This window comes from Rutidosis leptorrhynchoides, chromosome 10 (assembly GCF_046630445.1).
Source record: "Rutidosis leptorrhynchoides isolate AG116_Rl617_1_P2 chromosome 10, CSIRO_AGI_Rlap_v1, whole genome shotgun sequence".
Taxonomy (NCBI): domain Eukaryota; kingdom Viridiplantae; phylum Streptophyta; class Magnoliopsida; order Asterales; family Asteraceae; genus Rutidosis; species Rutidosis leptorrhynchoides.
Window position 1 is genome coordinate 293,844,053 of NC_092342.1, and position 72,089 is coordinate 293,916,141.

Sequence of the window (72,089 nt, forward strand, 5' to 3'; positions counted from 1 at the left end):
ATTGGAAGTTTGATTTTGTTAGCCTTAATTGTACATATTAGCTGTATTCTGGTTTAGATCTTCGTAATTGTGAAATTAGTTAATAAAATTGTGTTTAGTTTGTTTAACATGAATGATATCGAAGCGTTTCGTGGTTGAAAGTTGATGTAAAGGAACTTTGATTTGCAGTCAAATATGATTTAGGTATTTTGACTTATGGTTGCCTAGGGTGGTTATTAATCTTAAGACCATTGTTAATGGTGATTGTGAGGTAGAGTGGATAAAGTGTACTTTTTGGATATAGTCGGTGACATGGTCATGACATGAGAATGAGAGAGTTGTTAGACCACTCGTAACAGGCCTCGGCAACGGCGTTGCCGGCTGAGTTGGAGACCGGAAAACGCCGTAACAAGGCGTTTCCGGGAGCCGTTTTCGCGGCGTTGGGGGAGTTCCAACGGTGGAGGCAACGTGTGTTGAAGCCACGTGGCGTTTTGTGATTCGTTGGTCAATCAACCGTTGAAGAAGGCAACGGCTATAAAAAAAATTACCTTTTTTTTTTATTATATAAACACTACAATACCTCAAATACATACACACAATATTCTACAAAACATCTCATAAACACTCTAATCTTCTTACAAATTTATCATAATGTCTAACACTCCAAACACACCAATCACACCAATCACTCCACGAAACCAAGATCACGAAGAACCCGCAACACCACTCTCCAATACCCGTCCGTTTTCTAATCTTTTGGCGTTCGGGCGTGCTAACCAACCCGGAATCGCAAACCAACCAATACTCACGCCAAATCCACAACAATACGCTCATGTAACTCGAAATTTGTTCGGGTTAAATCAACAACAACAACCACCCTTACTACCACTAACGTTAGAACAACAACAACAATAACAACAATGAGCGTTTTTTCAACAACAACAACAAATGTTTCAAAACCAACAACAATTGTTTCCAAACCAACAACAAATGTTGCAAGCGCAACAACAACAAATGTTCCAAACGCAATCTCAATCGCAACAAGCTCAATCGCAATCTCAATCTCAATCTCAATCGGAAGAACCACAACAACGGGTAGCTCGAAAACACTCAAGAAATAGCAAAGGTATATTATTCTATATAAATGTGTATATATATATATATATATATATATATATATATATATATATATATATATATATATATATATATATATATATATATACATTTATATTTAATATGTATTATAATTATAATTAATATTAATATATAATTATATATATCTACTGTTGGTATATTTATATATATATTTAGATTTAGATTTAATATGTATTTAATTATAAGTAATATATAATTATTTTAACCTACTATTACATACATATTATAAATATATTTATTTAATATACTAATAGGTAATACAATTTGTATATATTGTAGGTAAAGAGGTAGAAGAACTGACAAAAAAGAACGCGAGGGGATGGTCACAAAAGGAGCTTTTATGGTTAGCCGAGTGTTTTTGTGATACCTCGGAAAATCCTATAGTTGGGAGATCACAAAAACGGGGTAGTTTTTGGGGAAGGGCGATGGAAAAGTTCAATAACAACGAATTTGAATGGGTACGAAACGAAGTTCAATAACCACCGAGATTAGATTCTATTTATGTTGTTCCGTATTTTTTTTATGAATTAAATTTATGTTTCTAGGACTTTTAAGTATGTAATTTTTTTAAGTAATGGTATGTTTAGGACTTTTAATTATTTACGTTATTCCATCTTTTTTTATTTGAGTGCTACAATAAAATGAATAAAACCAATCAAAAAAATAAAAAAATAAAACATAAAAAGAAAATTAAAATGCCACATCAGCATTCCACTACCACAACACAAACTCACAACACCAACTTTCAACACCACCACTACTCCCCTCTCTCCCACAACACATCATAATCATCAAAAAACCCACAACACACCCAACCGTTACAAATGGTCTAATGAGGAGCTTTCATAAGAAATTTGTAGGTGATGTGATAAGTTTTGATTTGTATTTAACAACAACAACAACAACAACAACAACAATACCCAATCTCACATGTGTGAGGTATGGGGGAGGTTGATCGTAGACAATCCTTCCTCTATCCTAGAATAAAGAGAAATCATTTCTCCATCCCGAGTGAAACACTCTAAAGAGTAGAGAAAGTCCTTTTTCTCTCTATTCGACGAATAAAGAGATTGCTTCCAGGGACCTCCGGCCAGGGAAAAAAAAAGTACAACATAAAAAAGTAGATTTAAAAAGAAAAAGAAAAAAAAAAGTACAACATAAAAAAGTAGATAAAAAAATAAACGATACAAACGAGACGCCATGAAAATGGTGAGATCAAATTTTCATGGGTTTTAAATCATGCCTGGAGTTTAATTTAGGCTCTAAGTGACGGTAAAGTCGCCAATAAATCGACGCTTGCCGTTGACTCACTTAGCAGAGCCATATTGATTTGTATTTAAATGGTAAAATATTAAAAAAGTGGAGTGACAAATAACATTAACTAATTAGCACTTGACACCTCATAATCTTTTTGTTTGACAAAAGCCCCACTAAAAATTGGCCACAAACACCTCACAGGTGTTTGTGGGGACACCTCAAAATGCTTTGGGAGAAAATCGCCCCATTATTATTATTTATGGTCTAATCATGTTAATATGAAATATACTCTTGTTTACTGTAGTTATTTGACATTGTCAGTTTTTGTTTTCTTAGCGAATAGAATTGTCCTTTTTTTTTTTTTTTTTTTTTTGTGTGTGATTAGAATCCGTAGTAACTTATAAAACGATAATTGTGGTTCATTAGGTTCAGATTTTCTAAGTTATTTTGCTCCGGTTAAAATTTTCTTAGGATATATGTTATCTCGTTGACAATATACAGATTTGAAATATACATGGGAAAGATAATTAAATATAAATGCAGCCTTTGCAGTATAAGAAATCTCGTTAGTTCAATACATAGGTCTTGTTAAGATCAACGAGATTGTCGGTTGAAGGGAAGATGGTGATGTAAGATAAATGTAAACGTTGTGATAGGAATTGTGAGCTGTGACAACAAAATATCCGGAAGTTGGGCCCATTATGAATGATAAAGGCAACCAATGTGCCTATTTTTACACGTACAAAGCAAGTGCCTATTACACGCTTAAATTCTATCATCATCAACTAAATAAAAACCCTTCAAGTTGGGCCCAACTCTCTCACTTTTCTAACTTAACCGAATTTAACATATTGCAATTAATGTCAACAACAATTTAGATTTTAGTTCCACTCACTTTGAATTTTTTTCATATCAAATAATGAATGTTTATCAAACCAATTAACGTATACACAGTAGTAGTTTTTTACTTAAAGAAATAATATTTTGTTGGTTAAAACATTAGTATTAGTTTTAGTTTAATAAACAAAAACGGAGTAATAAATGTTCAATTGGATTATATGAACAAAAGTACTGGGACATGTTACACAAAATAGTACTGGAACATGAACAAAAGTACTTTGGATGGTGATCATCCAATCTTTTTATTTCTTCTTGTTCAATAAATTTATCTTGCCTTTAAAAAAAAAAAAAAAAATGTTACACAAAATAGTTGTACAAAATTAACCCATGCATCTACAAAATTATTTATGGGCGGGACGTGGATTTAATTACGTTAAATACAAACCAAAAAATCAGTAAAAATTCCACTTGGAACTCAATTCGTTTGATAGGGAAGGAAATTGATAGCATGAATATTATCTTCTCTAACTCTTTTGTCAAAGTGGTAAACAAAGGTGACCAAACATTGTTTTGGAAAGATACTTGGTTAACTGACAGGCCTCTATGCATCAACTTTCAAAGGCTCTTCAAATTGGACGAAAATCAAGATGTCAAAGTCATGGACAGGATGCAGTGTATAAATGATAAATGGGTTCCACACTGGAAATGGCTACGTGAACCTATATAGGCAGAACCAGGGACGAATTAGCGGCTCTCGCATCTTTGATCAGAAGCTTCAAACTCAATCAAAATTCTAATGATACATGGAAATGGGCCCTACAATCTAATGGGCTTTTTTCTACCAATACATTAAGTAAACTGATCGATGGTGCTTTTCTTTCCTCCCCTACTGTTTTGGCCGAAACTCAACTAAATAATATGCTTCCCAAAAAGTTATGCATATTTATTTGGCGTGCCCTCATGAATAGACTTCCAGTTCGAGTTGAATTAGACAAAAGAGGTATCGACATGGATTCAATAAGATGCCATGTTTGCAACGACGACATTGAATCCGTTGAACATATCCTACTTAAATGTCCATTCGCAAAAGAGTTATGGAAAAGAGTTTTCAATTGGTGGAACCTAGAGTCGCAATCTTACACTTCTCTTGATGATATGTTCAAAGGAAAAAAACTGCCTTCAAACTCCTCAAAATTATTGCAAGCCATTGAGTGGATTTGTGGATACACTATTTGGCAAAACATTAATCAAGTTGTCTTCCAAAAGAAAAAAGGAACCGCTCATATGGCTCTCAATGATATTCAAGTTAGATCTTTTGAATGGATCTCAAAACGCTCAAGAAAAATCAAAATCGAATGGTTCCAATGGCTTTCAAATCCAAGTTGTTTTGACGATCATGGCTAATTTTCCGTCCCTTATGCCTCTAGTCATTTTATGCCATTGTATTCTCTCTTTAGCTTACTGCTTGTAGTTGTCTTTTATTTAAGTATGCTATCGCATACTTCCTTGTAATTGGTTAATTTTATGAAATGAAATCCTATTTGCCTTTCAAAAAAAAAAAAAAAATCTACAAAATTATTTTTCACAAATATATACATTTTGTCTAACTTTGAACTTGAAGGTATAAACTTATGATTAAAAGAGCACCTCCATATCCAATGCCAATAGCCATTTTTTTTATTTATATATTAAAGCACAATTTATTTGACATTTATCACAAGGATGTACTTAGGTATAGATCTAAAATATACACTAAATCGAAGTAGAAGTAAAATTATATTGAAATAATGAAATTGATTTGACTAGTGTGTTGACCATGTCTTTGGACTTTGAAAACTTTTTTGAATAAAATTAGTTGGTGCCACCAAAGCCCAACCCAGCCCATCATTCTCCTCTTTTCATGGATAATAAATTACGAAAAGTTCCCTTTATTCATGGTACCAATTACCCCATTTTTTTATTTTTTTTTTTATTTTTTTTTTATTTTTATTTTTTTTAAGAAAGTATCAAAGCCTGAAGCTATTGCAAATTAATATTAGTTGACCTTGTGTTTGAAAGCTATTTACGATTGTATTTTTTTATGTCACCGTTTCGTATCCGGTATTATATTGATAATAATAATAATAATAATAACTAGTGAAATGATCCATAAAATCACGGGTTTGATTAAACGAAACAGTTTAATAATATGTTTTAGATATTAAGTGAAGTAAATGCTAAAGTCATTTAGTTTAATGACCCGTGTAACCACAGAGTCCGACTAAGAAACTCGTCAGCTAAACATTTCATCAAACACCTAAAATGCATATTAAACAATCTACATCCAATCATAAGAGATAATATTGGTTGTCATTTTATTTTAAAAGTGTAAATTTAAATATAAATTTAGGATTGATTTCCTTCTGTTTAGCTTTTATACTTTCTGGTACTCAATTCAATATAATTAATTAAAATAATTCAAAATTATTTAATTTTAATAATTAAAATAATTATTAATAAGATTTAATAATAAAAATTAATTAATAATAATTAATTTTAATTCAAAATTATTTAGATTAATGACATCACCCACCATGCTTATATTTTTTTTTTTCATTTTGATTTTTTCTTGATAAAGGAATTAGTCTAATAATGACATTATAATTATAGAATTTTAATATTAACTATAATATAGGGATTATCACCCAAATACCCATTTTTTCTACTTTTTTTTACTTAGAGCCCATAAAAGAAAAAATTTGACAATTTGCCCGCGCAAGACGCAAGGGCGCAAGGTGCCTGTTTGCGACCTTGCTTCCCGAGGAAGCAAGGACGCAAGGTGCCTCTTGCTCTGATGTCATAATCAATGTTTTTTCAGACATTTCATCGAACACCTTGCGTGCATCTTACGTGATATGGTTTTTTGCGACATCAAACACCCTAGTCTAATACCTTACAACAAAGGCAAATATAGTATTTTTATTTGAGGCATGGTTTTAGTCTCGACTGATGGTGAACAAGGAATTAATGAGCCAAGGGCCATTTCATGTATTAATCCTTTTTAAGTGTATATGATGGTCATCTACTGCTTGTTTGGGTTCGATCAGGAGTCCACGGCTAGGTGGTGTGTTAAGCTTAGCTAGTGTTTAAAAACTAAACCAATAGTGAAGAGGTTGTCTGAACGTTAACTTTTGGACCTATCCATGATCTTTTTTGTCATGCACTTAATTCTTGATTACAACACCTCACACACATGACACACCTTATGATTTGATGTAGCAAAAAATCGTATCACCTAAGATGCATGTAAGGTGTTCGATGAAATGTCTGAAAGAAAACATTGATCATGATATCAGGCAGGGGCAAGAGGCACCTTGCGTCCTTGCGTCCCCAGGAAGCAAGGTCGCAAACAGGCACCTTGCGTCCTTGCGTCCACCGGGAAGCAAGGTCGCAAACAGGCACCTTGCGCCCTTGCGCCTTGCGTGGGCAAATTGTCAATTTTTATTTTTTATGGGTTATGAGTCAAAATTGGGAGAAAAAATGAGCATTTTAGTGATAATCCCTATAATATAATAATAACTGTATGGTTAAAAATATTGTTACTTTACTAATAGGCCAGGCCCAGTAAAATCAGCCAGGCCCAATTTTGTAAATCAAATAAAATCACTATACTGAAAAACATTTCCCACTCAATAAAACCATAATCCGGAATTGAATTACAAACCCTCGCTGGATCTAGATCTTCAATTCCATTTCAAATTCAAAATTCGAATTCAATGGAGAACAAAGTTCAAGAGGTCAGTTTCTGAATTTTTGTATCAATTTTTTATTTGATTTTTTGCGGATATTAATTGAATTAAATCGATGTGTTTGCTCAGATTATAGAGCAACAAGTGTTAACGGTAGCGAAAGCAGTAGAAGACAAAATCGATGATGAAATTGCTGCATTAGAGAAGCTTGATTTAGATGATATTGAGGTGCTGAGAGAACGAAGGTTACAACAGATGAAGAAAATGGCTGAAAAACGTAGCCGTTGGATTTCATTAGGTCACTCTGAATACACCGAAATATTCTCCGAAAAAGATTTTTTTACGATTGTTAAAGCCAGTGATCGCGTCGTTTGTCACTTTTATCGCGAAAATTGGCCTTGCAAGGTACATATCCAGATTAATCATTATAAGTAATTGGTGTCCTACACCTTAATTGTTTGCCTGTATGATGATAGTATTATTAAGTAGACGTAGTTAGCTAAACGTAAATTATAGAATAAGTTAAGAATATGTAAACTGTACACAGCTGTAGAAAGTAGAAACATTGTGCCTAAAAGATTTGAATAGTTTTACCTTCATAATTCAGTTTCCAGGATCACATTTTTAGGGGGGGTTGCTGTGCATTTTGAAGATTCTTTGAGGTATTTCAGACTTTTTAGAAGTCCAACCATTACGGTGCGCAGACTGTCCATTTTATGTTTAGACAACGGTGACATGGCATGTCCGATCATTACGGTGCACAAAGTGTCCATTTTATGTTTAAACCATCCACAATGGTGACAGTGACATGGCAAGGTTTTGAGAAGTTTTTGAGTGGTAACTGTGATGTGGCAAGATTTGTAGGAAAAAGAGGCGTAATGGTGAAGGTTGTGGGATATTAGTCTCACCTAAAAAGAAGAGAATAGGAAGGAAAATGGGTAAAATTGATTAAAAAGTTTGATTGTATGGTAAATTGATAGTTAAAAGTTGGATAATATGACATTGTGTATGCTTCAAAACCTGATTGTTTTTGGTTTGATTTTAGAAAATGTGTTTCAAACTTACCAATGTCGGTTGATGGGTTTATAAATTCATTCCTATGCCAATGGTGAATGTATAGCTTCAAACCAAACAACCCCTAATACTCCCTAATTGTAATTTGATACTAATGATTTATTAAAACTAGTATGTTTACGAAAACCCTTTTTGTTTTAATCATAGGTAGTAGACAAACACTTGGACATATTAGCCAAGCAGCATATTGAGACACGATTCATAAAGATTCAAGCAGAGAAAAGTCCGTTTCTTGCAGAGAAGCTAAAGATTGTTGTTCTTCCAACAATTGCTCTTATAAAGAATGCCAAAGTGGATGATTATGTGGTACACGTGACTCACTCAAGTGACATAAATTTTTGTAGTTGTTTTTTTCCTTTGCATTCATACCTTTATTTATTTATATTAATGTATATATTTATTTACTGAGATGATGTGTAGGTGGGATTTAACGAGCTTGGTGGGACCGATGATTTTAGCACGGAGGAACTTGAGGAGAGATTGGCGAGAGCACAAGTTATCTTTTTTGAAGGCGAATCGTCTTTGAAACCATCTAAGACACAAACAAGAAACGTTAGACATGGATCTAATTCTCATCATTCGGATTCTGAATAAACCGGTCTTTATATTTGTTACCAGCATTTTGCTTGCTACATTAAAGTTTGTAGGTGTTGCTGTATTATCACATTACAATCATCTAAATATCAGTTTAGTTTTTGGGTGCACACACTCTCTTTTACATACCATGTTATATTTTATGTTTGTTGCATATATATATGTACTAATATTTCATACTCATTCTTTTCTTCCCCAACTAACTGTTGCATCTGGAGAGCTGCATTTTTCCTTTTTACTCCATAAAGCTCCTGAAAATTGAAAGGGTACCATAACTTTACTATACAAGACCTGTAATTACTTCAAGAAACCAGATACATGACCATCCCAGGGCATTTTAGGTATTTGTTAATGGTCAAAACACTTGTAAAATGTAATGTAATGTAATCAATATTAAAATTCTCTTAATCGTATGGGCGATAATTGTGATAAAAATTTATTCAAGAGTATGTCATTAATGGGTTACTACTTCAACAAATTGATATAGTTCCTTACAGAAATATTAAAATTATAAAATTTGGTTACTGTAATAATGAGGAGAAAGTGAGAAACCCCAACTTTGTGAAAAATGAAAAGTTTTTACCTTTTGGACAAAAAACAAGCGGGATTGCAGTTTTAAAATACATTGTTGCACTTCAGGTGTCATTTGACCAAGATCTGGAATATCAGATGCGTTCTTGTTGGTGATTTTAGTGTGATCCGACGAATTATTTTAGTGTAATTGAATTTGCTAAGTAGAAAGTGGTCATGATCGATCCATTGATATTCTAAAACGAATTCGGTGAAGTATGGAGTATACGTTCGTAAAGAGTTATATAGATTTTGTTGGAGCTGGAAATGCACTTGGTTAATTTGGATAGGCTTTGTTGTACTTAAAATAATCGATCTGAAGTTGAAGCACATCTGTGCGGCGAACAGAGTGGTGGCGCGTCGCGCCATAAAACGAGTTTTGGAGATCGAGGCCATTTGTTTAAGAAACTGGATCACCTAGTACATCTGCACGCCGCGCAAATGTATGTCGCGTCGCGCCGTATAGCGTGTGCTGAATATCGAGGATGGTTTGTACAAGTAGCGCGCCGCGCAGCCTTAGCGTGCCACGCAGTACAACGGGCAGTTCCGGACAGGTGCATTTCTTGCCTGAAAATGTGCAATGGTTCACCAATTGTTGCACAATTTTCTTGAAGGGTTATACACAGTTTTTAAGTGTTTATTGAGCATTAATAACACCATTTCAAAGGTGTTGATTGCCAAGTGATGTGTCAGATGTGTCATTTAGTTATGACCATTCCCAAAGATTGCAACCCTTTAGTGTACCTTTTCACCCATTGTAAATAGGAAACTAAATTTCTGGAAATGAGTTAGACATTTTGAACATTTGCATAAACTTTCTACTCTCAATAACCAGAATATACATTCTACAATTGCCTGAGATTATTCTCTTTTACCCAAGAAGATAATTCATTCCTTGTCTTATCCCAATCGAATATACATTTTGAACATTTGCATAAACTTTCTACTCTCAATAATTAGAATATACATTCTACAATCGCCTGAGATTATTCTCTTTTACCCAAGAAGATAACTCATTCCTTGTCTTATCCCAATCGAGATTTCGTGCAACGCGTGACTAATTGGGTCGAAATACTTGATCATGAAAGTGTTCACACGATTCACAGAACAATCCGGTGACTATATTCTCGGACCCATACAATCCAAAACACCCCAGTTTATAATATTCTAATCAAGTATTTGCAAGAGATATGGGCGGTGAATCAATGAAGGAAGTGACTTCCAAGTTTGCTAAACTTGAGAAGTTTGAAGGAATGGATTTTAAAAGATGGCTATAAAAAGATGAAGTTTTTATTGACACCTTGAAGGTTGTGTATTAACCATCAACCCCCATGCCCAAAGAAATGGAAAATGAAACTTTGCAACAAACCCGAAAGAGAAACAAGTGGATGATGTTTTTTATTGACAACCTTGGTGCTATTTTGGTGAGGTAAAGCTTGAATCATTGAACCAACGTAATCAAACTTTTGAACCAACATCAAACCAACAATAACTGAAACCACTAAACCAAAGCTCGAAGCCTTTATCGAACCAAACTAACTAACATACTTGAATCAAACATTTAAAACAAACACCTGCCCTATTGAACCAACTTGAGATGCCTGACTCAATAGTGTAACATTTCGGATTTTTTTTTTTATAATTTCAATTTAATTTAATTTTCAGTTTTTTGGAAAAATAATTAAAAATGATTATTCTTAGTTAAAACATGATACTACCAATTTCCCCTTTCAATCATTTGAGACCTAGTCAAGGGTTTACCGCGATTATCAAAATTCCCTAGCTCGATTATCAACATTCTAAAGCAGGTTAAGTGGTGTATGAATAAACTTTGATGGTGTACTGGATCAGCCCCTTTATTTTATTGTGTACTATGTGGGACGTTGATGGCTTGTTGGTTCTCTAGCTTTGTCCCTAGCTCGATCTTCGGTGATGACTTCTCTTTGGTTTTCCAACCGCCAGAGTTTTCTTGGTCTACTCTTTAGTCACATTGCCTCATGCAGAGAGTATGATGGGTTTCATCGTACTCTGTAGTCGATGTGAGGTTTGGAGTGGCTTGGTTGAGATCTTCGACTATACTTTTTCAATATTTAGTTTTTCGGCATTTGGTTAGCGTTTGGTTCATTGGGTGTTGGTTAGTTGTTAGTTCAAAGGTTTTTAGCCATGGTTCACAAGATGTTGGTTTGTTGGTTAGTAATGTTTAGGTGGTTGATTTGTTAGTGATGTATTGGTGAAGTAAAGCTTGAAACTTTGAACCAACGTAATCAAAACTTTGAACCAACATTAAACCAACAAAAACTGAAACCACTAAACCAAAGCTTGAAGCCTCTATTGAACCAAACTAACTAACATCCTTGAATCAAACCTTTAAAACAAACAGCTACCCAAACCATTGAACCAACATGAGATGCCGACTCAATAGTGTAACATTTCAAGGAGCTGTTAAAGAAATCTCGTGTACGACGTTTTGAACAAGAAACAACAAAAACGTAATTAAAGAGTGGTTCCAAAGGGACCCAGGTTCAATCACCACATGTTACACTTTGGGGGGCTTGCCTTTAAAAAAAATAAATAATAAGTGGTTCATGGCGCTGAAATGACAAAGGTCGGTGTGAACATTATGAACATTTGAGTCCTCGTTTATCGGGTTAATGTTCCGTTATATTCTTTTGTATTCGTAATCATTGTACATGTTTGCTTTAAGTTTATTGGTTTTGATTCGGTTTAGGTAAGATGAAGCTTGATATAGATAGTTCGATAGTTAGCCGTTTTCTAGGTGCGAGCCACATTGGGTCGTTGAATTTGTTTTTTTCGAACACGTTTTTTTTTTTTATAAAGTTCTCGTTATTTTCAGGAAAAAAATAGTGTAACATTTCATATATATATTTTTTATTTTATTTTATATTTTCAATTTAATTTTCAGTTTTTGGAGAAATAATTAAATAAAGATGATTAAAAACATGATACTGCCAATTTCCCCTTTCAATCATATGAGACCTAGTCAAGGGTTTACCGCGATTCTCAAAATCCCTGCAAACACAGATTACCAAGATGGAGTGGGAAGCCGACGCTAAAGACATCAAGGCCGCCGGAGCTGAGCTTCTGCCGGACGGACGGAAAGGCCTCCGTATTCACGGCTGGGAGATCGAATCTTCTAACCGTTCATGTCTCACTTCTCTCAATCTCCAATCGTAATCTCTCAATCTCACTCTCTTTTTTGTTTCAATCACTTTGAAATTCAACTACTACGTATTAATTTGCTGTTGTAATGCTATAATTTTCTGTTTTATTCGTGCGATGTTGTTTGAGATACTTTATTTATTCATCATAATATTTCCAATTTTGGGGAGAGATCGTGTAGTGATGCTGTTTTGATCATACAGATAAAGAGGTAAAGAACAATTTGCAATATAAAGCTGATGATCAGTTAGTATATTAGACTAGGACTATAGGATACTTGCTGAATTATTTTCTTGGTGATTTAAAGTTTATTTGTTGAGATTCATTATTTCATTAATATGGTGTATTATAAATTCTAAGGTGTTGAATGTAAATAATTCACCTTAAAATATTAACAATACAGTACTAAGCAAGGATGAACTTCTGAAAATGAGAAAGTTTAAATTGGTTGCATTAATCAATCTTTATTGCCAAAAAATGTCATGGTTCGGTTAATGAGAAGTTGGATACTTTTTCATAATACGGTTTGCAGATGGGAAGAAAAGCTGGAGACATCGCACTTGCCAGAGATGATATTTGGGGACAGTTCGTTGGTTCTTAAACACGTGACGAGTGGAACCAAAATTCATTTTAATGCGTTTGATGCTTTAGTTGGCTGGAAGAAAGAACGCTTACCCCCAGTTGAAGTTCCTGCGGCTGCACAGTGGAAATTTAGAAGGTTGTATTGCTGTATCGTTTTCTTAATATGTAGTTGATATGCTTATTACATAATCAATCCCATTAACAGTGAAAAATCATAATGAATCGTAAACTTTGAGATTCAAATATATAACTTGAGGTCTAATCCCATATTAATTTTTTATATGATGTGCAGCAAACCTTTTGAGCAGATCATTCTAGACTATGATTACACTTTCACCACACCTTATGCTGGCAGTGAAGCTGTTGAGGTAAATCCACAGTTGATTTCACTCTCTTTTTTGTATATTGCTTAACAATTTATTTTTTAATTATTAATTTATTATTATTTTGCTGTTTTTACATTATTGATCAGACTAGCAGAGGAGTAGACTCAGAGGGAAACGGCTGCCTTAAATGGGAGGAGTCTGAAGAACAAATTAATGTTGCTGCACTAGCATCTAAAGAACCTATCCTTTTTTATGATGAGGTTGGTTATACAACTGAATACTAGCAACCTTTTTTTTCGTAATAATTAAGCTTGCTTTATACAAACAGGTGATTTTATATGAAGATGAGTTAGCTGATAATGGAGTCTCACTACTAACTGTGAAAGTGGTATATTTCAAATTATAACAGTTTCTAGCTCACCTAGTTCAGCTTTCCTCATCTATACTCGATTAACGATTATTTTGTGTGCTTTGTAGAGGGTTATGCCTAGTTGTTGGTTTCTTCTCCTACGTTTCTGGGTGAGTCCTATGCAAACGATGCACTTTTTGGCTAGTTTAAGATGCATTATCGAACCTTTTGTGACCTTCTATATCGTTTTTGGGTTATATTTCAGCTCAGAGTTGATGGTGTTTTAATGAGATTAAGGGATACTCGTGTTGTTTGCAATTTCAATGAGAATACAAAGCCTGTTATTCTTCGAGATATTTCTTGGAGAGAATCTACATTCAAGGCGCTGGCTTCCGTAAGCAACCTTTCTCTTTTTTTTCCCTTATTTATTTATTTATTTTAATTACATATTTTTGTTGGGATTTGGTAATGTATTAAGTTTTTTAAATGTCCTGCAGAAAGGGTACCCTTCTGATTGTGCTTCATATAATGATCCCAACGTAATCAGCCAAAGGCTTCCCATTGTCCAGCACAAGATCCAAAAGCTTAAAGTCCCTGATATGTTGTAAGCTCTACATTATTTCAGTTATATCAACTTTTGATTAACGATGTATCTAATACGATAATTGCAAGTGTTGCTGTATGTTTTCTAGACAAGTGAAAGAGGCTTGCCTCTCCTCTGATAATATAATCTGTATTTGCTGCTTCAAAGCATTTTTAATTTTAAGTTGTTCTTTCACTTAGTATTACGTCTAGTATGTGCGTTGTCTATGTGGATTCAAGTAGCGAGATGACATAGGAGCGACAAAATATGGGATTGAAATTTGTCTGCTTTTTACGTTCTTTCATTGTAGTCAGACATAATTTGTAGCGTGAGAGGTGTGAACCTCAAAAACGCTCAGAGTACTTGTAATGGATATAGGGTGTGAAGGAAAACTAGACCAGAGATATGAACTATGTAGAAGGCTTGTCGGTCTGATATTTGTTTTCTTTAGTCGGCGAGTTTTTCTACCCAATACATAAAAAGTTCAGATTCAAATTTGTAAGACTGCATCGTATTCATCATAAAGTTTTCAGTTCAAACTGAACTTTGTAGCTTAGTATACTTTGTAGGGTTATAAAGTATTATTTGTGGTTTTCAAACATTTAGGAAAGAAACCTGATTATATATATTCGTTTTTTCTCTGATCGAGTCCTATTAGCCCTAAACATGACTTAGTTTAGTCCTATGGTAACATCATTTTTATTTTATTTATAAAATGGAAAACAGTTATTCGTCTCATTCTTGTGGCATTACTTTGTAGCGCATACTGGACCTGGTCTATTGTGTATATTTCTCATTTTCTGTATGATCAATATCAATAATTGATATCAGCAAGAATTTCATTTGACTTGTAGCATGAATCTCAGGACAATACTAGTTGGTTTGTTGTACGTGTCAACAAAATGCTATGACAAAGTTATTGTAATCAACAATATGTGTGCCAAATCTTCTATCATATCCCAATTACAGCACCAACATTGTCTGGGTTTCTTGAAAACTTTGCTTCAAATGCTTGACAATCATCAGATATTTCGAATTACAATCTTGTCAGGAATCCTGAAATTTATTTACTTTGTCTACCATCATTTTGTTTTGTTTTGTTTTCATATTTACAATATACAGCACTGTTGAATAGTAAAGAATAATGATTATGAACTTTGACTTCGATCATTTTAAAATGACAATCCGACTTTGACTGAATATGTTGATACAGTTTTTATGGAATAAACCCAAAACATCAAACCATAAACCCTAAACTCTAAATCGGGCTAAATTTTACTTCACAAAACATGAAAAAAAAAACGTTCATATTCTTCACGAACAATATTATCTTGAATGTTCCATAAACCCAAAACACCAAACCTTAAACCCTAAACCCTAAACTCTAAATCGTTCGTGTTAAAAACTCAATCTAAATCCTAAATCTAAACCCTAAATCTAAACCCTAAACCCTAAATTTCTAAACCCTAATATCTAAACCCTATAAACGCTAATATCTAAACCCTAATATCTAAACCCCAATAGCTAAAACCTCAAAATACGCTCGAAAAACACGATAATTGTTATATATTACTTCTTCGAGCGTTTTCCCGCCAAAATAAAAATATTTATCACAAAGTGTCTCTACTAAATGTTCATATTTTCATCTCATCTATAATGTTCGTGAACAAAGTTTTTTCAAAAAACGAAAAAAAAAGTTTTTGCTTCCTCCGCTTCCCCCGAATGGTTACTTCCCTATTGATCCTACCACTATATAAATATATATATATATATATATATATATATATATATAAATATATAATGAAACATATTCCGGAATTAGATCTTATTTGAACAATCACAATCCTTAATATTTAGATGACACCAAATTCACTACTAAATGCTTGATAGATCCATCAAAGAAGACGTCTTAACAATCCTTAGCTGCTTATCAAATGTATATACTTTCCCTGTTAACAATGTTACCACCACACTCTTTTCTTTATAGTGTATCCTTTTCGTAAACCTTCGATTCTCCCTATTATTAGACCACAAATTAAACTCGTTGAGATATCCATCACCCCACGAGATACCAACTGTCACGTTCCCACGCACTTTTAATCCCTTCACCGAACCACTCACCCATTTGTCTCGCGGTAGTGCCGGAAGCACATAAACGTCATCTACGGTGCTTTGTATCAGCATCTCAGCTAATGCTGCACTAAAACTGAACACCAAAGAGGGTATAGTATTATATACTCCGTACTAAATATTTGACAAAATTTCATGAATGGTCCCTGTGGTTTATATCGGATTACACAATTGGTCCTAGTGTTTTGTCTCGTCAAGGATGGTCCTTGTGGTTTGCACTTGTCACGCCGGTGATTCCTGTCCCTAAATGACTATTTACCCTAATGTGCACGGCACATGTCAAAATTTATAGGAAATATATAACGAGCGTTAAGGACATCCGAAACAAGTGCAAACCACATAGACCATCTTGATGAATAAAAAGCACAGGGACCATATCCGATACTAACAACAGGGACCATTCGTGAAATTTTGTCTAAATATTAATAAAAACGAATAAACATCATCCGTGTAAAAATGGTTAATACCCGAAATTAGCATCAATCTGAAAAGGAGGATGTGCCGTAAACAGGTTGCTATAAAGTCCACCTTCATACTTGCTTTCGTTTTCAGGGTCAACTAAGTCAAACAAGTGTTTCATCATCCGATAAGCATGCTCACTGTTATGCAGCCTGGCCCACGAGGCGGCTTTCCATGTAGTTGACCATCCTGGACCCTCCTCTCCTATTGAAGCAAAAACGTTTTAGCACTCGATCTAAAACTATTACCTTGTACATACATTGTTCAAAAAGGGAGTGTGACTAGAGGGTGCGCATAATGCGCAATTTACCCGGTACTAGGTCTCGCGGGCTTATTTACCTGAGATTTTACCTTCTATGGGGGAGCCAATGTGCTCGTTCATAAGAGGGTTTCCTCGCTTACCAAAAAAAAAAAAAAAATCAAACTTAAGCTTTGAAATGTATCATACAACCTCTTTTAATGAGAGCGTTTTCCGCAGCTTTGCAGAGGTCGGGAGTTTTCTGAAGCGTTATTGTGTGTCCGGGGAATAGACCAAATAGGTGCGAGATATGCCTGTGATGCACTTCTGGATCCTCAAAATCTTGCGCCTGTCGCAAAAACAGTTATATAATAATAACACGTTAAACGTGATTACAAAACTATGTATGATCATGACATACATACCCATTCCATAATCGAACCATCCTTGGCTATTTTCGTTGGATAAAGTCTTGGTAGCGCTCGAATAACTTTTTTGATCAGATCATTTTCGCCCTTCCCCAAAATCTGTATTCCACGAAATCAGATCAACTTTTATTTTAACAACTTTTTTTATCTGTATGTATTATTGATTAATTGTTACCTCAGCAGCAGAAACAATGGAGGAAAAAACCTCTTTAATTATGGATATATCCATGGTTGATGAATAGGAGACACTAGCAGGTTTACCATCAGGAGCAATAAACATATGTTCAGGAGAAGTTGATGGATTAGTTTCAAGATACCCATTTTTCCCTTCAATCAACCAATCCAAAAGGAACAAAACACATCCTTCTAGCAACGGATATGCTTTCGTCGCTAAAAAATCCTAAATTTTTAAACCCAATTTTTCAATAATATGAACAAAGAATGATATTAGAATGGAAAACAGAATAAGGATCTTACTTTGTTCAGTGTATAAGTATAATGCTCCCACAAATGGGTACAAAGCCATTCGCCACCCATGGGCCACAACGCCCATACAGGGTCACCACTGTCAGGGGATGTTTTCGCCCATATATCGGATACTTGATGCGCAACCCACCCGTTTGCATCGTAATTTACTTTCGCGGTTTTACCCCCGTTGACTGACAAAGATGCAATGTAGTCAAACAAAGGCTCTTGACACTCTTGAAGGTTGCACGAAAGCGCAGGCCAATAGTTCATTTGAAGATTGATGTTTAAGTGAGGTGCACCGCTACAAAGTAAGGGGTAAAATGGTCAATTAAGTAATTTCAATTTGCGATACAATAAATTCTTCTTACGAAAAAAAGGTTAGTCTCCAAAGCTGTTTTTCGCCTCGAGATTAGTCTGCTCGCAAAGCTAGTCAGAAACTCGGGCCCTGAAGGGGAACAAGTTTTTTTTTTTTTTTTTTTTTAAGAAAAAAAACTTACTCCCATGGCGGATAGATTTTGTCGTTCCATATACCCTGCAGATTTGCTGGCTGAGTTCCGGGTCTTGAACAAGAAATAAGCAAATAACGACCGTATTGAAATAAAAGCTCAACCAACTTTGGATCTTCATCTGTTTTAAAAGATTTAACTCTCTCTGAAGTTGCAACCAAATCTTTCTCTTCCGTTTTTAAACCATTCGAAAGTTCAATCGAGACACGTTGAAAAAGTTTTTGATAATCATTCAAGTGACGAGCATAAAGTTGCTCGTACGATAAACTCTTCAACGATTTCAGCCTCTTCAAACACTCAGACGTAGGATTCTTCTTCGACTCCGAAGGTTTAGCAAACGGCCCTTCAAAAGAAGACGATGCCACTACAAGTAAAACAGCCCAATCGCAATTTTCCACCTTAATTTTGTTACCTTCCGAAACAGTTATAGTCCCTGCACCATCACTAATTTGCAAATCAAGAATAACCGAAAACTGAATTCCAGTTTCAGCTTTTTCCATAACAATCTGTTTTTCATTGTTTACAGATGACCGATGTGGTAACTTGCTATCGAGAAACGCAGTAAAAGACAAAGAACCTGACTTGTTTCCAAATATTTTGGAAACAATAACTTGATCAGGGTATGAAGCAAAATGTTCTCTTTTGAATTTCATTTCACCAATTGAGTACTCGACTTTTACTACGGCACTATCTAAATCTAGTTCTCGTTGATATGTTTTCTCATCAAAAGCGGATTTGTGGTCGAACGCTAGCTTTATATCGCCCAAAAGCTGGTATGCCTTTAACATTACAAAAGAAACAGTAGAAAATTATGGTAAATTTAGTTTTTAGTGCAGTAAGTGTATATTATTGATTGATCAAATAAATAAATGGTTGCGCGTACATTGGATGATTCGCCAGATAGATTGACTGCAGACGCAGTAGCTTCAGCATATTTTCCGTCGTCTACAAGTTTTCGGACCTTGGATAGCGCTTTTGGGACATCTGGATTTGTGTAGTTTCCTGGACTTCCTGTCCAAATTGTATCATCTGCAGGAAACATAACACACATTAACAATTAATTATTAATTATTAATTATACATTATACATATATTAATAGAATATCATAAAAACATTGATTCTGTAGTAATTGCAGTAACTAAAAGATCTTTACAAGTAATAAAAACTTAAATAGCAAGTTATTAAAACAAGTGTTCCTTGAACTATCATCATTACGTTGTTGTGTATATATTATTATAAAGAGCCTTTCACAAAGCATTTGAGAAAAAAGAGGGACCTGCAGTTTCAGCCGTTAACGATCACATTTCACTGTTGACGATCATTCTTTTTTGGGTAACATGTCTGTTAATCAGGCCTTAGAAGACGATATTTTTGGCATCGGTGAGTTGCTGGGATTTAAGTTAACGGGTTGTAAGAATTCTATGAATCGAGAACGGGTATTTAATGGTTTCCCATGAAGATCTTATCTATTAATAGTTGCGGTTCAAAAGTTTTCGAGAAGCGTAAATGGATTCGTGATTTGTGTGTTTCGATGAATGTTCAATTTTTGGGCATTCAGGAGTCTAAGTTATCGCGTAAGTTATCGCGTTTACAGATGTTTAGATTAAAATCGTTTTGGGGTAATTCTAACTTTGATTATTCGTTATCTTTGTCTCTTGGCCTTTCAGGTGGTATTATTTCTCTTTGGGACCCGATGGCTTTTTCTAAAAGCAACATTTGGTGTGACGATAACTTTGTAATTGTTAAAGGCTCGTGGATAAAAGAAAATATGGAAGTGTATATGGTGAACGTTTATGCCCCACAACTTTTAGCTGAAAAAGTTATTCTTTGGAATAAGCTGTCGTCTTTTATAAATTCTAATCAAGGAGAGTATATTTTTATGGGGGATTGGAACTCGGTTAGATTTCCAGAGGATCGGTGTGGAACAGAGTTTTGTAGTCAAGATGCTCATGTTTTTAACGATTTTATTGATTCTAATTTTCTGTATGAAATTCCTTTAGGCGGGCTTCGTTTTACATGGCGTACAAAATCGGGCGATAAACTAAGTAAGTTGGATCGGTTTTTCGTGTCTAACAACATTATTAATGCTATTTCAGATATTAAAGGCTCGGTTCTTCCACGTGATTTTTCCGATCATTCTCCTATTTTACTCTTTCAAGATAAGGTGGATTTTGGTCCAACTTATTTTAAGATGTTTGATTCTTGGTTCGAGAGGCCCGATTTTGATATTTCTTTTAGAAACGCTTGGAACACTATAAATCAAAAACCTGATTCGGATATCGTTGCCAAGATGCGTTCTTTAAAGTATCATTTTAAAGATTGGATTCACAAGTCTAGAAATAGTGAAGACGCTCGCTTGAAAATTATTTCAAATGATATTAATGCTATTGATATTCTTATTGATGGAGGTAACGCTAGTGTAGACGATGTTAATAGACGTAACAATCTGGCGGTTGAACGCGATGAGATCAAAAAAACTAAAAGACTTTGATATGCTTCAAAAAGCTAGAATCAAATGGGATGTCGAGGGGGACGAAAACTCGAAATTTTTTCATGGTTCTCTTAAACATAAACGTAGATCTCAACATATTCAAGGTCTTATGGTTGATGGGGTTTGGATTGATGATCCTTTTGAGATCAAACAGAGATTTTTCGATTTTTATCAAGCTAAGTTTGATGTAGTTAACTCGGGGGCTGAATTCATTAATATTAACCCTCATTATGTTCTATCTTCAGACGAGACTGACTTCCTGGAACGAGACATTGATGATTCGGAAATAAAGAATGCTGTTTGGGATTGTGGTAGTTCAAAAGCGCCCGACCCAGATGGTATTTCTTTCAGTTTTATTAAACAATACTGGGACGTTTTGCAATATGATATTTGTAGAGATATTCGTGCTTATTTTTCTTCGTTTATTATGCCACGTGGTGCGAACTCAGCTTTTTTCGCTCTTATTCCGAAGGTTAAAAATCCGGTTCTCATTTCTGAATTTATACCTATTTCGCTAGTAGGTTTTTTTTTACAAGATTGTGTCTAAAATTCTCACGAACCGCATGCTTTTTGTGATCGATAAAATTATTAGTCCCGTTCAGACTGGATTCATTTCGGGGCGTCAGATTCTCGATGGTCCGTTGATGTTGAGTGAAATTATGTCTTGGGTCGAGAAAAATAATAAAAAAATGTTGCTTTTCAAAGTTGATTTTGAAAAGGCATATGATTCGGTAAATTGGGAGTTCCTGATGTTCATGTTGGCCTCCTTGGGTTTTGGTTCCAAATGGTGTGCGTGGATTAGAGGATGTTTAGAGTCGGCCAAAACATCCGTGCTTGTTAATGGTAGCCCGACCCGAGAGTTTTGTGTCAGACGTGGTTTAAGACAAGGCGAACCTCTTAGTCCTTTCCGTTTTATCATTGTAATGGAGGGTTTACATTTAGCGTTTCAACGCGCCATGGAGTGTAATCTTATTCGGGGTATTATTATTGGATCGCTTGACGTTTCTCTTTCTCATTTTTTATATGCAGATGATGTCATTATTTTTTCAGAATGGAAACTACAAGATCTAAGGCGTATTATTACTATCCTCGAAGTCTTCTTCCTTGTTTCGGGTCTGAGAATTAATGTCAATAAGTCACAATTGCTCGGCGTTGGGGTTAGTGATTCCGAGATTATGTATTTTGCTAATGTGACTCGTACTCGTATTGGTTATTTTCCCACTACTTACCTTGGCGTTCCCATTGGTTGTAATATGAAACGTATTTCGAGTTGGGAGTATTTGATGGACAAGTTCCGTACCAAATTAGCTTCTTGGAAAGCTAGCTTATTATCTGTAGGTGGCAGGTTAACGCTCGTTAAATCTGTCATGGGAAGTCTAGGTATATATTTTTGGTCGCTATTTAAATGCCCGGAATCTGTTTTAAAAAGTCTTGAATCTTTAAGATCAAGGTTTTTTTGGGGCGGTGATATGTCGGGTAGAAAGATGAGTTGGGTCAAATGGGACTCGATTCTTTCTCCTTTTAATTATGGTGGCCTTAATGTGGGAAGTTTGAAAGCGTTTAATATTGCTTTACTTAACAAATGGTGGTGGAGGTACGTTAATAAACCGAATGATTTATGGCTGAAAGTTATTAAAGCGATCCATGGGACTTCATTCAGCATTGTTTCAGGTCATGGGACCTCTATGTGGTCTAATATTGTTACGACTTGTTTGAAAGCTGTTAACGATAGTATGGTGCCTGATAATTTATTTCGTTTGGATATTGGTAACGGGAGAGATGTCCGGTTTTGGCATGACATTTGGTGTGATAATTCACCACTTTCTTCTCGGTTTAATCGTTTGTTTCATTTAGAAACCAATAAAGACGACTTGGTTGCTGATAAGTGGGATGATAATGATTGGAAATGGTCTTGGTCCAGGGTTGATATTGGTAGCCGAAACGAGCAATTAGTGAACAAGCTTAGGAACGTGATCGGCAATATTCAAGTTTCTAATCGTTCGGACAAATGGATATGTACTGTTAATAATGATGGCTTATTCACTGTCAAAGGTGTTCGATTGGCTATTGATCATAACATGCTTCCAAATTTACATTCCGACACTTTATGGTTTAAATTCTTACCGAGAAAAGTTAACATCTTCTTATGGCGTTTTAGACTCGATGCTCTTCTCGTTCGTTGGAACCTCTCCGCAAAAGGTATAGAGTTAAATTCAATTGTGTGTCCTATTTGCAATAATGGTGTTGAATCCCGTGATCATCTCTTTTTCGAATGTTCGATGGTTGTTGAGTTGTGGCGTATGGTTCGGGTTTGGTTAAATTGTGACATGCCTAGTTTCGATTCGTGGGACTCGTTTTTTTCTTGGGTTGAAGGGATCCGTTTACCGTCTTCGAGCAAGAACCGGATCATGGCGATTGTATGCACGTTACTTTGGGCTATTTGGAGATTTCGTAATGGTGTGGTCTTTGATAGTCCTTTTTGTCGTTCTAGTAGTCTTTTTGATGTCATTAGATTACTTACTTTTCGTTGGATATTAAATAGGGGTCATCTAGTTTCAAATTGGAACTTGTGGCTCGCTATGCCTTTGTAATTCTCTCTTAGCGCTTTGCTAGAGAGTGTTTTGTTATTTTTTATATAATTGATTCTTTGACCGTTAAAAAAAAAACAGCCGGCCCAGATTCGCAACACTAATAGTAATTTTAAGATGCACATAATCGGAAATTATCCGCCACTTCTTACTTTAAAAGTGCAGATACCCCACCGAAGGTTATTTGGCCTAGCGGTATCAAAGTAACTTGATCATGCCTAAATCTGTCTTGGGGAGTTTCGATTTAGACTTGAGTGCTTAATTTGGGAAAAAATGTATTGATCGATTGTTTTAACTCGAATAACTGTGTAATCCCCATTTGAAATCTGGATCCAAGGGTGTAAAACAAACGATTGGATTAACCTCACTCGATTAGATCGAATGAGTTAATATCTTAGGTGTCGATGAACTCCGATATCGACCGGAATCTCAATCGGAGTTGTATTTTCGACTGAACAATGTTACAGTATAATTTTGGCAGAGTAACAGTATGTGTTCAGTGCCGTTGTAATAAATGACCCATGAGGTGTATTTATAGATGTTTTGAGGGAATGATGACGTGACACATGTCCCTTTCATAATTGTAACAAACGTTTACCAGATTCGTGTGCTGATGTGGCACCTGTCCCTTTCATTGGTGTAACAAACAAATCCTAACAAACTTTTCTAGATTCGTGAGTTGACGTGGCATACGATTCGTTCGTGTGCTTGTTCCGGGACCATGTATCTGTTCCGGGACCATGTATTTGTTCAGGGACCACGCTTTGTTCCGGGACTGTGTGATTGTTCCGGAATGGTGTGTCGGATCCATTTACAGGGTGACGGATGGGCGTCACACATTTGGTTAGGTGAAGGGTCTTTCATATGAGTATTGTCCAATGTTTATACAAGTGCTTCTTCGCGGCACTCCTTCTGACCGGGTAAGGTTGTAGCCGGTTTACATGTCATAACCCGTCCTTAACCATAAGAACGTGTTAGATAACGTATGATTTCATTGCGAGGTATTGACCTCTATATGCGACATTTTTAAAAGAACAACTGCATATATTTTACATTACAAACCAAAATTCTTATTTTGATACAAGCTTTAGACAAAATAAAGATGATTATCGTTTAGCGATAATCTTCGACTTACAAACTTTACAAATGATGATAACAACACGATTTCTAGCATATTTTACAACACAAGTTCTTGGATATGCAGTCTTATTTTTGACACAAATATGCGTACGCAAGATCCTGCTCAAATTCAACATAATGCAGCGGAAACTTCTAATTATCACCTGAGAATAAACATGTTTAAAACGTCAACATAAAGTTGGTGAGATATAGGTTTAATGCCGGCAGCGATATAAATATAGACCACAAGATTTCATATATAAACATTTTAATAAAAATATTCTAAGTGGTTGAGCACTTGGTAACCATACTTAACATTTAATCACGTCGCATATTCCCTTTATTATGAAATCTTACTACACCGTACCAAGTGTAGTCACAAAACGAAGTACTGTGCAATACCGATAGATCTATCAACAGGATTCGCGTTTACAATACCGCTGTAAATATTAGTTACCAAGCTACAGGGAAGTATGCCAGTGGTACAACTCAACGTAGAATATATATTTTTCAGTTACTTGTGTCCATAACGTAAAACATAAAATACATGTATTCTCATCCCGAAATATTTAGAGTTTAAAAGTGGGACTATATACTCACTTTCGTCTTGAAGATATATATATTTTGACTTGGTCTCCCGGTTGATATCACGAACCTATCCATATATAATATATCAATACCTTTTCTTTTTAAACAACGTCACATATATATTCTTGTTATACTTTTAATACTTTTTATAATTCCTTAGTCCGTAGTTAGCAGTTCGTTGTTAGTAATTCAATTTTAATGGTTCATATTTAGATGTTTAATAAACCCCCAACGAAATAAATAAAACCCCCAACGTATATGTATTGGTCGAGATTAATCTTGACCCACGGTACCGGTGTTGTCAAATGACGTGTTGCGTACATAAAGTACCGGTGTTGTCAAATGACGTGTTGCGTACAAACATGGGATCTTATGATTAATCTTCTCGTGTTGTTTACGGGTGATCCTGAACCATATAAAATTGAATTATGAGTACATATATATAAAATATCATGTTATCTTAAAAAGATGTGATTTATTTTAATTTTCTCCAATTAATCCCGAAGTTAAACTAGTCTTGGATAGCCAATTTTGTTTCGGTCATAGTTTCTTCGTTACAACTCCGTTTTCGTTGATTCAACTTGCCATCTCCTTGGATCGAGTTCCTCTTTAAGACTATGAACTTTAAATATCTTAGTTTGTATTCAAAATCACACGGCATAGGTGAAACTTTAGTGAAACTTATGAAGTTAAACCTTTTCCTTTATGTAGGCAACCTTAAATGATTATTTTTCTAAAAATACTTATACTTTGAATTAAATCATGAAATTTTTATGTGTTACCATATTCATAGTAAAAATCATTTTTCCAGAACATAAACCTTCAATTCAAAGTTTAAGATGGTTTTTAATTATCCAACCCAAAACAGCCCCCGGTTACACTCCGACGTCGTAAAAACAGTTTTTAAGGTGTTCTTTGAAAAACCAAGTTATACCTTGTTAAATTAGCATATATTTAAGTTATATTACAGGTCTTGAAGTATTTTAAAAGTTAAGTTAGAAGGATCTATTTAGTTTGCAAACAAGTTTGAAAACATTCAAACTATGTTCTTGTTGTTAAAATTGTATACCACAAAATATGATAGCTATATATATATATGAATCGAATAAGGTTATGAACATAGATACTACCTCAAGTTCCTTGGACAAGGTTTCTGTAAAAAAAGAGTAAGAACCTAGAACCAAAAGGGTGATGGAATTGGATGAAAGATTGGAAGTAAGTTTGTGTTCTTGGAAGGATTTCTTGAAGTGTTTTTGTAAGGTTTTCTTATGAGATTTAAGTGTTGTTTTTGAAGCTAAATGATGGAGAAAATGCTTGGAGATGATCAAGTATGAAGTTAAGAGTATTTTGAGAGAGAAATGGAAGTGTAAGTATGAGAAAATGGGGTGAAGAAATGGTGTGCATGCATAAAAACGTTTTTAGGTTATAAAGGAAAAAAAAGATACCTAAATTTGTTTTCTTGCTAAATAATTCATGCTACTTGACAAATGATTGGTTCCACATGTTTCTTAATCATTTAAGGCTGCTAAGGAGCAGATTTTTATTGGTATATACCAATAGTAAATACATCTAGAAGCTGCGTATGATACGAGTACATATACTCTAGATATACGTATAGAAATTTTGTGAAAAATGGAATGAGGATTCAAATATAGCTATCTTTTGTGAATACACTTATATGGTTTTATGTATTTAAGTTCTTAAAAGTGATTAAATTCATTACTTATACGATATATGTATAAACATTATAGGTCATAAGTATTTAAGTCAAATAACGTTGCGTATGGTTATCGTTTTGAAAACTTAAGTTAGTAGTTTCAAAATATACATATAACTTATTGTTATTAATACAAAATGAGATATTAAAACATTCTTAGATCATGTTAAATATGTATATATACATATATATACACAAACGTATAATTATCATATGTTATATAGTTCGTGATATCATCGGTCAAACTAGACGGTCAAACGTTGTGTAAAACTCTTTTCAAAAACATAAATCTCAACAATTTGGATTGCTTATCATGTTGGTAAGGTTTAATTTATGTAAATATTAATCTTACAAGTATAGAATGATCGAAAAAGTGCGGGTCATTACAGTACCTACCCGTTAAATAAATTTCGTCCCGAAATTTTAAAATTGTACCTATTTTGCGTCATCGGGAAACAAGTGTGGATACTTTTGTTTCATTTGATCCTCTCGTTCCCAAGTAAACTCGGGACCCCTTCGAGCATTCCAACGAACCTTAACGATCGGTATGTTGCTCTGCTTGAGCCGTTTAACTTCACGATCCATGATTTCGATTGGTTCTTCGATGAATTGTAGTTTCTCGTCGACATGGATTTCTTCAAGAGGAATGGTGAGGTCTTCCTTTGCAAGACACTTCTTAAGGTTTGAGACGTGAAAGGTATTATGTACTCCGGCGAGTTGTTGCGGTAACTCGAGTCGATAAGCTACCGGTCCAATGCGTTCGATGATCTTGAACGGGCCTACATACCTTGGGTTTAGTTTACCCCTTTTTCCAAAACGTATTACACCTTTCCAAGGTGACACCTTTAACATAACCATGTCACCGATCTGAAACTCTAATGGTTTCCTTCGAACATCGGCGTAGCTCTTTTGGCGACTACGGGCTGTTTTCAATCTCTCCTTGATTTGTACTATCTTCTCAGTCGTTTCGTGTATGATCTCGGGACCAGTTAATTGTCGATCTCCTACTTCATTCCAACAAATAGGAGATCTACACTTCCTTCCGTACAATGCTTCGAATGGCGCAGCTTTAATGCTCGCATGATAACTATTATTATACGAGAATTCTGCTAATGGTAGATATTTATCCCATCCGTTTCCAAAATCGATCACACATGCCCTGAGCATGTCTTCAAGAGTCTGAATTGTTCTTTCACTCTGCCCGTCGGTTTGCGGATGATATGCGGTGCTCATATCCAAACGAGTTCCTAGGGCCTCCTGTAGTGATTGCCAGAACTTTGAGGTAAATCTACTATCACGATCAGATATAATGGAAATAGGTATTCCATGCCTTGAAACAATTTCCTTTATATACAATCGTAATAGTTTCTCCATTCTATCCGTTTCCTTTATAGGCAAGAAATGTGCAGACTTGGTGAGACGATCAACAATCACCCAAATGGTGTCGTATCCCCAGGCAGTCTTTGGTAACTTCGTGATGAAATCCATGGTAATACCATCCCATTTCCATTCTGGGATTTCTGGTTGTTGAAGTAACCCTGACGGCTTCTGGTGTTCAGCTTTGACTTTGGAACAAGTTAAACATTCCCCAACATATGTTGCAACGTCTGTCTTTAAATTAGGCCACCAATAATGTGTCTTAAGATCTTGGTACATCTTTCCAACTCCAGGATGTATCGAGTATCTTGTCTTATGTGCCTCATTTAATATCAACTTCCTTAATCCACCCAACTTCGGTACCCAAATACGATTTGCAAAATATCGAATTCCATCTTCCCGCATAACGAGTTGCTTCTCATACTTCTTCATTATTTCATTTCCTATATTTTCTTTAGTAAGTGCTTCTCGTTGAACTTCTTTGATTTGTGAGTTGAGATTCATGCGAATTTTTATGTTCATCGCTCGTACTCGAATTGGTTCTCGTTCCTTTCTGCTTAAAGCATCGGCCACCACGTTCGCCTTCCCGGGATGATAACGAATTTCACAATCATAGTCGTTTATTAACTCGACCCGCCTACGTTGTCTCATGTTCAGCTGTTTTTGATCGAAAATATGTTGAAGGCTTTTATGATCAGTAAACACAGTGCATTTAACCCCATACAAGTAGTGTCTCCATATCTTCAATGCAAACACGACTGCTCCCAGTTCTAGATCATGCGTCGTATAATTCCGCTCGTGAATCTTCAATTGTCGGGATGCGTATGCAATAACTTTCTTTCGTTGCATAAGAACGCAACCAAAACCTTGTCGCGAAGCGTCACAATATATTTCAAAATCATCGTTCCCTTCTGGTAACGATAAAATAGGCGCCGTAGTTAACTTCTTCTTTAGTAATTGAAATGTACTCTCCTGCTCAGAAGTCCATTCATATTTCTTCCCTTTTTGCGTTAACGCTGTCAACGGCTTAGCTATTCGGGAAAAATCTTGAATAAACCTTCTATAATAACCGGCTAAACCCAAAAATTGGCGTATCTGCGTTGGTGTCTTAGGAGTCTCCCATTTTTCAATGGCTTCAATTTTTGCTGGATCAACCTGAATTCCTTTGCTACTAACAACGTGGCCAAGAAATTGCACTTCTTTCAACCAGAAAGCACATTTAGAAAATTTAGCATATAGCTGTTCTTTTCTCAACAACTCTAATATCAACCTTAAATGCTGCTCATGCTCTTGCTCACTCTTGGAATAGATAAGAATATCATCAATGAAAACGATAACAAACTTATCTAAATATGGACTACAAACTCGATTCATGAGGTCCATGAATACAGCTGGCGCATTTGTCAACCCAAACGGCATGACCAAAAATTCGTAATGACCATAACGTGTCCGAAAAGCAGTTTTCGGAATGTCCTCTTCTTTGACACGTAATTGATGATAGCCCGACCTTAAGTCAATTTTTGAGTACACACATGATCCTTGGAGTTGATCAAATAAGTCGTCAATTCTCGGTAGTGGATACCGATTCTTGATAGTTAACTTATTTAATTCACGATAATCTATACACATCCTAAAAGATCCATCTTTCTTTTTAACAAATAGAATCGGAGCTCCCCACGGTGAAGTACTTGGTCGTATGAATCCATGATCCAGTAATTCTTTTAACTGACTCCGAAGTTCTTTTAACTCGGACGGTGCAAGTCTATATGGAGCACGAGCCACTGGTGCGGCTCCTGGTACTAAATCTATTTGAAATTCTACAGATCTAAATGGAGGTAATCCCGGCAACTCTTCCGGAAAAACTTCAGGAAAATCTCTTGCCACAGGCACGTCGTTGATGCACTTCTATTTTTCTTTCTTTTCGACTTTATTAACATGTGCTAAGATAGCATAGCACCCTTTCTTCAAGCACTTTTGAGCTTTCAAATAACTAATGAGTTTTAGCTTTGAATTACCCTTCTCTCCATAAATCATCACCGGCATTTTATCCTTACTAGGAATGCGAATTGCCTTCTTGGCACACACAACTTCAGCTCCTACTTTGGACATCCAGTCCATGCCGACTATTACATCAAAACTTCCTAATTCTACGGGTATCAAGTCAATTTTAAACGTTTCTCCGGCTAAATTTATTTTACAATCACGGCAAATTTTATCGGCTTTAATTAGTTTACCATTAGCTAACTCAATCATGTACTTAGCATCTAGAGGTAATGATGAACAATTCAATTTAGTGTAAAAGCCTCTACTCACGTAACTTCTATCGGCACCAGTATCAAATATAATAGATGCGGATAAGTTATTAATGGTAAACGTACCCGTAACAAGCTCCGGGTCTTCACACGCCTCTCTAGCATTAATAACAAATGCTCTTCCACGTGCAGATCCATTATTCTTCTCTGGATTCGGACACTGGCTCTTATAGTGACCTTGTTTTCCACACCCATAACAAGTAATGGTAGCCAAAGCAGTTCTATTTGCATTGGTGGCAGGAGTCTTGGTACCATTTGTATTTGTAACGAGAGCCCTACAATCTTCAGCAAGATGACCCTTTCGATTACATTTGTTGCATACCACATTACAGTAACCAGAGTGATGTTTGTGGCATCGGTTGCATAAAGGATTTTGTCCTTTATAACCAAAGCTTAAACCACTACCCGTACCTTGCGTGTTTTCTTGTTTCTTAAAAGATTGTTGTTGGTTACCTCGATCATAATTTCCATTCCACTTTCTTTTGTTACCTGATACCTTCACATCAGTATTGGATACTTTCTTATCCATGATGACCTGATCCATTAGCTCGTTTGCCATGGTTATAGCTTCATGAATTGTCTTAGGTTTCGATGCTGTAACATTTGCCTTGACCTTTTTGGGCAAACCATCTTTGTACATTTCAATCTTCCGTTCTTCGGTTGGAACCAATTCAGGACATAGCAAAACTAATTCCATGAATCACTGATTGTAGTTGGTGATTTCAGTACCAATAACCTTCAGACTTCGTAACTCATCTTCCAACTTCCTAACCTCGTTCCTTGGACAATATTCATTGATTAACATTGTTTTGAATTCTTCCCACGGAGTATCATAAGCTACATCTCCTCCTACAGCCTTCACATAATTTTTCCACCACGTGAGTGAACTATCTTGTAAAGTGCACGATGCATACTTGGTCATGTCCTTTTCAACACAACCACTTATTTTAAACACAGTCTCCATCTTTTCTATCCACCGGGTTAAACCGATCGGTCCTTCCGTTCCACTGAATGATGAGGGCTTGCAAGCTTGAAAAGTTTTGTAAGTGCACCCCACACGAGGATTTGGGTTAACTGCAGCACCTCTTGCAGCCTCGACCCATAACATTCCGTCGTTCACTCGCTGATTGATGAGTTCCTGGATTTCTTGTTCCGTCATTCGGTTCAATCGCGCCATATTCTTCTATAAGAATGAAAAGAAAATAATTATTCACATGGAATATTATAGATGTAGTGTATATTTACAGTACATTATAGCTTATTAATAATATGAACCAGGTATTATTATAAAAGCCTTTTCTTCTTATTAGCGTTTTATAATTATATCTAGGGTAGTACCTACCCGTTAATGTCCATACTTAATAGCTTAGTACAGAATCAATTACTACCATCTAAATAATACTTAACCATGGAAAATTATTGCATTTCACACTTCACTATTTTACATATGCTTATCTTACATCGAACATTAAGCAAACCACACTAATAATATTATACAAAACATTATATGATCCCATGGTTTAATACGGCAGCGCATCGTTTGGTCTATTTTCTAGGACGTTTAGGTTCAAAGAAGCGCTTAACGCTTATCCTGGCTGTCTGCCTATATTTTGACTGTGGGACTGAAGAACTGGATGCCGGGATAGAACGAATAGGAATAGCGGGAATAGGGGTGGTAGTGTCTAGTGGAGTTGGTGCCACATCATTCTCACTAAACTCGGGATTTGAATTTTCTAATTCATTAGCCTTTCGTTTCTTTCCTAGTTCGAACTCGTCTTTTGTAATTTCCTGTATTTCTTCCTCGGGTTCACTTTCCTCCTCGGGTTCACTTTCCTCCTCGGGTTCACTTTCCGGGTTCTCTATAGTCGGTTCATCCGGAATTTGTGAGTCTTCCCCAAAGATATTATTTTCGTCATCGGATAGGTTAATGACTGGAACACCATCTGAAGATTCTGGTTCGGAGTCGCTGAATGTGATGACAAGTTTTGAGCCCGACATCTATCACACAACAACTAACCCATTAGTACTACATAATATTTACATATAAATTTTAACCAACAATGATAAGCAATGGTTTTTAAATCAGACCCGGTCAAAGTCCAGATTTACTAATGTATCCTAACGACTTATCGGTTAGACACACTAATGCAAACCTGGTTCGCTAAGACCACCGCTCTGATACCACATGTCATAACCCGTCCTTAACCATAAGAACGTGTTAGATAACGTATGATTTCATTGCGAGGTATTGACCTCTATATGCGACATTTTTAAAAGAACAACTGCATATATTTTACATTACAAACCAAAATTCTTATTTTGATACAAGCTTTAGACAAAATAAAGATGATTATCGTTTAGCGATAATCTTCGACTTACAAACTTTACAAATGATGATAACAACACGATTTCTAGCATATTTTACAACACAAGTTCTTGGATATGCAGTCTTATTTTTGACACAAATATGCGTACGCAAGATCCTGCTCAAATTCAACATAATGCAGCGGAAACTTCTAATTATCACCTGAGAATAAACATGTTTAAAACGTCAACATAAAGTTGGTGAGATATAGGTTTAATGCCGGCAGCGATATAAATATAGACCACAAGATTTCATATATAAACATTTTAATAAAAATATTCTAAGTGGTTGAGCACTTGGTAACCATACTTAACATTTAATCACGTCGCATATTCCCTTTATTATGAAATCTTACTACACCGTACCAAGTGTAGTCACAAAACGAAGTACTGTGCAACCGTTGAATACTGGTCGTCCAGTCCGGTTGGGGTTGTCAAGCCCGATAGATCTATCAACAGGATTCGCGTTTACAATACCGCTGTAAATATTAGTTACCAAGCTACAGGGAAGTATGCCAGTGGTACAACTCAACGTAGAATATATATTTTTCAGTTACTTGTGTCCATAACGTAAAACATAAAATACATGTATTCTCATCCCGAAATATTTAGAGTTTAAAAGTGGGACTATATACTCACTTTCGTCTTGAAGATATATATATTTTGACTTGGTCTCCCGGTTGATATCACGAACCTATCCATATATAATATATCAATACCTTTTCTTTTTAAACAACGTCACATATATATTCTTGTTATACTTTTAATACTTTTTATAATTCCTTAGTCCGTAGTTAGCAGTTCGTTGTTAGTAATTCAATTTTAATGGTTCATATTTAGATGTTTAATAAACCCCCAACGAAATAAATAAAACCCCCAACGTATATGTATTGGTCGAGATTAATCTTGACCCACGGTACCGGTGTTGTCAAATGACGTGTTGCGTACATAAAGTACCGGTGTTGTCAAATGACGTGTTGCGTACAAACATGGAATCTTATGATTAATCTTCTCGTGTTGTTTACGGGTGATCCTGAACCATATAAAATTGAATTATGAGTACATATATAAAATATCATGTTATCTTAAAAAGATGTGATTTATTTTAATTTTCTCCAATTAATCCCGAAGTTAAACTAGTCTTGGATAGCCAATTTTGTTTCGGTCATAGTTTCTTCGTTACAACTCCGTTTTCGTTGATTCAACTTGCCATCTCCTTGGATCGAGTTCCTATTTAAGACTATGAACTTTAAATATCTTAGTTTGTATTCAAAATCACACGGCATAGGTGAAACTTTAGTGAAACTTATGAAGTTAAACCTTTTCCTTTATGTAGGCAACCTTAAATGATTATTTTTCTAAAAATACTTATACTTTGAATTAAATCATGAAATTTTTATGTGTTACCATATTCATAGTAAAAATCATTTTTCCAGAACATAAACCTTCAATTCAAAGTTTAAGATGGTTTTTAATTATCCAACCCAAAACAGCCCCCGGTTACACTCCGACGTCGTAAAAACAGTTTTTAAGGTGTTCTTTGAAAAACCAAGTTATACCTTGTTAAATTAGCATATATTTAAGTTATATTACAGGTCTTGAAGTATTTTAAAAGTTAAGTTAGAAGGATCTATTTAGTTTGCAAACAAGTTTGAAAACATTCAAACTATGTTCTTGTTGTTAAAATTGTATACCACAAAATATGATAGCTATATATATATATGAATCGAATAAGGTTATGAACATAGATACTACCTCAAGTTCCTTGGACAAGGTTTCTGTAAAAAAAGAGTAAGAACCTAGAACCAAAAGGGTGATGGAATTGGATGAAAGATTGGAAGTAAGTTTGTGTTCTTGGAAGGATTTCTTGAAGTGTTTTTGTAAGGTTTTCTTATGAGATTTAAGTGTTGTTTTTGAAGCTAAATGATGGAGAAAATGCTTGGAGATGATCAAGTATGAAGTTAAGAGTATTTTGAGAGAGAAATGGAAGTGTAAGTATGAGAAAATGGGGTGAAGAAATGGTGTGCATGCATAAAAACGTTTTTAGGTTATAAAGGAAACAAAAGATACCTAACTTTGTTTTCTTGCTAAATAATTCATGCTACTTGACAAATGATTGGTTCCACATGTTTCTTAATCATTTAAGGCTGCTAAGGAGCAGATTTTTATTGGTATATACCAATAGTAAATACATCTAGAAGCTGCGTATGATACGAGTACATATACTCTAGATATACGTATAGAAATTTTGTGAAAAATGGAATGAGGATTCAAATATAGCTATCTTTTGTGAATACACTTATATGGTTTTATGTATTTAAGTTCTTAAAAGTGATTAAATTCATTACTTATACGATATATGTATAAACATTATAGGTCATAAGTATTTAAGTCAAATAACGTTGCGTATGGTTATCGTTTTGAAAACTTAAGTTAGTAGTTTCAAAATATACATATAACTTATTGTTATTAATACAAAATGAGATATTAAAACATTCTTAGATCATGTTAAATATGTATATATACATATATATACACAAACGTATAATTATCATATGTTATATAGTTCGTGATATCATCGGTCAAACTAGACGGTCAAACGTTGTGTAAAACTCTTTTCAAAAACATAAATATCAACAATTTGGATTGCTTATCATGTTGGTAAGGTTTAATTTATGTAAATATTAATCTTACAAGTATAGAATGATCGAAAAAGTGCGGGTCATTACATTACATGTTTGTTTGTAATATTGTCTGGCTAGGTAGACCTTGATGTGGAAATATGGTTCGTAACCTCTCGGTGCTTTGTACCCGCGCGAGCGGTGCCGTGGTCCGACACACTTACCGGGTAGGATGGGCTTATGTGAAGTCATAGCCAGCTTTCATCCGGGACATTTCTTCCCGGATGTGTATTCGAATAATCTTCTGGCCGGTTTGCTTAGGTAGGACCGGGAGAAGGTATCTTCTCCTGGACCGTTACGCTGGTTAATTTCCAGACGGAATTTTGTCAAGTCATAGAAAAGATGACCTTTTTTATACGACATGTGCATCATCATAACTCGTCAACTTTGTAGTTGTAAGTCAAGTCCCTTAGTGAACTATTTGTAATTGGATGCGTGTTTGTCGTTTTATAAAATAATGGAGATGCCTCTCGAAATTCCTCTCGAAATTTTACTATTTTGTATATGCACATGAGAAAATTTTTATATGAGTTATTAATTTATATTACACTCTAGTCTCTGTTTCATAGTATTAGTTTGAAAAAAAAAAAGAAATAAAATAATGGTCTTCCCGAGTTTTATTAAGAAGAGAAGGGGAATGAAGTGGAAGGAAAATTGTGCTTAATTTTTTTCTTCAGTAGATTCTTTCAAATTGAAAGGACCCCACTTCCTTCGTTTTTATTTCCCTCCACTTCATTTCTTTTTCGTGGTAAAAAACTCGGGAACAAAAAATTGCTTATGTATTAACTTTAGTCGGTTCTTTTCCATCGTAAAAAACTCGGGAACAGAAAAATGTGTATGTTTTCACTTTAGTCGTCCATTACGTACATTTGAAGATTCAATCCAAATTTAGCATCTGTTCCATAATCTTATTTGGGAAGAAAAAAATGGAATTGGAAAAAAAAAAAAAAATTAGCGTTCCTGAATTTCTTTTGAGAGAAAAAGAAAGAAATAGAAGGAAAACTTTTTCCTTCAGAACAAATCACTTTTTAATGTTTGAATTAATAAAACTTATTTCCACTATTTTTTTTTAATAGCACTACGAGATCACTCAGGAGACTTAACTGCCCAACTGCCGCCAGGAGGAAATCGGGCTCAATCCGAGAGCATGAGCGGTAAAATCCCTCCTCCCCCACTGCCCCCTCAACCCGAGTGCGGATAATACCCTGGGGTGGAACTAAAGCGTAAGGGAGCAACCTTATGTGAAATGTTGCACCTCACGAGAGTCGAATTGTTAACCGCTCACTAAAAAAGACAGACTACTACCACGTAACCTACGATACAAGTTAACTTCAAGCAATAGGTTTTAAATCAATCAACATCATATATCATATATCTAAAGAAATGATGGATGAATGTACTAGGTGTCCGTACCATTAAGATTGATGGTTTCAGATTCAACACCACCCCATACCATACCACCGAGGCGCCCGTTTCCAATCGGAGCTCCATCCGTCCAATGTTTTGCTTCCTCTTTAAACCTAATTTTCAAATTACTATCTACTATTGATACTGCTTTATCATCCTTTTGTTTCCACACATTTTCTTCACCCAAAACCTCTTCCATTTTCACACACACACACACACACACACACAAATTGAACTGAATTGTATTTGTATTTGTATACCTTATGAAAATGGCGATGAAATATAGGCGGCAAAAGGGGTAGTTAAGTAATTATCATGACAATATATATGGAGTTTTCTGAATATGTGTATGTGTGGGGCATACGTTCCGAATTGACATTCATAGGCAATAATCATCCTTCTATTTTACGTTTAATCCGAATTATTTCTAACGATTTTTGTCTCTCTTTTTTTTTTTCCAATCCAAAGTCATTACTTAACCCACACTCGATTCTCGTATGTATGGATAATGGATATCAGTGGCGGAGCCACATAGTCTAGATTGAGGTCACTTGACACCATCGATTTCTTTTTCCTGAACTAGGAGTATATTATGTTTTGGGTAGAAATTTTTTAATTCTATAATATTGACCTCATTCAACAATAGTAAAGACCCCACACTCAACATAAATAATATTTGATCCAGTGTTTATTTTACATTTGGATGGATTGGTTTAACGTACCTCAAATGCACAACCAAATTATTATCTATTATCTATTATTACTATATACGGCCCATTATAATTTATTTTAATAATACCAATAATCGTTTCTAACTTGTAGTTAGAAGCATATTAGAAAAACATATTTCATCGCGTTATGTCAATTGGTTATTAAAGCTTGCTTTGATTGTGCATGTTGCAACTGCGATGGTAAAGAAGCGTTTCTTAACAATGAAGCTTGTGAAATCAGATTTGCGTAATTGAATGTATGGTAGAAAGTAACTTGATTTTTATTTTTTGTACTTAATCATAGTTTGTCAATAATTGTTTGGACATAATACATTCCGACGTTATTTTATGACACCAACCATATATTATTCTGGCTTCGCCACTGATGGATATATCATCATGCGTAACGTTTCATCCAATATTACCATATTAACTATTACACAAAAATGATGAATAGTACTATAGGCATTTTCGTCTTTTCACTTTTTTCCCCCTTTACCTTTCTTTTAAATAACACCACAAACGCCCCCCATACTTTGTTCAAAATTTAAAATCGGCCCCCAGAACAGGGGGTTAAAGTGTCAAATCAAAATTTCATAAAATATCTTAAATAAACTCCACCCAAATATCTTAAGTAATCGACGGAAGTTATCGAGCTAGTGGGAGTTAGTCAACTATTAAAGTGATGGAGATAATTATGCGACGTTCTCCAAAGTTCTAAAGATTAGTGTGATGATTTCGGGTAACACTAGGGCTTCAAGTACTTGTTTTACTCTCCGATGGCAAAGAAATTTGCGACTGACTGGTGGTACGAACCAAGTTTCTTCTCGAGTAGCCGCAATTTTATTTCTTACTCGTACAATGGGAGCTTGCTTGGGATGAGAAGATGGGTTTGTGAAATTCAAAGCTATGAGGAAGTCAGTGTACCAGCGAGAAAGCGGAAAGTTGAAAAGTTAGTAGATTTTTGAGGTTGTGACCATGATCTCACTAGAGCCTTGATGAAGAGTCTACGAGGGCGTCTGTTCGATTTTCTGATTGCTGGAAAGGAAAATAATAGATAGACGGTGAAATCCTGTACGAGGGTGATCATTGACATGTGTGTTCGGGATTGGACATGTCTAGAGTGATTGGTGAGGCGGTGTAGTCTCATGAAGAATTCTATAACGGAAGAGTCGCATACTTCAGTTGGTCTTCTAGTGTAAGAATATGATCTTCGTGTTAGAAGATGGTGGTGATAGAAACCGAGATGGCTCAAGTTAGTAACTATGAAATTGGATTATCACCCTCAGCGGTGTTTTTGGTGTCGAAAGAATTCACTTGCTCGTAGGATAACAAGTGAAGTGCGACGTGATTCGGGTGTCTCATCCGACGGTATCAAAAAGGAGTTGGTAATCGGCTAATCAAGAGTTATTGTGGGTTGTTGAAGAAACATAGTGACGGGTTGGCGAAGGTTGTGTTTAGATCATCCTTCAAGTGGGGGAGATTATTGGATGTGTGAAGGATATCAAAACAACAAGGAAAAGAAGAAAAAAAGGCTGATTTGGATTTTGCTGTGGAGGCGCGGCGCGGCCCACTCTGGCGCGGAGCGGCTAGGGCCCGACGGGCTGAAAATTCTAGAATCAAGTTTTCTTGTTCCCTAAGTTGTTTCCTTGACTATATAAACATATCATTGTAACCCTAACATGTGTGTACGAAAATTATAGTGAATAATCTCTGGTTTGCGCTCGTGGAGTAAACTCTTCTCCGTATTTTGGAGTTGGGATATAATCACGTTAAATCTCGTGTCGTTTACATTTATCGTTATGATTTATTTTATCGTTTATTGTTCATGGATTTGATGATTGATTTAAATCACCGGTCTTGTTTGTGTCCATAATTCCTAACAAAATCTTCCCACCATAAATAGTAAAAAAGTTGGACATTCAATCAGTTTTTTATACAGAAGTCCCATTCCGTTACACTTCATTTGTTTACGTACTCCGTATTAAATAAATATAGATAGATTTTATATATATATATATATATATATATATATATATATATATATATATATATATATATATATATATATATATATATATATATATATATATATATATATATATATATATATATTCATAAAATTTAAGTGAAACATGTCAATGCGATCACTAGACGCTTGTGCAACGTATTATTGTGACGGTACGTATCCATGTGAAAATATATATTGAAATTAGGAATTAATATTAATTATCATTAGAATATTATTTCCATGTTTATCTCCTAAACTTCTTGCTCGAGTTTAGAATCTTTATGTATTGTGTATAAATACACTTAATGAAAGAATTAATTCGATTCATATTATTATTTTCTATATGGTATCAAGAGCATGTTAACCTAAGAAAAACACGAAAAAAACAAACATATCGAATTCCATTGTTTGCTTTCGTACGGTTCCGAAGCAAAGAAAGGAAAACAAATATTAAGATCAAGAAGCACACTAACAAAATTATTTTCTTATTGGATATCTCAATTTTGAAGACGACAGAAGGTTGTTGATGTTAAAGCGAGGTGTATACGAAATAGTTATATTTTTATTGCTAAATACTATTAAATACGCTACAATTTTACACAAGTTATTTATTTATTTACAGATGGGATATACCTAAACCTTGCTACAACACTATAGGCAGTGTACCTAATCGTAGAGTAGTATAGTTTTAGTAAGTCTGGTTCGTTCCACAGGGAGACGGCTTATTTTACACTATATTTTTATATAACTATATTTGTACAAAATATAAATATAAATATATTACAATTATTATTATTATAAAAGGGAGGTTTTACCGTTTAATGACTGGTTTGTCGATTTTATATTTTAAGCGAAGCGTAAAGTAAATGACGATATTTAACTAATGATAAAATAAAAAACAATAATTAAAATAACAATAAATAAAAGTACAAGGAAATATGAAATAAAATATATTATGCTTATTTAAACTTCCGTACTCATGATGTTTGACGTTTTGATTTTAATTTATTACCCTGGGTTAATTGTTCTTTGTCCTGGTTTATTTGATACCTATCTGGTTTTTGTCCATAATAGTCCATCGGTCATAATTATAAAATGCTCGTCAAATTAACCTTATTCTCGAAGTCAAATATTCCAACTAATTAGAGATTTAAACTGTGACGCAATTATCACTTCTGTCAACAATTACACCAGTTATCACTGTATGTAATCCACCCCTGTTTTGATTAGATATGAATATTAATTTACCCACTTGATCAGTTTGAATAATCAATTACCCAACCCGAATAATTAATTAAATGATTATAATAGATTCCGTATGAATGTCACTAAATAGGACAACCATAATCAATATTAATTATTAAGTTAATTAATTTGAAGATAGGTTCGACAGACTCCAATGAGTTGTCACTCAATTAGACAATACCTCCCATCTATTAATAGTCCATAGTCAAATGCCCATAAGTGTCGGTCTTTTGTTCAAACATTAATTATGGTACAAAATCCAATAACCCCGTCTTTAATATTTAGTCTAACATCACGATTACTTCGGCTCAAATAAGCATAATAATAATTTAGTTACGATACATTAATTTAAAAAGGAAGAACATAGCTTACAGTGATTATTTATCGCGTAGCGTTACACGGACAGAGTTCCGACTTTAAAACCCGTAAAACATTTCTTACAATAACCTTATTATTATTAACTTTAATTAAAATTATAATTATAATATAAATATAAATATAAATATATATATATATATATATATATATATATATATATATATATATATATATATATATATATATATATATATATATATATATATATATATATAGATTGAGAATCAGAGAAACAGAAAAGAAAAAGATGATGAGAATTCGAGCAGAATGCGTGAGCTTTTATAGGCCCACTTTGAACTGTACAGCTCCGCGAGTGCGGTACTTTTGTGCCTTACAGCTCCGCGAGTGCGGAGCTTCAGATTCCAGCTCACCAAATTGAGTTAAACGTGGGCTGCTGAATTTTATAATATATAATATAATAATATATAATTTTATATAATTATATATATATATATATATATATATATATATATATATATATATTATATTTTTGTGCATAGTTGACTTATAATTTTAGCTCCGTTGAGTTGTACGTTGATGCTCGGTTTATGTCTCAGTTCCGGATTTTTGAACGCCTTTTCGTACGCTTAGATATCTTGTACTTTGCGTTTCGTGGCTTGTACTCTTGTCATTTTTGGACGTTTCTCATCAATAAATTAAAGCACTTGAATTATATCTTGTACATTTGAGCTTTTTGGTCATTTGCGTCTTCAAATCGTCGTTTTCTTTTTTTGTCTTCGCACTTTTTTATTTAAACGAATATTACATAAAAATAGAACAATAGTAACTAAAAGCTTTACATATTGGAAGGATATTGTGCCTAAATATATGTTCATTTGGAGCACTATCAGTTGTGTGGGGTGACATCTGGACAAATTTTGGCACCATCTTCATCTCAAAATTGGTGGATATCACAAAGAATTAAAAGAAGGCACCTTCCAATTTTTTTTTGAAGTATTCGATTGGCCAACTCAATCGAATATTTTATTTTAAATAGTTCGGTGGCTATTATTGTGAGTTTTGGGCATCAACAAATATTTGTAAAGAGATTGATTCTCAAAAATAAAAAAAATAAAAAAATAAAAAATAAATAAATTCACGAACGAGTATGAAAGGTAACGTTGATAGTGATTGGGTAGTTGATTCAGGTTCAACGGAACACATCACTTATGATGGAAACATTCTTGAACACAAAACTAATAGCCACTTCGATACGCCTGTTGTTATTCCTAATGGGGATACAATCCCAATACATGAGGAGAATGTCTTTTACTGGGAGGAACTAGAATAAGAGGAGTTTTACATATTCCTAAATTTAATTGCAATCTTTTATCTGTTAGTAGACTATGCAAAGACCTTCAATCCGCTATAATTTTTTTCCCAAATTTTTGTGTGATGCAGAAACTCTACACGAGGAGATTGATTGGTGCGGGTAAGTGCAAGAACGGTCTATACCGAATGGAGATGACTGGAAAGAAGAAATCCTTGATGACGACTTTGGGTACCTGGCACAAAAGATTGGGACACGCTTCTGGTAACAAACTCAATCAAAGAGAATTTCTTAGTAATAGTACTTTCGGTCAAGTGTGTGATTCTTGTTCTAAAGCAAAGCACACTAGACTTCCTTTTCAAGTTAGTAGCATTAAAACTAGTGATTGCTTTGAGTTGGTGCATTGTGATATTTGGGAAAAGTATCGTGTCCCATCTCTATCTGGTGCTAATTATTTTTTAACCATAGTCAACGATTTCGGTAGATCAGTTTGGGTTTACCTTTTAAAATTCAAATATGAATCTAGCAGTTGTTTGATGAACTTTCATAATATGGTAAAAACTCAATTCAGTAAAACCATTAAAAGAATCCGTAGTGACAATGGTGGTGAGTTCACGTCTAATGACATGAGATGTTGTAACGACCCTGGAATTTCCAACATTTATTTATTAATAATTACTATTATTAATACGCGTGTTTAAACGAATGTACGTTATTACATTTACATGTTGCCATGATTGCCCGTACTTGACTTTTAAGGGCCCGAAACGTCTTTGTGACACCCGGAACTTTCACGAATAATATTTTTAGATATTATTTACATTCATGATTAAATTTATTAATCATTTTAATTAACTAAGGCTATTAGTTAGTTACTTGGGCTTTAATTGGTTTAACTTGTGATTTATTTGAACTTGGGCTTTGTTAGTGTAATGGACTCATGTTATTGGACTTCCAAGCCCACCCTACATTATTAATGGATTTAGTTAGCCCATGTCATTCACTTGTATGTATCATTTAGTGAGGAACTAGCTAGTTAAAAGAATTGGAATCTAGTTAACTTGTTATCCCCATGCATGCACCCTTAATAACCACACTTTTAGACTTTTACATGCTTGTAACCAACAAACACTTCTCTTCCCTTCTTTTTTTCTGCTGACCAACGACTTTTAAGGGGTGGGAGGGTGTTCAAAATTCTTTTCTTTGTATTACTTGTGCACTAGAAACCTCTCATTCAAACACACACATACTTGCAACTTTCTTTCCTCTCTTTTTTTCTCTCATTTTGTAAGTAACTTGAGACAACTCTTTCTTCTTTTCTTCTTGCAAAACCAAATACATATACACATGTATCATCATCATCTTTTTATCTTTAATGTTGTTTAATTACTTGATACTTGTTAAATGTTGTTGTTATTATCTTTATTTACTTGCATGTTTTCAAGAATCAAACTTCTAAGTTTAATTCTTCTTTTATCTTGAATCTTCAAGAACATACAAGACATAAACTCTCTAGTTTATGATCTCCACTAAATACTTGTTCAAAGTTTATAAAGTTCATGGTTGAAAGACATACTTGAAGTTCATGAAGTAAACTTTAAAGTTTACTTTCTAAAGATCAAACCTTGGTTTGAATCTTTAAAGTATGAACAACCATGAACCTTTTCTTGTTTATTTAAGTTTACTTCTTCAATTTATACACTTTAATTTCATGTAGTTAGTTTACATGGTCAAGTACTACAAGTTAGTTTTGATCTCATATCTCTTGAACAAATTAAGTTAACTTTGAAAGTTCAAGAACACACAAATAAGTTTTCCTTAAATATAACTTTGGATCTAGACTTTTGAGTCTTGGATCTTCAAGATCAAACTAAGAACTATGTTCTACAACTTATGATCTTGATTAGTTAGTTTACTTTCAAGTTTGTAACTTGTTATTAGCTTTAAAGTCCATGTATGTGTTAGATCTAAGACCTTGATGCAACTTTGGTTCATCAAACTTCATACAACTCTTAAGTGAGTTGTGCTTCATGTCTTAGACTTGCACATGGGTTATGATGGTCAAGACTTGGTTAAGATGATGTAGATACATCAATGAGTTGTACACTTGAAGTTATATGCATCAAGGATGAGAATCATGATGAACATCAAGCACCAAGACCACCGGAACCCTTTTTAAACTCACTGTTCTGTCCAAAACCTACTGACCTGATGCTTCTGGAACAGACCAGTAGACCTGGGCTGTTCTAACCTTGATTTTTAGATAGAACTTTTCGATTATATAACTTTTCATATAGGACTCGTCTTAATCCGAGTTACGGTTTAGGATTTATGGCCCTCCGATCGTCACTATGTCCCTTAACGTTGTGCAGAAATTTCTGACCTACTCGCACTTAGACCGTCGCCACGGTCAAAAAAAGACGAGTTTGCTTCTGTAAATTTTACCACACTTAAGGGACTCATAGAAAGAGCCATGGCCACTGGTCTCACCTTAATTCAGTAAGGGTAGAGGCCGTGGTGACTGACTGAAGTCAGACTTTGTTTTAAGCTACTTTCATAAACGAAACCTACCTTACGCCTTTTGTTTAATGATGAATGATGATGACCCTTAAGACCTTAATTACATACTTTTAAACCTATTAAGACGATTTACTGACTTAGTACTATTTGACTTAGGTTGAGGACTTCGGACCATTTACTTGCATACCTTTCCCGACTACTACTTTACCGCTACATATCATTGTGAGTTATAGCATCCCTTTTTACTTTAACTATTTTGGGAACTGAGAATACATGCGCATTTTATGTTTTACATACTAAGCACGAGTACTTAAACTTTATATATGTGTGGGTTATATAACGGCAGAAACATTCCCTTTAGCTCGGTAACGTTTAATCATTGGTTTATGAACCGGTGAACGCGAATCTTAGATATGGATCCATAGGGTTTGACATCCCCACTCGGGCTAGTCACGCTAGCAGTCAACGAGTGTTTAATACTTCGTAAATATACGCACTCGCCAAGTGTACATTCAGGGGGTATTTTAAACGTTAAGTTAGTTACCAAGTGCCCACGGTTAACATATACTTTATCATACTGTTTTGAAACGCTCTTTGTAGCACTGAAATCTCGTGGCCTACCTTACATACTGTTATACTTAAACTATAGCTCACCAACCGTTGTGTTGACGTTTTTAAGCATGTATTTCTCAGGTGCTTGAGGTTGCTTCCGCTGTGTACTAGTCGTGCTGTAGAACCCGCTGCTTAGAGTTGTTATCGCATGACTACTTATCTTGCATTCAAACTTATTTACTTTTGAAACTATGTTATGTAACGACCTTTGGGGTCACGTACACTTATTAATTTGCTTCTACTTAGCGAAGCATGCTTTTGAAATGTAAAACATTTGATGTCGGTTATGACATCACCTTTTTATCGTGAATGCAACTTCTTTAATTACAGCATATAGTACTTAACCTTGTAATGATCCTGTGGTTGATGATTCGTACACGATGGTTTTGTACGGGGCATCACATTTGGTATCAGAGCATTGGTTGTAGGGAATTAGGTTGCATTAGTGAGTCTAAGACCGACCCGAGTAGGATTCACTAATAGGACTAATCTACAACTTGCTAGTTTACGTGTTTCTGTTGAACTTGCTGCATGCTGCTGCTTACTGTTACTGCTATATGCCATATGCTATTACATGATTTCACTACTGCATGATGCTACTTGCTTTTGATTGCATGCTACTTTCATACTAATTACTGTTATTGCCATGCTAGTTACTGTTATACATGATTTAAACTGTTGGCCTATTATTTGCTTGCTTTATGACATACTGACATGGAAAATTTATTTTTCCTTGTTCAGATGTCGGATGTTCCACCTGCTGGCATTTCGGGCAGTACAGACTCAGACCCCGTCGCCCTACCTACTGCTACACCTGCTGCTGCTACTGCCGATACACCGGCCCCGACACCCACTAGTGATCCCGGTGCTTCTACTTCCAGAGCTAGTACTAGTGCACCTGCCCCAGTGTCTGCTCCCGGACCCTCGAGGTCACAGCCCTGCATTGGTGGTATTGAGATCCCCGCGGAGTTCGGGGAAGGGCCGTTTCGTAACCACATGAGCACGCCTTGCCGACGCACTCCCGACGGACGTTTAGTCGTGATTCCGCCAGGCAGACACCGACAGATGTTGGCCGCCTTCGGACGCTTTGGATTACCAGCTCAGCCACCAGTGTCACCACCACACGATTCGGATGACTCATCATCCGCCGATTCTTCATCATCAGATGACTCCAGCGATGATGAGGATCCTGCTGATAGACCTATTCAGGCACCTTCCACCCCGCCGAAGAAGCGGTACCGTTTCGACGGCACCGTCATTCCAGGGGTGAATAGAGGTCGTGCTTTTACTGACGCTTTTGGCCATCGTCGTAGGGTTACTGCTCGTAAACGAGTTGTGCCATACCCTGCCGACCCACAGATACGTAAGGTTCCCCGTTATGTATTGACTATTCCTGGAACCGTACCACCTAGATTTAGATACGGACCACTTACATCTAGGGACGTACCGTCTACATCCGGAGCTGGACCATCTACATCAGCACCACCGGCACCACCCGCCCCACCTGCACCGCCTGCCCCACCAGCTCCCTCTAACGAGGAACTGATGAGGGAGATTGAGACTCTCTGAGCTCGAGTCACTGAGCTCGAGGAGCAGTTGGCTCGAGGAGCAGTTCACCCGCCTTCACCGTAGGACTTTGTATTTAGATTTCATGATGTAATCTAGCTATAGTTTCATGTATTTCATATGTATTGTACGAACTTATTCAGATGTATGAAACTTATTATTATTAATGAATGGAACTTTGCGTTATTTAATTCTTGCACGATGTTCTATTTACATTGCTGTACGATGATTCTGTGGTATTTGTACCTAGATGCATTATTTCATAACATGTGATGTTTTGATTCCATGTTGGTCACTATATACTGTATTATTACTACTTGCATACTGGATTTTGACTTGAGTCAAAATTTATGTTTAGAATACCATGGCTAATGGAAGAACCACACCTACCGCCACCCAGATTGAGGACATGATCAGCGAACGGGTCGCTGCAGCCCTAGCAGAAAGAAATCTCCAAGCTCCACCGCCACCACCACCAGTTATCCCACCCGTTCGAAATGGGTGTACATACAAGGAGTTCCAGAGCTGCAAACCGCATAACTTCAGCGGCACCGAGGGACCAATTGGTCTCACCAGATGGTTCGAAAAACTTGAATCAGTATTCCGAGTTAGCAACTGTTCGGAGGACAATAAGACCAAGTTTGCATCTTGCACGCTATCAGACGGCGCGCTAACGTGTTGGAACACGTTAGCTCAAGCGAAAGGTATCGATGAGGCGTATGCTATGCCATGGGAGGAATTCAAGGCGGCTATGATTGATGAGTATTGTCCGAGAACCGAAATTCAGAAAATGGAAATTGAATTCATGCAGTTGAAGGCCGTAGGGAACGACCTTAACAGTTACAATCGTAGGTTTTTGGAGTTAGCACTGATGTGTCCGACCATGGTCACCCCCGAATTCAAGCGCATGGAGAAATACTTCTCGGGACTTCCTAAGTCCATCAAAGGAAATGTCACCTCATCCAAACCACCGAATGTTCCCGAAGCAATGCGCATGGCGCATACCCTCATGAATCAGATCCTTATTGATGAGCCGGAGAAGGCTAAGTTTGAAGCTGGTAGTAGCGAAAAGAGGAAATGGGATAACAACCACAACAACCACAACAACAATAACAACAACAGAGGTAGAAACTATGATCAAAACTCGGCGAAGCGACATGAAGGGTTCAGGCAAAACAACAACAACCCCAACCCCAACAACAACAACTCCAATCCGAACTACAAAGGCACGCTACCACAATGCAAGAGGTGCTACAAGCACCACACCGGGTATTGTAATGCTGTTTGTGAGAAGTGCAAGAAGAGCGGGCACATCGGTAGAGACTGCAAGACTACCACGATGACAGGGAGGCCGAACACCAACGGGCCAAAAAAGTGTTACGAATGCGGGCAGACGGGCCATTTCAGAAACGAGTGCCCAAACAAACGAAAGGATGGCGGACCACCGCGTGCTAGAGCTTTTAATGTTAATGCAAGGGATGCACGCGATAACCCCGACTTGGTGACAGGTATATTCAAAATCAACAATCTTTTAGCTTCTGTCTTGTTTGATACTGGTGCGAATAGAAGTTATGTATGTAGACATTTTTGCGATAAGATTAATTGGTCATTAGTCCCGTTAAAAGAAAGTATGCTTGTCGAGGTCGCCAATGGAAAACTTGAAAAGGTTGACCATATTAGTCGTGGAGCTATTATCAACATAGCTGGTGCAGATTTCGAAATTGATTTGATACCTATCAAACTGGAAAGATTTGACGTGATCATCGGTATGGATTGGTTGAGCAAGATAAAGGCCGATGTTATCTGTGGAGATAAAGCACTTCGCATACCACAAGGAGATGGCGAACCACTGGTTATCTATGGAGAGAGATGTACCTCGAAGTTGAACCTCATTAGTTGCGTGAAAGCACAAAAGATTATGAAGAAGGGACGCTTTGCTGTCCTAGCACATGTGAAAGCGGTAGAAACTGAGGTGAAGAGTGTGAACGACGTTCGAATTGTGAACAAATTTTCCGATGTCTTCCCAGAGGAATTGCCTGGATTACCACCGCCGAGAGCCGTAGAATTTCAGATTGATTTAGTGCCAGGAGCTGCACCTGTAGCTCGCGCACCTTATAGACTCGCACCTTCCGAGATGCAAGAATTACAGAGTCAACTACAAGAGCTGTTAGATCGAGGGTTTATCTAACCAAGTTTCTCGCCTTGGGGCGCACCTGTTCTGTTTGTGAAGAAGAAGGATGGATCCTTTCGTATGTGTATCGACTACCGTGAGCTCAACAAATTGACAATCAAGAATCGGTATCCTCTTCCGCGAATTGATGATCTTTTTGATCAACTACAAGGATCGAGCGTTTATTCAAAGATCGATTTGCGATCCGGCTATCACCAGTTGAGGGTGAAGGAAAGTGACGTGATGAAGACTGAATTCAGAACCCGTTATGGTCATTATGAGTTCCTCGTGATGCCATTCGGTTTGACAAATGCACCTGCCGTGTTCATGGACCTCATGAATCATGTCTGCAAGCCTTACTTGGACAAGTTTGTTATCGTCTTCATAGTTGATATCCTCATCTACTCTAAGAGCGAAGAAGAACATGAGCAACACCTCCGATTAGTGCTTGAACTCTTAAGACAAGAGCAACTTTACGCCAAATTCTCCAAGTGTGAATTTTGGTTGAAGGAAGTACAATTTTTGGGTCATGTTGTAAGAGACCAGGGTATCAAAGTTGATCCCGCCAAGATTGAAGCCATCAGCAAGTGGGAGACCCCCACTACTCCGACGCATATTCGTCAATTCCTAGGTCTCGTCGGTTATTATCGAAGGTTTATCGAAGGATTTTCTCTGATTGCGCGTCCTTTGACCGCGCTGACTCACAAAGGGAAGAAGTTCATTTGGGAACCCGCACACGAATCAGCATTCCAAACTTTGAAGAAGAAGTTAACCACCGCACCTATCCTATCACTTCCTGAAGGTAGTGACGACTTTGTTGTTTATTGTGATGCATCGAAGAGTGGTTTTGGTTGTGTACTGATGCAATGATCAAAGGTTATTGCCTATGCCTCCCGCCAATTGAAGATTCACGAGCGGAACTACACTACACATGATCTTGAACTTGGAGCCGTTGTCTTTGCACTCAAATTGTGGAGACATTATTTGTATGGAACTAAGAGCACTATCTTCACCGACCATAAGAGTCTCCAGCACATCTTTGATCAGAAGCAACTGAATATGAGACAGCGTCGATGGATCGAGACGCTCAACGACTACGATTGTGAACTCCGTTATCACCCTGGCAAGGCCAATGTTGTAGCTGACGCTTTAAGCCGAAAGGAGAGGACAGCACCTCTTCGTGTTAAGGCTCTGAACATCACCATCCATTCGAACCTCAACAGCCAGATCAGAGTAGCCCAAGTTGAGGCTCTCAAGGAGGAGAACATATCTCACGAACATTTGAACATACTTGTCTCTCGAATCGAGGTTAGGGAGTCTGGACTCCGATGTTATGCCGGAAGAATTTGGGTACCTCTTTATGGAGATCTACGGAACCTGATACTTGATGAAGCACACAAATCGAGATATTCGATTCACCCCAGTGCGGGTAAAATGTACCACGACCTTAAAGAACAGTATTGGTGGCCGAATCTTAAGAAGGACGTTGCAACTTATGTTGGGAAGTGTTTGACTTGTTCGAAAGTTAAGGCCGAACATCAGAGACCTTCTGGGTTACTTCAACAGCCGGAAATCCCACAATGGAAGTGGGAAAGGATCACAATGGATTTCATTACTAAGCTACCAAAGACGGTGGGCGGATACGATACTATTTGGGTTATTGTTGACCACCTTACCAAATCTGCACACTTTCTAGCGATGAAGGAAACTGATACAATGGAGAGACTTGCTCAATTATACATCAAGGAGGTTGTATCACGACACAGTGTACCTTTATCGATCATCTCCGATCGCGATCCCCGTTTTGCTTCTAGATTTTGGCGTTCTTTGCAAGAAGCCATGGGAACTCGTCCTGACATGAGTACTGCTTATCATCCTCAGACTGACGGGCAAAGTGAACGAACGATTCAGACCTTGGAGGACATGTTGCGTGCATGTGTCATTGATTTTGGAAAGGCCTGGGAAAGACATTTGCCACTCGCCGAATTCTCGTACAACAACAGTTATCACTCTAGCATTAATGCTGCACCTTTTGAAGCATTGTATGGCTGTAAGTGCCGATCTCCTATTTGTTGGGCCGAAGTAGGCGAAAAGCAAATCACCGGACCCGAGGTAGTCCACGAAACCACGGAGAAGATTGCTCAGATCCAAGCTAGACTTAAGACTGCCCGTGATCGTCAAAAGAGTTATGCCGATCTTAAACGTAAGGACTTTGAATTCAACGTTGGTGATCGTGTAATGTTAAAGGTTGCACCTTGGAAAGGTGTGATTGATAAGGCTAAAAAGGAACATATATTTCATAGCAATATCCCTCCTAAATAATAGGTTTTCATATTTAATTGTATTATATTTTCATTGTAATTGTTTAAATAAATAAGTGCGAAGACAAAAGGCGAAAACGAAGATTTGAAGACACAAACGTCCAAAAAGCTCAAATGTTCAAGATACAATTCAAAAGGTTCAATTTATTGATGAAAAACGTCTAAAAAAGACAAGAGTACAAGTTACAAAACGCAAAGTACAAGATACTAAATTGTACGCAAGGACGTAAAAAAATCCGGAACCGGGACATGAGTCAACTATCAACGCCCGACGCAACGGACCAAAAATTACAAGTCAACTATGCACAAGAATATAATATAATATATAAATAATTATATTAATTATTTATATTTTATATTTATATATTTATTATGTCGACAAGCTAGGAGCCAAAAGTTTGTGAGCTGGATTTTCAAACTCCACGACTCGCGGAGTTTGAAGGTCAAAAACTCCACGACTCGCGGAGCTGCCAAATTCCAAAATGCCTATAAAAGGTCACGAATTCTGCGAGTAAAAATATAATAAACAATAATAATAATAATACTCTGTAATAAATAAATAAATAAATAAATATATATATAATATATATAGTATAGGGTAGTTTTATATTAGATTAGTTCGGGTTATGTAAAGGTTATTTTACGGGTTTTTAAAGTCGAAATTCTGTCCGTGTAACACTACGCGATAAATACTCAATGTAAGTTATGTTCTCCTTTTTAAATTAATGTTTCGTACTTAAGTTATTATTATGCTTATTTGAGCCAAAGTAATCATGATGTTGGACTAAATATTAAAGACGGGGTAATTGGGCTTTGTACCATAATTGGGGTTTGGACAAAAGAACGACACTTGTGAAAATTAGACTATGGGCTATTAATGGGCTTTATATTTGTTTAACTAAATGATAGTTTGTTAATTTTAATATAAAGATTTACAATTGAACGTACCTATAAATAACCATATACACTCGATCGGACACGATGGGCGGGATATTTATATGTACGAATAATCGTTCATTTAACCGGACACGGGAATGGATTAATAGTCTATGGAATTATTAAAACAGGGGTGAAATTATGTACAAGGACACTTGGCATAATTGATAACAAAGTATTAAAACCTTGGGTTACACGCAGTCGATATCCTAGTGTAATTATTAAACAAAGTATTAAAAACTTGTTACAGTTTAAGTCCCCAATTAGTTGGAATATTTGACTTCGGGTATAAGGATAATTTGACGAGGATACTCGCACTTTAAATTTATGACCGATGGACTGTTATGGACAAAAACCAGACGGACATATTAAATAATCCAGGACAAAGGACAATTAACCCATGGGCATAAAACTAAAATCAACACGTCAACCATCATGGTTACGGAAGTTTAAATAAGCATAATATATTTTATTTCATATTTCCTCGTACTTTTATTTATTGTCATTTTAATTATTGTTATTTATTTTATAATGTTATTTAAATATCATCATTTTTACTATACGCTTCGCTTAAAATATAAATCGACAAACCGGTCATTAAACGGTAAACCCCCTTTTATATATTATTATATATAATTATATATATTTTGTACAAATATAGTTATTTAAATATAGTGTGCAATAAGCCCGCTCCCTGTGGAACGAACTGGACTTACTAAAAACTATACTACTCTACGATTAGGTACACTGCCTATAGTGTTGTAGCAAGGTTTAGGTATATCCCATCTGTAAATAAAATAATTAAAACTTGTGTAATTTTTATCGCTTTTCGTATCAAAAATATATAGTATTTCACGTACACCTCGCACGACATCAAGTTTTTGGCGCCGCTGTCGAGGAATCGGCGAAACGCTATATTTTTAATATATATTTGTATAAATATATTTTTAGAAAAACAATATAAAATTTAAAAAAAAAAAAAACGTTTTACATCCTCCGCGACTTGCGGAGTTTTAAGGCAAGTGGAACCGCGACTCGCGGAGCCGCCCTGTCTGACGCGCCTGAAACCCTAAACCAGCATTTATTACGGTATATTATTATTTATTATTATTAATAAACCCTAAATTAGTTAATTAATTTATTAATTAGTTTTAGTTTTATTATTATTTTGTTTATTTAGTTTAATTAGTTTTATTAAATTATAAAATTAATAGTTTTATTAAATAAATAATATAAAAAAAATATTTTTATAAAAATTGTACTTTTTACGGATTTTAGTATATTTTTATATTTTGTCCCTTTTTATTTGTTTTTAGCGTAATATTTGTATGTTTTTCGCTCGTATTTAGTTTTAATCCATAGTTTTTGCCATAGTTATTTTTACTTCTAGATTTTTAGGCTTTGCCGTAAAATCCCTTAAGTGCTATTTCTTTAGACTAAGATTTAGGTGCTTTAGAATTTTGCGACGATTTTAAAATTTTAGTGCCTTTTAAGTCACGACGCGCTATTTTCTTATTTTTATTTTTCGACGTTTTTTGACGCGCATTCTTTTTCTTTCTTATTTCTCGACGCTTTAGTTTTTAGGACTTAGAAATTTTCTCTATTTCTTATCTAATATCTCAAACGGAAAGAAAAATTATTTAAGTGGTTAAATTAATGGACGTTGACAATTTTCTGCTTCGTAGTAATAGTTAGATTTGTTAGTGGCTGAGTTGTGAGCTTCCGATTTAAAGGGTTCTGGCTCCCTGCTGCATCTTTTGGCTATTCGAAACGTGGGCAAAAGCAGAAAAGTCTATTAATTGGACAACTTATATAAGTTTTTCTATTTTTATAACTAATAGGATAATTAGTAAATGCACCACATTGTAGCTAAAATTTGGCCATCGCAATAAAATGGAAAATTTTGAAAACAAGGCTATGGAAACCCTTTTTGATATCCAAAATCAATTAAATCAATACTCTCAAACGAGTGTTGATGACAATTCGTTCAGTCAATCTTGGATCACGAATGACGAAACAATAACTGGTTGTGAAATCTGTGGAGATTATCACTCAACATGGGAATGTTATTATTACGTTCCTATGGAAAATTACGCACCCACGGAACCTGAATGGAATGATTATGAAGAATACAATTCAAATTGGGATTATTCCCAAGAATATTTCCAAACTCAACAACCAGTAGACGAGGAAAATTACGTGTCTGAAAATTTATTAGACAATATGAAAATCAAACTCGAAGAACTCGATGCTCAAAATGAACAAATGAGAGAGTTTGTAAATGGGCAAGCTGAAACTCTATCAGATTACACCTGTTGATCTGAGGAGTATTGTGCAAGAAAATCTCATATCATCGAATTTTGATGAATTCGAGAGCTCCGAAATCACCAATTATCCCGATGATACTTTTTATTCAGTCTTACCAATTTCACAACATATCGACACATTAGCCTCTACCGATGAAATCATCGATCCATCAATGGATAAAGAAGAAGTAAGGGTGACAAATTGGTACTCTTGGGAATACGATAACGTTGAAAATTTTACCCCCGAGGCCAAACCGAACTTCACCATTCCACAACCTTCAAACCCAATATTCTCAATAGACGAGTCATCCACCGGAAATGAACTACGAGCTGTAATAGATAATAACACCTCGGATTTCACCCAATTGGGTAATAGAGGTGAAAACTTTGATCTTGAGAATAAAAGGAAGGAAACGTTAGAAATTGTCCACCCTATAATATGTATGTCGGTGTATATCGATCCATTTGACCAAGAACCAGAAAAGAGACATATCCATTTACTAAAAGTTACACTTAAAAAAGAATTAAGTAGTGACGATCTGGTGGGTCTAAACTTTAAACCCATTGATATATTTTATACCACCCGAGATGTAAATAACTGGCTCACTATTTTAATTCGTAGAACTTATTCTACCGACTTCACATGTCGTCAGCTAAGTGTGGGGAAGTCTAACCCCACTTAACGTTAAATTAGGGGTTCGGGTTAGTGCATAACTCGTTAAATAAACATGCATAAGAAGTAAGGGTAAAAGACGCATTTTCAAATATTAGCAAACAGTTCAGAAAAGCAACCGTTTTGAAGAAAAACATGTGTGATAAAACAAGAAGGAATGAACGATGAGGCGCGCCATCTATCATTCGACGAGCTTTGTAATTACAAACTGGGTATTTTCAATCACTTTTCTACACTTATCACCCTCGTAAATTTATAATTAAAGTCTGATTTCATACAAATAAGGGCATTGCATGATCTCAAGTGTGGGGAAGGGTTATAAATTCTCTCGGGTTTACACTTGGTTTATTTGCCAAATTTTGTGAAAATTTGAAAAATTTTAAACTAAATGAATTCAAAATCATGTTTATACATATTTATGAACGATGAAAATTATGTGTTAATACCGAAATTATCGTTACCTCGGAAAGGACATAAATTGAGAAACACCCTAAAACGATTGAATTCATTTAAAATGGAATAAAAGAGAATAAAAAAGACAAAGAAAGAAACTAAGTGTGGGGAGAATGTACCAAGTTATTCAATTAAAAACTATCTATCACATGTTTCTGTAAAGTTATTGCAGGTACTTTTGTTTTGGACGATTTTAATCAGTTTTACCCGATTTACTGTAATATATTTGAAAGAAAAGATGGATCTACATGATGAATCAATTCCATCATTAAAAGGAAGTAAAGTCTTCCAAAAAAGACACGCGCTTCTTGATTTAGGTCAGGAAGTTGTCATCCAGACCAGCTGTAGGTTGACGAAAAACCTAGAAAAGTCATCTCTAAAATCAGCAGGAAATCCACGGACCTCAGCATCAAACAGGGTCGCCAAGTGGTCAGATTTATCCTAACCATGAGAAGGATTTATCTCGTACAATGGGGGGTACCGTGCAAATTAGCTTGATAAGACTAATGAATCAGATCCCCAGAAAGGATAATCTCCTTAAAGATTAAAAATCAGCTTTTAAGCCTGATATTACTACATCCTTGAGATTGACCTTAAAGATTGAGAATTAAAAACTCATGGAATTCAATGATATCTAAACTCGAGCTTGAACGAGAAAATATTTTGATCAAAATTAAAACCGATTTGTTTTCTGAAAACCTATTTTCAATGCGTTCATTACCATTGAACGTAAAATCCTAAGAATTCACCTGGAATTCATTAGGTCACCTGAACCAAATCGGGTGTCAACCGTAAGAACAGTGGTTGCATAGCATGGTCGAAGACAGGACCTTGTGCCAGACCAAAAAATTATAAGGGTGAGCTTTACTATTGCTCCTACAAAGGATAGTAATTGCGTCCGACACGTTATAGACCATAATTAAAAGCATGTCAGGGGACATTGCCTTAACAAGTTGCTTGTTCAACGCTTTCCTTTACAACCGGACGGTAGTTTACCGAAAGGTAATATACGGAGCAAGTATACTGGACGTGTTGCTTTCCTAATACAAGGTTAGCAAGTGGGTGACACAAAACCATAAGTTTTGAGCCAAAATTTTCAAATCTGAAACCCACAAAACCCACAAAAATATTTTGCAACACCGGTGAAGGGTTATTTCGGAAAACTTATCTAGGGTAAAAGCTAGATTGAATTTTCAAAGATCAAATGTTTTCATAAAGATTCAATTTCCTTAAGGATCTACATTTTCATAGTCATGTGGGACTGTAAACCGCCTTTCAAATGTGCACTTTGCTTTGGAAACCGAAAGTAAATCGGCTATTTGATTGCAAGTGTCGTTGACCTAAACCCGAGGCAACTGTGGATGACACACCCACCTTTAACCATGGTTCTATCATTACTCTCATTGTTTATACCACCATATCAAAATCACTGATGTACAAAGTGTGATGAATAAAAAAGTGATTCATGTATGTTTTTATTTCAAGTTCTGTATTGCTTGAGGACAAGCAACGCTCAAGTGTGGGGATATTTGATAAGGCTAAAAAGGAACATATATTTCATAGCAATATCCCTCCTAAATAATAGGTTTTCATATGTAATTGTATTATATTTTCATTGTAATTGTTTAAATAAATAAGTGCGAAGACAAAAGGCGAAAACGAAGATTTGAAGACACAAACGTCCAAAAAGCTCAAATGTTCAAGATACAAATCAAAAGGTTCAATTTATTGATGAAAAACGTCTAAAAAAGACAAGAGTACAAGTTACAAAACGCAAAGTACAAGATACTAAATTGTACGCAAGGACGTTAAAAAATCCGGAACCGGGACATGAGTCAACTATCAACGCCCGACGCAACGGACCAAAAATTACAAGTCAACTATGCACAAGAATATAATATAATATATAAATAATTATATTAATTATTTATATTTTATATTTATATATTTATTATGTCGACAAGCTAGGAGCCAAAAGTTTGTGAGCTGGATTTTCAAACTCCACGACTCGCGGAGTTTGAAGGCCAAAAACTCCACGACTCGCGGAGCTGCCAAATTCCAAAATGCCTATAAAAGGTCACGAATTCTGCGAGTAAAAATATAATAAACAATAATAATAATAATACTCTGTAATAAATAAATAAATAAATATATATATAATATATATAGTATAGGGTAGTTTTATATTAGATTAGTTCGGGTTATGTAAAGGTTATTTTACGGGTTTTTAAAGTCGAAATTCTGTCCGTGTAACACTACGCGATAAATACTCAATGTAAGTTATGTTCTCCTTTTTAAATTAATGTCTCGTACTTAAGTTATTATTATGCTTATTTGAGCCAAAGTAATCATGATGTTGGACTAAATATTAAAGACGGGGTAATTGGGCTTTGTACCATAATTGGGGTTTGGACAAAAGAACGACACTTGTGAAAATTAGACTATGGGCTATTAATGGGCTTTATATTTGTTTAACTAAATGATAGTTTGTTAATTTTAATATAAAGATTTACAATTGAACGTACCTATAAATAACCATATACACTCGATCAGACACGATGGGCGGGATATTTATATGTACGAATAATCGTTCATTTAACCGGACACGGGAATGGATTAATAGTCTATGGAATTATTAAAACAGGGGTGAAATTATGTACAAGGACACTTGGCATAATTGATAACAAAGTATTAAAACCTTGGGTTACACGCAGTCGATATCCTGGTGTAATTATTAAACAAAGTATTAAAAACTTGTTACAGTTTAAGTCCCCAATTAGTTGGAATATTTGACTTCGGGTATAAGGATAATTTGACGAGGATACTCGCACTTTAAATTTATGACCGATGGACTTTAAATTTATGACCGATGGACTGTTATGGACAAAAACCAGACAGACATATTAAATAATCCAGGACAAAGGACAATTAACCCATGGGCATAAAACTAAAATCAACACGTCAACCATCATGGTTACGGAAGTTTAAATAAGCATAATATATTTTATTTCATATTTCCTCGTACTTTTATTTATTGTCATTTTAATTATTGTTATTTATTTTATATTGTTATTTAAATATCGTCATTTTTACTATACGCTTCGCTTAAAATATAAATCGACAAACCGGTCATTAAACGGTAAACTCCCTTTTATATATTATTATATATAATTATATATATTTTGTACAAATATAGTTATTTAAATATAGTGTGCAATAAGCCCGCTCTCTGTGGAACGAACTGGACTTACTAAAAACTATACTACTCTACGATTAGGTACACTGCCTATAGTGTTGTAGCAAGGTTTAGGTATATCCCATCTATAAATAAAATAATTAAAACTTGTGTAATTCGTAACATATTTCGTAGTAAAATATAGTACTATTTCGTATCCCCACGCTACGACATCAGTGATCTGTTTTGGAAAACGTGGGAAGTTGAACCCACGATACATTGGTCCTTTTGAGATCTTGGAACGTGTTGGACCCGTTGCTTACCGATTAGATCTACCAGCACAATTGAGCTCAGTTCATCCTACCTTCCATGTGTCAAACTTGAAGAAGTGTCTTGCTGCACCTGAACTTATCATACCACTTGAGGAGCTTACGATTGACGACAAACTCCACTTTGTGGAAGAACCAGTTGAGATTATGGATCGTGAGATCAAAACTTTGAAACGCAACAAGATTCCGATCGTTCGAGTACGATGGAATGCCAAACGAGGACCTGAGTTTACTTGGGAACGAGAGGATCAAATGATGCGAAAGTATCCTCACCTTTTCCCAACTCCTCCATCTACCTCAGCTTAAATTTCGGGACGAAATTTTCTTTAACAGGTGGGTAATGTAACGACCCTGGAATTTCCAACATTTATTTATTAATAATTACTATTATTAATACGCGTGTTTAAACGAATGTATGTTATTACATTTACATGTTGCCATGATTGCCCGTACTTGACTTTTAAGGGCCCGAAACGTCTTTGTGACACCCGGAACTTTCACGAATAATATTTTTAGATATTATTTACATTCATGATTAAATTTATTAATCATTTTAATTAACTAAGGCTATTAGTTAGTTACTTGGGCTTTAATTGGTTTAACTTGTGATTTATTTGAACTTGGGCTTTGTTAGTGTAATGGACTCATGTTATTGGACTTCCAAGCCCACCCTACATTATTAATGGATTTAGTTAGCCCATGTCATTCACTTGTATGTATCATTTAGTGAGGAACTAGCTAGTTAAAAGAATTGGAATCTAGTTAACTTGTTATCCCCATGCATGCACCCTTAATAACCACACTTTTAGACTTTTACATGCTTGTAACCAACAAACACTTCTCTTCCCTTCTTTTTTTCTGCTGACCAACGACTTTCAAGGGGTGGGAGGGTGTTCAAAATTCTTTTCTTTGTATTACTTGTGCACCAAAAACCTCTCATTCAAACACACACATACTTGCAACTTTATTTCCTCTCTTTTTTTCTCTCATTTTGTAAGTAACTTGAGACAACTCTTTCTTCTTTTCTTCTTGCAAAACCAAATACATACACACATGTATCATCATCATCTTTTCATCTTTGATGTTGTTCAAAGTTTATAAAGTTCATGGTTGAAAGACATACTTGAAGTTCATGAAGTAAACTTTAAAGTTTACTTTCTAAAGATCAAACCTTGGTTTGAATCTTTAAAGTATGAACAACCATGAACCTTTTCTTGTTTATTTAAGTTTACTTCTTCAATTTATACACTTTAATTTCATGTAGTTAGTTTACATGGTCAAGTACTACAAGTTAGTCTTGATCTCATATCTCTTGAACAAATTAAGTTAACTTTGAAAGTTCAAGAACATACAAATAAGTTTTCTTTAAATATAACTTTGGATCTAGACTTTTGAGTCTTGGATCTTCAAGATCAAACTAAGAACTATGTTCTACTACTTATGATCTTGATTAGTTAGTTTACTTTCAAGTTTGTAACATGTTATTAGCTTTAAAGTCCATGTATGTGTTAGATCTAAGACCTTGATGCAACTTTGGTTCATCAAAATTCATACAACTCTTAAGTGAGTTGTGCTTCATGTCTTAGACTTGCACATGGGTTATGATGGTCAAGACTTGGTTAAGATGATTTAGATACATCAATGAGTTGTACACTTGAAGTTATATGCATCAAGGATGAGAATCATGATGAACATCAAGCACCAAGACCACCGGAACCCTTTTTAAACTCACTGTTCTGTCCAAAACCTACTGACCTGATGCTTCTGGAACAGACCAGTAGACCTGTGCTGTTCTAACCTTGATTTTTAGATAGAAATTTTCGAGTAGATAACTTTTCATATAGGACTCGTCTTAATCCGAGTTACGGTTTAGGATTTATGGCCCTCCGATCGTCACTATGTCCCTTAACGTTGTGCAGAAATTTCTGACCTACTCGCACTTAGACCGTCGCCACGGTCAAACCAAGACGAGTTTGCTTCTGTAAATTTTAACACACTTAAGGGACTCATAGACGGAGCCATGGCCACTGGTCTCACCTTAATTCAGTAAGGGTAGAGGCCGTGGTGACTGACTGAATTCAGACTTTGTTTTAAGCTACTTTCATAAACGAAACCTACCTTACGCCTTTTGTTTAATGATGAATGATGATGACCCTTAAGACCTTAATTACATACTTTTAAACCTATTAAGACGATTTACTGACTTAGTACTATTTGACTTAGGTTGAGGACTTCGGACCATTTACTTGCACACCTTTCCCGACTACTACTTTACCGCTACATATCATTGTGAGTTATAGCATCCCTTTTTACTTTAACTATTTTGGGAACTGAGAATACATGCGCATTTTACGTTTTACATACTAGGCACGAGTACTTAAACTTTATATATGTATGGGTTATATAACGGCAGAAACATTCCCTTTAGCTCGGTAACGTTTAATCATTGGTTTATGAACCGGTGAACGCGAATCTTAGATATGGATCCATAGGGTTTGACATCCCCACTCGGGCTAGTCGCGCTAGCAGTCAACGAGTGTTTAATACTTCGTAAACATACGCACTCGTCAAATGTACATTCAGGGGGTATTTTAAACGTTAAGTTAGTTACCAAATGCCCACGGTTAACATATACTTTATCATACTGTTTTGAAACGCTCTTTGTAGCACTGAAATCTCGTGGCCTACCTTACATACTGTTATACTTAAACTATAGCTCACCAACCATTGTGTTGACGTTTTTAAGCATGTATTTCTCAGGTGCTTGAGGTTGCTTCCGCTGTGTACTAGTCGTGCTGTAGAACCCGCTGCTTAGAGTTGTTATCACATGACTACTTATCTTGCATTCAAACTTATTTACTTTTGAAACTATGTTATGTAACGACCTTTGGGGTCACGTACACTTATTAATTTGCTTCTACTTAGCGAAGCATGCTTTTGAAATGTAAAACATTTGATGTCGGTTATGACATCACCTTTTTATCCTGAATGCAACTTCTTTAATTACAGCATATAGTACTTAACCTTGTAATGATCCTGTGGTTGATGATTCGTACACGATGGTTTTGTACGGGGCATCACAGATGTTTTTACAATGAGAATGGAATATTACTTGAAACCTCATGTCCACATACTCCACAACAAAATGGAGTCGTGGAAAGAAAGCATATGCACATACTTGAGACTGCTAGGGCATTAATGTATGAGGCTGGGTTACCTAAAAGGTTTTAGGTAGAGTGTGTGTTAACCGCCACATTTATTAATCGCCTACCATCTAAAGTTATCATGAACAAAACCCCTTACGAAGTTGTCTTTAATCAAAAACCTGATTACAACTTAATGAAAGTTTTTGGTTATCTTGTATATTACAAGAACACCATGACCAATGGAGATAAGTTCGAAGTAAGGGGGAGACTAGGTATTTTCTTAGGATATCCTGGAGGAACTAAAGGTTACAAGATATATGACCTCAAGGACATGAAAATGATTGTCTCGAGGGTTGTTAGATTTGTTAAAAACGAGTTTTCGTTCAAAGTTTCATCTACACAGTTGAGAGTCACACCAAATTAGTGTGATGATTCTAATGACCTATTTGTTTACGATATACCACCTGAGCGGATCATTGATCAAAATGAAGAGCTTCGTAATATTGGAAATAATAATGAAGGATTGGGCCAAGAACCCATTTCTAATGGAGAAAATAATAATGAAAATTTGGTCCAAGAACCCATTTCTGATAGGTCGAGCCCTCTAGTTGATAACTCGATCCATGATTTGTTAGATCCGATTGAACAACACGAAAGACCGAAGCGACACAATAGTCAGCCGCGGTATTTGAATGACTTTGTGGTACAACTTCCCCCTTCGTTTGATAATGCACAAACCAAACTGCGTCAAGACTCCTCCACGGTACATCCTATTTCCAATTTTGTTTCATATGAAATTTTTTCTAAATCTCATAAGGCTTTTTTAGCTGCCATCGACTCCAACAATGAGCCAAAGTCCTTTCATCAGGCTGTTAAAAATAAATATTGGAAAGAGGCCATGCAAAGGGAAATTAAAGCTCTTGAACAGAATGGCACGTGGAGCCTTGAAAAACTCCCGGTTGGCAAACGAGCCATTGACTCCAAGTGGGTGTACAAGATTAAATATAAGACGAACGGAGAGGTAGAGAGATACAAAGCACGTCTCGTTGCCAAGGGTTTCATGCAGATGGAAGGTGTTGAATATCATGATACTTTTGCCCCGGTTACTAAGTTAGTCACAGTCCGAGTATTACTCACGGTGGCGGTCAAAAACATGGTGTATCCAACAATTAGATGTAAACAATGCATTTTTGCATGGTGACTTACATGAAGAAATTTATATGAAGATACCCCAAGGTTTTGCTAAAGAAAAAGAAACACGTGTGTGTCGACTATAGAAGTCAATTTACGGGTTGAAACAAGCTTTACGGAACTGGTATCACAAGTTCACTCATGCTCTTATTGCTCTCGGTTTTTATCACCCAAAGCTGATCATTCACTATTCATCTATCAAAGTAATAATATATCTGTGGCCGATCTTATCTATGTGGACGACGTGATCATAGTAGGTAATGATACTGAAAAAATTGAACAAACAAAAGTTGATTTGGATATAAAGTTCAGTATCAAAGATCTTGGAAACCTTAACACTTCCTTGGGATTGAAGTAGCTAAGATGTCTGAAGGCGTGGTTTTGAGTCAACGGAAATACACTTTGGACATCCTTTGCTGATTTCAATATTGATGGTTGCAGACCTAGTGCTTTTCCTATCGAACATAATCATAAGTTAGATAAGTGCGAGGATGCACCAAAAATTGATGCTACATGTTATCGTCGTTTGGTTGGTTGACTACTTTATTTGCAAGCTACACGGCCTGGCATTACATATTCGGTTTGTAGTGACCCGAACTTTTCCATGTTTATATATATTAATTGAGATTGATATTTACATGATTAAATTTTTCCAACATGTTAAGCAATCAAACTTGTTAAGACTTGATTAATTGAAATAGGTTTCATATAGACAATTGACCACCCAAGTTGACCGGTGATTCACGAACGTTAAAACTTGTAAAAACTATATGATGACATATATATGGTTATATATATATTTAACATGATATTATGATATGTAAACATATCATTAAGTATATTAACAATGAACTACATATGTAAAAACAAGACTACTAACTTAATGATTTTGAAACGAGACATATATGTAACGATTATCGTTGTAACGACATTTAATGTATATATATCATATTAAGAGATATTTGTACATCATAATATCATGATAATATAATAATTTAAAATCTCTTTTGATATTATAAACATTGGGTTAACAACATTTAACAAGATCGTTAACCTAAAGGTTTCAAAACAACATTTACATGTAACGACTAACGATGACTTAACGACTCAGTTAAAATGTATATACATGTAGTGTTTTAATATGTATTCATACACTTTTGAAAGACTTCAAGACACTTATCAAAATACTTCTACTTAACAAAAATGCTTACAATTACATCCTCGTTCAGTTTCATCAACAATTCTACTCGTATGCACCCGTATTCGTACTCGTACAATACACAGCTTTTAGATGTATGTACTATTGGTATATACACTCCAATGATCAGCTCTTAGCAGCCCATGTGAGTCACCTAACACATGTGGGAACCATCATTTGGCAACTAGCATGAAATATCTCATAAAATTACAAAAATATGAGTAATCATTCATGACTTATTTACATGAAAACAAAATTTCATATCCTTTATATCTAATCCATACACCAACGACCAAAAACACCTACAAACACTTTCATTCTTCAATTTTCTTCATCTAATTGATCTCTCTCAAGTTCTATCTTCAAGTTCTAAGTGTTCTTCATAAATTCCAAAAGTTCTAGTTTCATAAAATCAAGAATACTTTCAAGATTGCTAGCTCACTTCCAATCTTGTAAGGTGATCATCCAACCTCAAGAAATCTTTGTTTCTTACAGTAGGTTATCATTCTAATACAAGGTAATAATCATATTCAAACTTTGGTTCAATTTCTATAACTATAACAATCTTATTTCAAGTGATGATCTTACTTGAACTTGTTTTCGTGTCATGATTTTGCTTCAAGAACTTTGAGCCATCCAAGGATCCATTGAAGCTAGATCCATTTTTCTCTTTTCCAGTAAGTTCATCCAAGGAACTTAAGGTAGTAATGATGTTCATAACATCATTCGATTCATACATATAAAGCTATCTTATTCGAAGGTTTAAACTTGTAATCACTAGAACATAGTTTAGTTAATTCTAAACTTGTTCGCAAACAAAAGTTAATCCTTCTAACTTGACTTTTAAAATCAACTAAACACATGTTCTATATCTATATGATATGCTAACTTAATGATTTAAAACCTGGAAACACGAAAAACACCGTAAAACCGGATTTACGCCGTCGTAGTAACACCGCGGGCTGTTTTGGGTTAGTTAATTAAAAACTATGATAAACTTTGATTTAAAAGTTGTTATTCTGAGAAAATGATTTTTATTATGAACATGAAACTATATCCAAAAATTATGGTTAAACTCAAAGTGGAAGTATGTTTTCTAAAATGGTCATCTAGACGTCGTTCTTTCGACTGAAATGACTACCTTTACAAAAACGACTTGTAACTTATTTTTCCGACTATAAACCTATACTTTTTCTGTTTAGATTCATAAAATAGAGTTCAATATGAAACCATAGCAATTTGATTCACTCAAAACGGATTTAAAATGAAGAAGTTATGGGTAAAACAAGATTGGATAATTTTTCTCATTTTAGCTACGTGAAAATTGGTAACAAATCTATTCCAACCATAACTTAATCAACTTGTATTGTATATTATGTAATCTTGAGATACCATAGACACGTATACAATGTTTCGACCTATCATGTCGACACATCTATATATATTTCGGAACAACCATAGACACTCTATATGTGAATGTTGGAGTTAGCTATACAGGGTTGAGGTTGATTCCAAAATATATATAGTTTGAGTTGTGATTAATACTGAGATACGTATACACTGGGTCGTGGATTGATTCAAGATAATATTTATCAATTTATTTCTGTACATCTAAGTGTGGACAACTAGTTGTAGGTTACTAACGAGGACAGCTGACTTAATAAACTTAAAACATCAAAATATATTAAAAGTGTTGTAAATATATTTTGAACATACTTTGATATATATGTATATATTGTTATAGGTTCGTGAATCAACCAGTGGCCAAGTCTTACTTCCCGACGAAGTAAAAATCTGTGAAAGTGAGTTATAGTCCCACTTTTAAAATCTAATATTTTTGGGATGAGAATACATGCAGGTTTTATAAATGATTTACAAAATAGACACAAGTACGTGAAACTACATTCTATGGTTGAATTATCGAAATCGAATATGCCCCTTTTTATTAAGTCTGGTAATCTAAGAATTAGGGAACAGACACCCTAATTGACGCGAATCCTAAAGATAGATCTATCGGGCCCAACAAGCCCCATCCAAAGTACCGGATGCTTTAGTACTTTGAAATTTATATCATATCCGAAGGGTGTCCCGGAATGATGGGGATATTCTTATATATGCATTTTGTTAATGTCGGTTACCAGGTGTTCACCATATGAATGATTTTTATCTCTATGTATGGGATATGTATTGAAATATGAAATCTTGTGGTCTATTATTATGATTTGATATATATAGGTTAAACCTATAACTCACCAACATTTTTGTTGACGTTTTAAGTATGTTTATTCTCAGGTGATTATTAAGAGCTTCCGCTGTTGCATACTTAAATAAGGACGAGATTTGGAGTCCATGCTTGTATGATATTGTGTAAAAACTGCATTCAAGAAACTTATTTTGTTGTAACATATTTGTATTGTAAACCATTATGTAATGATCGTGTGTAAACAAGATATTTTAGATTATCATTATTTGATAATCTACGTAAAGCTTTTTAAACCTTTATTGATGAAATAAAGATTATGGTTTGTTTTAAAATGAATGCAGTCTTTGAAAAACGTCTCATATAGAGGTCAAAACCTCGTAACGAAATCAATTAATATGGAACGTTTTTAATCAATAAGAACGGGACATTTCAGTTGGTATCCGAGCGTTGGTCTTAGAGAACCAGAAAATTTGCATTAGTGTGTCTTATCGAGTTTGTTAGGATGCATTAGTGATTCTGGACTTCGACCGTGTTTTCTTTAAAAATGATTGCTTAACATTTTTGTTGGAAACTATATATTTTTAACATATGAATATTATGTGATATATTAATCTCTTAACATGTTTGATATTATGTGATAGATGTCTACCTCTAGAACAAGTCCCATTGACTCACCTAATAATAATGAAGAGTCAAATGTAAATTGGAATTATTCGTGGACTGATTCACAAGTTCCCGAAGAGGAACCGGAAGAAGAGTCGGAACCGGAAGAAGAATCGGAACCGGACGAAGAATCGGAACCGGAAGAAGAATCGGAACCGGTGGGGGAAATAATAAAACGGTTAAGTAAAAGAGAATCCTCAACCAACCGACCAAGGTTAATTATGGTCAATGGTGTTTCCGCCAAGGAAGCAAAATATTGGGAGGATTACCAATTCTCCGATGAATCGGATTCCGACGAGAATTCCAATGATGTTATAGAAATTACCCCAACTGAATTTAAAAAGGCAAAAGAAAATAATAAGGGAAAGGGCATAAAAATAGAGAAATCTAATTCCAACCCCGATGAACTTTATATGTATCGTCAACCCCCGAAGTTCTTAAGTTGTAACAATGACCCGGGAACCTCTAAACCACCAGGTTTTTCTAAACCAATGTGGACAACGACGGCTCGTATTAGGGGAACATCATATATCCCTAGAAACTTGGCAAAACGAACCAAAACCGAAGAAGAAGAAATGACCGAGTCGGAATAAGATAGTTGTATTCGTGTGGTGTAATATATGTAATATAGTGTTCTTATGCTTTATGATATATGTAAAAATTGCTTGTATTAATAAGTATTTTTTTTTATGAATCTAACTCTTGTCTATTTTACAGTTTAAAAACACAAAATGGATAGACAACCCAATATTTTAAGAGACCTACCCGGAGACATGATTGATGAAATCTTGTCTAGAGTCGGCCAGAATTCCTCGGCACAACTATTTAAGGCGAGATCAGTTTGTAAGACATTCGAAGAACGTTCCAAGAATGTCTTGGTTTATAAGAGACTTTCGTTTGAAAGATGGGGGATATCACATTGGGAAACCCATAAGTTACGATGTGTTTACTTTGACGCATATATTGCGGGGAACCCAAATGCTATTTTACGCAACGGGTTAAGAAATTATTTTGACTCAATATATCCGAATATTGGACTTCGTGATTTAGAAAAAGCGGCTAACATGCAACATAAAGAAGCATGTTATGCTTACGGATTAGTAATGTTCGCTTCTCACCAAAGTGAGAACAAGAACATCGGGCTACAACTATTAAACAAAACGTTTCCACAAGTGACGGAGTCGGTAATTGGGGTAAGAAATGAGGTTTTTAGATTATTACGGGACTGTTGGACATTACATAACCCTCGTCCCTTTGACGACGTTACAACACGCTGTCTTATCAACGCTCATAACGGTTATGTTGCACAAGACCAAGGATGGGAAGTAGTCCTAGTAAAACCAGAATGCATGACTTGTTTCTGGACGTATGAATTATGTGTCTTTATTGCCTTTGCTGAATGACTTGTGTACTAGCTAGAATTATCTTCACAACTATCTTGTATCAAAATTATTGTGTGCTATATTTCATGCTTTATGTAAAATAAGCGGTATTGTAAGTTTGTAAAATATTGTATAAAAGTTTGAACGCGAAATATTATTATAATCAGTTTTTCATATAGAATTGTAGTAGTTGAATTGTATATTAGCTACTAGGTATGAACTTAACGGGTAGGTACTACCCGAATTTAAACTTATAAAACGCTAATATGAAGAAAAAGCTTTTATAAATGAGTTCATATTATGCTACGAAATACTATTAACTACTCTTAATATTCTGTATGATTAACTTGTTCCATTTGACTATTTTGAAGGAAATGGCACCGACTACTCGACACACCGTGAATATGAATGAAGAGGAATTCCGTACTTTTCTAGCTTCAAACATAGCCGCAGTACAGGCTGCGCTACATACCAACAATAACCTTGGATCTAGCAGTACAGGAAATCGTGTAGGATGCACCTACAAAGAATTCACTGCCTGCAAACCTTTGGAATTTGATGGAACCGAAGGACCGATCGGATTGAAACGGTGGACCGAGAAGGTCGAATCGGTGTTTGCCATAAGTAAGTGTACTGAAGAGGACAAAGTGAAGTACGCTACGCATACCTTCACAGGTTCTGCGTTAACATGGTGGAATACCTATCTAGAGCAAGTGGGACAAGACGATGCGTACGCACTACCGTGGTCAGCATTCAAGCACTTGATGAACGAGAAGTACCGTCCCAGAACCGAGGTCAATAAGCTCAAGACATAACTTAGAGGGTTACGAACCCAAGGATTTGATATCACCACGTACGAAAGACGATTCACAGAATTGTGCCTATTGTGTCCGGGAGCATTCGAAGATGAGGAAGAGAAGATCGACGCATTTGTGAAAGGATTACCGGAAAGAATCCAAGAAGATATAAGTTCACACGAGCCCGCCTCTATACAACAGGCATGTAGAATGGCTCACAAACTAGTGAACCAGATTGAAGAAAGAATTAAAGAACAGACTGCTGAAGAGGCTAATGTGAAGCAAGTCAAAAGAAAGTGGGAGGAAAACGGTGATAAGAATCACCAATACAACAACAACAGCAATTACAACAATAATCGCAACAATTATCCCAACAATCGCAACATCAATCGCAACTACAACAAACGGCCCAACAATAACAACAACAACAACAACAGCAACAACAACTACAGCAACAACAACTACAACAATCATCCTAACAACAATAATAACCGCAACAACAACAACAATCAGAAGCAGCTATGCCAAAGGTGTGAAAAGTATCACTCGGGGTTCTGCACCAAATTTTGCAACAAGTGTAAAAGAAATGGTCATAGCGCAGTGAAGTGTGAGGTCTACAGACCAGGGGTTAATAGAACGAAAGGAACAAATGGTGTCGGAACGAGTAATGGCGGAGCAAGTAGTGTCGGAGTAAGTTATGCCAATGTAGTTTGTTATAAATGTGGAAAACCGGGCCACATTATTAGAAATTGCCCGAACCAGGAGAACACGAATGGACAAGGCCGCGGAAGAGTTTTCAATATTAATGCGGCAGAGGCACAGGAAGACCCGGAGCTTGTTACGGGTACGTTTCTTATTGACAATAAATCTGCTTACGTTTTATTTGATTCGGGTGCGGATAGAAGCTATATGAGTAGAGATTTTTGTGCTAAATTAAGTTGTCCATTGACGCCTTTGGATAGTAAATTTTTACTCGAATTAGCAAATGGTAAATTAATTTCAGCAGATAATATATGTCGGAATCGAGAAATTAAACTGGTTAGCGAAACATTTAAGATTGATTTGATACCAGTAGAGTTAGGGAGTTTTGATGTGATAATCGGTATGGACTGGTTGAAAGAAGTGAAAGCAGAGATCGTCTGTTACAAAAATGCAATTCGCATTATACGAGAAAAAGGAAAACCCTTAATGGTGTACGGAGAAAAGGGCAACACAAAGCTACATCTTATTAGTAATTTGAAGGCACAAAAACTAATAAGAAAAGGTTGCTATGCTGTTCTAGCACACGTCGAGAAAGTACAAACTGAAGAAAAGAGCATCAATGATGTTCCCATTGCAAAAGAATTTCCCGATGTATTTCCGAAAGAATTACCGGGATTACCCCCACATCGATCCGTTGAATTTCAAATAGATCTTGTACCAGGAGCTGCACCAATAGCTCGTGCTCCTTACAAACTCGCACCCAGCGAGATGAAAGAACTGCAAAGCCAATTACAAGAACTTTTAGAGCGTGGTTTCATTCGACCAAGCACATCACTGTGGGGAGCTCCTGTTTTGTTTGTCAAGAAGAAAGATGGTACATTCAGGTTGTGTATCGACTACCGAGAGTTGAACAAACTTACCATCAAGAACCGCTACCCACTACCGAGAATCGACGACTTATTTGATCAACTACAAGGCTCGTCTGTTTATTCAAAGATTGACTTACGTTCCGGGTACCATCAAATGCGGGTGAAAGAA

General features: G+C 35.6%; 4 protein-coding genes across 4 annotated transcripts; 3 read left to right on the forward strand and 1 right to left on the reverse strand.

Annotated features, from left to right (window-relative positions):
* The first annotated feature begins 4,194 nt into the window (after window positions 1-4,194).
* LOC139871158 (uncharacterized) lies at window positions 4,195-5,267 on the forward strand. Its single transcript, XM_071858895.1, has 2 exons — window positions 4,195-4,539; window positions 5,235-5,267. Exons 1-2 carry the CDS (start codon window positions 4,195-4,197, stop codon window positions 5,265-5,267), a joined length of 378 nt encoding a protein of 125 aa, XP_071714996.1.
* A 1,657-nt stretch (window positions 5,268-6,924) lies between these two features.
* LOC139873253 (thioredoxin domain-containing protein 9 homolog) lies at window positions 6,925-8,660 on the forward strand. The gene is made up of 4 exons (XM_071861188.1): window positions 6,925-7,010; window positions 7,092-7,367; window positions 8,184-8,342; window positions 8,457-8,660. Exons 1-4 carry the CDS (start codon window positions 6,990-6,992, stop codon window positions 8,628-8,630), a joined length of 630 nt encoding a protein of 209 aa, XP_071717289.1. The 5' UTR covers window positions 6,925-6,989; the 3' UTR covers window positions 8,631-8,660.
* A 3,499-nt stretch (window positions 8,661-12,159) lies between these two features.
* LOC139872556 (TIP41-like protein) lies at window positions 12,160-14,400 on the forward strand. Its single transcript, XM_071860453.1, has 8 exons — window positions 12,160-12,391; window positions 12,913-13,098; window positions 13,255-13,330; window positions 13,435-13,548; window positions 13,617-13,676; window positions 13,766-13,807; window positions 13,903-14,031; window positions 14,135-14,400. The coding sequence occupies exons 1-8, from the start codon at window positions 12,252-12,254 to the stop codon at window positions 14,243-14,245; spliced, it is 858 nt and encodes a 285-aa protein (XP_071716554.1). The 5' UTR covers window positions 12,160-12,251; the 3' UTR covers window positions 14,246-14,400.
* Window positions 14,401-16,095: 1,695 nt separating this feature from the next.
* LOC139871159 (alpha-L-fucosidase 2-like) lies at window positions 16,096-37,293 on the reverse strand. The gene is made up of 9 exons (XM_071858896.1): window positions 37,101-37,293; window positions 19,333-19,478; window positions 18,441-19,228; window positions 17,953-18,244; window positions 17,651-17,875; window positions 17,473-17,574; window positions 17,261-17,396; window positions 16,818-17,013; window positions 16,096-16,426 (listed from the first exon to the last, which is right to left on the reverse strand). Exons 1-9 carry the CDS (start codon window positions 37,291-37,293, stop codon window positions 16,096-16,098), a joined length of 2,409 nt encoding a protein of 802 aa, XP_071714997.1.
* Between the last annotated feature and the right edge of the window lie 34,796 nt (window positions 37,294-72,089).

What these genes read in the sequence shown, in the direction of transcription:
- LOC139871159 (XM_071858896.1), bottom strand. Translation starts at nt 37,293, where the DNA reads ATGGAAGAGGTTTTGGGTGAAGAAAATGTGTGGAAACAAAAGGATGAT. An exon ending in TATCTGGCGAATCATCCAAT is followed by an intron (nt 19,229 to 19,332) that starts GTACGCGCAACC and finishes GTAATGTTAAAG; the next exon opens with GCATACCAGCTTTTGGGCGA. An exon ending in CCATTGTTTCTGCTGCTGAG is followed by an intron (nt 17,575 to 17,650) that starts GTAACAATTAAT and finishes CGTGGAATACAG; the next exon opens with ATTTTGGGGAAGGGCGAAAA.
- LOC139873253 (XM_071861188.1), top strand. Translation starts at nt 6,990, where the DNA reads ATGGAGAACAAAGTTCAAGAG. An exon ending in TGGAGAACAAAGTTCAAGAG is followed by an intron (nt 7,011 to 7,091) that starts GTCAGTTTCTGA and finishes GTGTTTGCTCAG; the next exon opens with ATTATAGAGCAACAAGTGTT. An exon ending in GCGAAAATTGGCCTTGCAAG is followed by an intron (nt 7,368 to 8,183) that starts GTACATATCCAG and finishes TTTTAATCATAG; the next exon opens with GTAGTAGACAAACACTTGGA.
- LOC139872556 (XM_071860453.1), top strand. Translation starts at nt 12,252, where the DNA reads ATGGAGTGGGAAGCCGACGCTAAAGACATCAAGGCCGCCGGAGCTGAG. An exon ending in ACTTCTCTCAATCTCCAATC is followed by an intron (nt 12,392 to 12,912) that starts GTAATCTCTCAA and finishes TACGGTTTGCAG; the next exon opens with ATGGGAAGAAAAGCTGGAGA. An exon ending in CATTCAAGGCGCTGGCTTCC is followed by an intron (nt 14,032 to 14,134) that starts GTAAGCAACCTT and finishes AATGTCCTGCAG; the next exon opens with AAAGGGTACCCTTCTGATTG.
- LOC139871158 (XM_071858895.1), top strand. Translation starts at nt 4,195, where the DNA reads ATGAATAGACTTCCAGTTCGAGTTGAATTAGACAAAAGAGGTATCGAC. An exon ending in TGGCTCTCAATGATATTCAA is followed by an intron (nt 4,540 to 5,234) that starts GTTAGATCTTTT and finishes ATTTTTTTTAAG; the next exon opens with AAAGTATCAAAGCCTGAAGC.